The 72,089-nt window shown below is 35.4% G+C and overlaps 1 protein-coding gene across 2 annotated transcripts; it reads left to right on the plus strand.

Annotated features, from left to right (window-relative positions):
• Nucleotides 1-26,956: 26,956 nt before the first annotated feature.
• On the plus strand, nucleotides 26,957-53,115 carry FAM174A (family with sequence similarity 174 member A). Of its 2 annotated transcripts, XM_047778363.1 has the most exons (3): nucleotides 26,957-27,568; nucleotides 40,023-40,157; nucleotides 52,950-53,115. In XM_047778363.1, exons 1-3 carry the CDS (start codon nucleotides 27,132-27,134, stop codon nucleotides 52,951-52,953), a joined length of 576 nt encoding a protein of 191 aa, XP_047634319.1. In that variant the 5' UTR covers nucleotides 26,957-27,131; the 3' UTR covers nucleotides 52,954-53,115. The 2 variants fall into 2 exon arrangements, with proteins under 2 accessions (XP_047634319.1, XP_047634320.1); XM_047778364.1 differs by lacking the exon at nucleotides 52,950-53,115 and having other exon boundaries at nucleotides 40,023-40,161.
• The last annotated feature ends 18,974 nt before the right edge of the window (nucleotides 53,116-72,089 follow it).

Here is a 72,089-nt window from a genome sequence, read left to right on the forward strand (position 1 = left end):
TAGATTCTTTTTTCTCACATTATCATGCTTCATCATAAGTGACCAGTTCAGACATAGTTCCCAGTGCTACAGAGCAGGATCTCATTGCTAATCAATTCCAAGGGCAATATTCTGCATCTATTAACCCCAAGCAATTTTATTTCTACTGATCGGTCTGTTCAATTGCTCTGTTTCTTCTTGATTCAGCTTTAATGGTCTGTATCTCTCTAGAAAGTTGTCATTTTCTTCTAGGTTGTCAAATTTGTTGGCATGTATTTCTTCATAGTATTCTTTCATGGTTTTTTGTATTTTTGTGGTAACTGTTGAGATCTCTCCTTTTTCATTTCTTATTTTGTTTGACTTATTTCTCTCCTCTTCTTGGTGATTCTGGCCAGAGGTTTGTCAGTTTATTTTACCCTTTTAAATAAAGAGCTCTTGGTTTTATTGATTTTTTTTCTATTGTTTTTTGAATCTCTATTTTATTGATTTCCTCTCTGTTCTTTAAGATTTCCTTTCTTCCTCTTTGTGTTTTGTTCTTCTGTTTCTAATTCTTTTAGGTGGTAGGTTAAGTTGATGATTTGAGATTTTTCGTCTTTTCTGAGGAAGGCCTACATCACTACGAACTTCCCTTTAAGTACTGCTTTTATGGCATCCCATAGATTTTGAATGGTTTTGTTTTCATTATCATTTGTCTTGAGGTATTTTTTTTTTTAATTTTTCCTTTTGATTGCCTCACTGACCCATTGGTTTTTTAGTAGCATGTTTTTCAGTCTTCCTGTAGTCAGTTTTTTCTCATTTCTTTCCCTATGGTTGATTTCTAGTTTCATGCCATTGTGGTCAGAGAAGATACTTGAAATAATTTCTATACTCTTAAATTTGTTGAGGTTAGTTTTGTGCTCAAGTATGTGGTGCTTGAGAATGTTCCATGTTCACCTGAGAATAATGCATCTTCTGATTTTTTGGGATGTTGTGTCCTGAAAATGTCAATTAAGTCTAACTTTTCTATTGTGTCACTTAGGATCTGTGTTGCCTTATTGATTTTCTGTTTAGAGGATCTGTCCATTGATGTGAGTGGGATGTTCAAGTCTTCTGTTATTGTATTCCCATTAATTTCTCCATTTATGTCTGTTAGTATTTGTTGTATGTAACTGGATGCTCCCCTATTAGGGGCATATATATTGACGATTGTAATATCCTCTTCTTGAATGGATCCTTTTATCACTAGTGTCCTTCTTTGTCTTTCTTTATGGCCTTCGTTTTAAAGTCTATTTTGTCCAATATGAGCATTGCAACTCCTGCTTTCCTGTCTTTTCCAGTCACATGAAATATCTTTTTCCACCACCTAACTTTTTATTTATATGTGTCTTTTGCCTTAAAGTGAGTCTCTTGAAGACAGTACTTTGTAGATAAAAATAATTACAGTCCAATTTATTTTAGAAATCTAATTGAATCCTGACACATAATACTAAGAAACAGCAATAAAGTAGAAAATCATAGACTCATTTAATTTACAAAGGTGCAGTGGATTTACATTTTACAAGAGGATTAGGTTCTAAACTGCCTGTAAAGTGAAAGTCTGTTTTTTAGTATTTAAATGTATCCCCTGAAAACCCCTTAAAATGTTGATAACAACATAATATGTTTCTTTGCGTTTGTAAGCCTGGTCAATACTTTATTGTTCTGTATGTACGACAGATTATAACAGATTAAATAAATATTTGCTTTGCATTTAGGAGCCCTGTTGGCATAAAAATATATACACTTAAACACCTGAATAAAAACTTATCTTAGAAATGTATTCCATAATGAGAACCCAACAGGAACTGAGTTCATCTGAATAGAGAGATTTCTGTCTTTCCATATCAAGCTAATTTCAAAGATATATGCACTGAGAGGAATAGCAGGAAGAATTGGCCATTCTAGTTAAATTCAGCACTTAGTAATTTTCCACTTGAAGAAAACACATACCATGATAAAACCATACCCAGAAAACAAATGCAAACTCTGTGCACTCATAGGTAATACACTAGAACCAATATCATTTAAGTGGAAAAAAGCAAGAGAAAAAGAAAGAAAGAAAGAAAACACAGGAAAATGACTTCACTACTTTCATTACTTTCAAGAATATACTACTTAACTGGAAAGGCTAAATTACACCAAGAAAAAAAAAATACAATGATGTGTTCTAGCAGAATTTAGTAACTAGTGCCAGCCACAATATAAATATACTGAATGTAACATCTTATTTGTTCTTTTTTTCTTTCTTTCTTTCTTTCTTTCTTTTTTTTGGTCTTTTTTGCCTTTTTTTAGGGCTGCACATGCAGCATATGGAGGTTCCCAGGCTAGGTAGGGGTCTAATCGGAGCTGTAGCCACTGGCCTACATCACAGCCACAGAAATGCCAGATCCAAGCTGTGTCTGAGACCTACACCACAGCTCACAGAAAAGCCAGATTCCTAAACCACTGAGCAAGCCCAGAGATCAAACCTGCAACTTTCATGGTTCATGGATTTCCTAACTGCTGAGTCATGACAGGAACTCCAAGTAACACCTTTTTCATAACACTAAATCATTTTTAAAATGAGAATACAAATCCACAATAGCAGTAAAAACTATAAAACACATAGGAGTATGAGAGATTAGACAGCAGAGTAGAAGGACTCAAGCACACCTCCTCTCTTGAAAATTAAAAGTACAACTAACTGCTGAACAACCATCAACAAAATAGACTGGAAACTATCAAAAAAATATCCTGCATACAAAGACAAAGAAGCCATGAGAAGGTAGGAGGGGCATTTTCACAATATAAGCAATCCCATACCCGCCAGGTGAGCGAACTACAAACTAGAACTATATCACAGAGTCTCTACAGGACTTAGAGTTCCAAACCCCACATCACATTTCCCACCTGAGGGTCTGGCATTGGTAGAAGGAGCCTATGGAGCATTTGGCACTGAAGGCCAGTGGGGCTTGAGTGCAGGAACTCTACAAGACTTGGGGAAACAGAAATTTCACTTTTGGAGGGCACATACAGATTTCATGTGTGCAATGGGTCCCAGAGCAAAGCAGGAATTCCATAATGATCCAGGTCAGATTTACATGTGGGTCGTGGAACATCTCCAGGGAGAGCAGAAGATGACTGCAGCTCACTTTGGAGGCAGGACATTGGAAACAGAGGTAAAAGGGAATAATCCTCTGTGTGAGCTTCCCTAGAGGCTGCCAAAAATCAGGCCCCATCCATCAAGTATGAGAAGTTCCATGCTGAACAACAAACAAGGTGGGAACACAGCACCACCCACCAGCAAACAGGCTGCCTAGGCACACGACCACCTCTAATTACACCCAGAGACACAGTCCCATCTACAAGAAGGACAAAACACAGCACCAACCACCAGTGGGCAGGAACCAGTCCTTCCCACCAGGAAGCCTGCCATCACCCCCTGTATCAACTTCACTCACAAGGGGGAGACACCAGAAGCAAGAGAGGCTACAAATCTGTATCCTGCAAAAGGGAGACCACACAGAAAGCTAGACAAAATGACACTGGATAAACATGAGCCATACAAAGGAACAAGACAAAATACCAGAAGTATAACTAAGTGAAGTATAGATACACAACCTACATGAGAAAGACTTTAGAGTAATGTCAGTAAGGATGATCCAAGATCTCAGAAAAAACAAAAACAAAAACCTGGAGGCAAAGACAGAGAAATTACAAGAAATGTTTAACAAATAAATAGAAGAATTAAAGAATAAACAAGCAGAGATGCACAACACAATGGCTGAAATGAAAAATTCACAAGAAGGAACCAATAGCATAATACATGAGGCATAAGTGTAAAATGAGAAAGGTGTAGACAGACTGGTGGAAATCACTGATGCAGAACATAAAAAATAAAAAAACAATGAAAAAAAAATGAAGACAATCTAAGAGGACTCTGAGACAACATTAAACACATCAACATTTACATTATATGGGTGCCAGAAGGAGAAGAGAGATTAAAAGGGCTGGAGGCAATAGCCAAAAATTTCCCTAATATGGGAAAGGAATCACTCAAGTCGGGGAAGCACAGCAAATATTATATAGATAAACCCAAGGAGGAACACCTTGATGTTCAAGATGCACATTAATCAAACTGACCAAAATTAAAGACAAAGAAAAAATTGAAAGAAGCTAGGGAAAATCAACAACAAATATACAAGGGAACTTTGATAAGTTTATCAGCTGATTTTTCAGCAGAAACTCTGTAGGCAAAAAGGGAGTGGCACAATATACTTAGTGATAAAAGGAAAAAACCTACAACAGAGAACACTCTACCTAGCAATACTCATTCAGATTTAAAGGAGAAATCAAAAGCTTTACAGAGCAAAAGCTAAGATAATTTAGCACCACCAAACCAGCTTTATAACATATAGTAAAGGAGCATTCAAAGTGGAAAAGAAAAGGCCACAACCAGAAACAAGAAAATTACAAATGAGAAGGGATACTGGTAAAGGAAAACATAAAGTAAATATAATAATTAACACACAAATATGATATCAAAACCAGAAAGTAGAGGAGGGTAAAAATGCAGGATAATGGAAATGCATTTGCAATTAAGAGATAATCAATACAATCTTGTGTATACATATAGACTCCTATATCACAACCTCATGGTAATCACAAACCAAAAATCTATAATAGATACATATATAAATAAGAAAAAGCAATCAAAACATAACACTAAAGATACTTATCAAACCATAAGAGAAGACAACAAAAGAAGAATAAAAAAAGACCAACACAAATTCAAAACAATTAACAAAATGGCAATAAGAATTCACTTATTAATAATTAGCTTAAATGTAAATGGATTAAATATTCCAACTGAAAGACATAGACTAGCTCAATGGATACAAAAATAAGAGCCATATATATGCTGTCTACAGGGGACCTACTTTAGTTCTAGGGACACATACAAACTATAAGCAAGATGATGGAAAAAGATACTACATACAAATGTAAATCAAAAGAATGCTGGAGTGGCAGTACTGGACAGAGTATCCACACAGAAAATATATAAGAAAACACAAGCCTTGAATGATGCCCTATATCAGATGGACTTAATAGATGTTTATAGAACATATCATCTGAAAGCAGCTGAATACACATTCTTCTCAAACACATAAGGAACATCTCCAGGATTGATCACATTCTGATCCACAAATAAAGCCTCGGTAAATTTAAGAAAACTGAAATGATATCTAGCATCTTTTCTGATCACAACTCTAGAAATCAATGGCCAAAAAAAAAACCTACAAAAAACACAAACATGTGGAGACTAAACAATATGCTACTAAAGAACCAATGGATCACTGAAGAAATCAAAGAAGAAATCAAACAAAATCTAGAGACAAATGAAAATGAAAGCACAAGGATCCAAAACCTCTGGGATACAGCAAAAGCGGTTCTAAGGGGGAAGTTTAAATAGCAATAAAAGCTAACCTCAGGAAACAAGAAAAATCTCAAATACACAACCTAACTTTACACCTAAAGCAACTAAAGAACAAATAAAACTGAAAGTGAGTAGAAGGAAAGAAATCACAATGATCAGAAAAGAAATAAATGAAAGAGATTAAAAAAAAAAAACAGTAGAAAAGATCAGTGAAAGTAGGAGTTCCCATTGTGGTTCAGCAGAAATGAATCTGACTAGCATCCACGAGGACGCAGGTTCAATCCCTGGCCTTGCTCAGTAGGTTAAGGATTCGGCAATGCCATGAGCTGTGGTGTAGGTTGCAGACATGGCGGGATCCCACTTTGCTGTGGTTGTGGCATAGGCCAGCTGCTGTGGCTCCAATTAGACCCCCTAGCCTGAGAACCTACATGTGCCATGGGTGTGTCCCTGAAAAGACAAAAAGAAAAAAAAAATCAGTGAAACTAAAAGCTCATACTTTGAAAAGATAAACAAAGCTGATAAACCCTTACCCAGACTCATCAAAAAAAAAAAAAAAAAGGAGAGGGTTCAAATCAATGAAATTAGAAATGAAAAAGAAGACACAATGGACATCACAGAAATACAAAGGATCTAAGAGACTACTACAAGCAACTAAATGCCAATAAAATGGACAACCTAGAAGAAATGGAGATTCTTAGAAATGTATAGGAAAGATATTACTTTTATGTGGAATCTTAAAAAAAGCATCCAAATGAACTATTTGCAGAACAGAAACAGAGTCACAGACTTCGAAAATAAATTCACGGTTAACAAAAGGGACAGATGCAGGGGAGGGATATACTGGGGGTTTGGGACTGGCATATGCACACTGTGGTAGATGGAATGACTGGCCAGTGGGGACCTAGTGTATAGCACAGGGAACTCTACCCAGTATTCTGTGATAATCTATATGGGAAAAGAATCTGAAAAAGAAAAAAAAAGATAAAATATCAAATAAATGAAAAGCAATGGGGAGAAAAATACATAGGAATAAACCAAATAAGAGATGTGTAAGATCTCAAAAATAAATTTCAAATCTTGTGCTACAAATATAAAAAGTTAAGGAAAATACATACTGTACTTTTAGATGAGAAGATTCCATAACATAAAAACATAATATGACTCAACAGTAAATGCCAAATTCAATTAAGTTCTCAGAGGGTTTGTTTGTTTGTTTGTCTTAGGAGTGAAGGGAGAACAAGAAATTTATTCACCAGCTTATGTGGATAAGTAAAATGCTGGAAATTTTTAAAAAAGAAGAAAATTAAGGCTCAAGTATTTTTTAAATGTGTTTATGGAATAATGGACAAATAAATGAAAAGAAGCAAAAGAGGAATTGAGAAAAGGACACAGATTTTGGGCAATTAGTATATGGAAAAGAGAAAAATTTACTTCAATAGGGAATAAATAATATGAGGATGATTCTAGCCTTATACCAAAATGAAAAAATAAATTATAAATGATATAACAATAAAAACTTTTATGTAAAACACAGTATTAATATTTTCAATATTTCTGAGATAAGAGACGGCTTTTCTAACCAAGATATGAACAAGATACTACAAAAGAAAGAACTGATAGATATGACATTAAGATTTTAAAATTCTGTATGTTACCAGAGCTTATAAACAAAATTTAAAATGATACAAAAAGCAAAATATTTTCAACGAATATAGCATAGAAGAGTTAATATCCATGATATATTAAGAGCCCCTATAATGAAATTCTTTCACTCTTTCATAAGGAAAGAGGCTGTTTTAGAAATCTAGAACCAAGTCTCACATGAAGTGTAAAGATAAAAGTACAAGAATGTTATTGTTTCCAATGAAAAAAATAATAAAAACAACACAAATGTTCACCTGTCAGGACATTTTGTATATTTCATAGTGAGAAAGTTTCATAGGGGAAACAATGTGAAAGATCCAGTTTTTTGATATCCTTTCTAATACTTTATAATGTCAGTCTCAAAGTTTAGCCATTTTGGTGCCTGGACAAGGTTATCTAATTATTGTTTTAATTTATATATATTTTATGACTCCTGGATTAAGTATCTTTTAATATTTTTAATGATCATTTTGCATATTCTCTTTTGTAAAGAACTTGTTCAAGGTTTCTGCTCATTTTTTCAGTTTGATTATCTTCCTTATCGATTTATAAGAGCTCTCTCTGTATATTTAGATATGAGTTCCCTGATGAAAATATGTATTGAAATGTTTTCTCTCAGAAAAAGTGTGGTGAATCTAAGTACATTAGACACAGTGTATGCTTAATTGTACAAATTTACAAAGCTGAATTAATAAAACTTAAGCAAGAGACATAAGTTGCATAAAGACTAATTAAGACATGCTGGATGAAGAATGTCTTAGACTCTAATTGAGGAAGAGGCCCACAGTAGACTTTTTAAATGGTATGCTCGCTCTGGAGAGTAAACAAAGGTAAGACTGCATAAGGATTGACAAAATAAGTATTGAGGTGAGAGGAGGGTCTAGATATAAAACCTTTAATTCTGTCAGATTGACTACTAACAATTTAACCCCCTAGTATCCCATTTTAGCTTTCAGTGACAATACATCTAAAATCAAAGTATTTATTTTCCTGCATATGGTGGGAGATGGCAATGGGGGAGAATGGGAGTTCCCCAAGTATGACAGACCAACAGACTCAAATGGGAAAATGGGGGTGGCATGAGGCTCAGTGACTGTTCCCAAGCCTCCAAGTCCCCAAAAAAGACTATTGCTCCAATTTCTGCTCTAGACTTTCTCTACATATTATTACAGAAAATGATTTTTTTGGTTCATATGAGAAAGAGAAGACCAGCACAAATTATATACATTTTTTAAACTAGTATATCTGCTTTGTCCTTTAGACAATGTTTTTAATTTTTTTGTCTTTTTTTTTTTTAGGGCCACACCCGCGGCACGTGGAGGTTCCCAGGCTAGGGGTCTAATTGGAGTTGTTGCCGCTAGCCTATGCCACAGCCACAGCAACGCCAGATCCAAGCTGTGTCTGCAAGCTATATACCATAGCTCATAGCAATGCCAGATCCCTAACCCACTGAGAAAGGCCAGGGATTGAACCTGCAAACTCAGGGTTCCTAGCCTGATTCATTTCTGCTGTGCCATGACGGGAATTCCCGTAGTTAATAAGTTTTTTAAATGAACAGATAAAATTTGAAATAAGTTAATAAGTCAATATTTCTCATTATTTCTTATATCCTTTTCTGATGAATAGTTCTCTTCATAGGTATTTTGATTTCATTACAGATGGCCTAAATTGTAATCCTAAAATTTTCCTAATGTATCCAGTAGACACACACTTTTATTTTTAGCAAAAGACCTCTCTCCAGTGACCTCAGATGAATACTAACATTTGCTTTAATTTGAATAGGTCAAGAATCTGCAGTATGCCCTTAAGATAAGTTATTCTGAAATATAATTCCATAAGGCTATTTTCCAGAGTGAGATTAAATTTCCCAGACCAACATATTTTCACCTTCACTACCACTTTTCAATAATACAGTATTACTGGGAATGACTTTTCATCACTATGTCATACAAAAATTTAACCCATTCTGCTTTACAAAAAAAAACCAAAACTTAATTGTTTTTCTCAGAGTCAAATATTTTAAAATTCCAGCTTTCCCTGAAGCTGCATTTACTCTCATACCTATTCTTGTATGAATCTCAGTGAAACAATCTTTCGATTTAAAACTCTTAAGAACAGAGAATTTTAGAAACATAAAAATCTCACTCACATAATACTGTCCCATTTTGTCAAAAATATTCTATGATGGCAATACTCCTATGTAAAATGATCTAAGAGTACCCTGATCTGTCAATACATAGCACAGAAAGTATTTCACATGATTAGGCATTCTTGATTTGTCTAGGCAAATTGATTTAAGGAGAAATTGCTACTAGACATGTGAAATTTAGATTTAACCAAATAAAACCAAGGTCATATATTCCCAATATAACTCATTTTATTATTTTTATTTTTATTATAGCATTGGTGATTTTGTGCCTTTACCATATGCAATACCATACATTGTTATTATTTACTATTTTTCTTTATAGAGTCTGACAAGGAAGTTAGCTATGCCAGTTTGAGTAAAATAAAATCCAGTAACACAGCTGAATTTAGCTACTGCAAATTACAATACATGGGATAGCTTCATTAATTATTTAGCCATATGGATAGAGGGATCAAAAAATTCATTTTTTATTAAAAGGTTATTATTTAATTTAGTATATATAAAATTATAATCTAATGTGGTGCAACAGCACAGTTCCCATTTGTGTTCTTACAGTACCTCCTAAGTCCTTTCTAGAAATTCATTATAATTTTAATTTTATTGAATCTATGTTGTTAAATTAGTTCCTTCAACTTACTGTGAGGGCCTAAAAGTGGGGTCTATATCTCATTTAAAATATCAGTGCCTAAAATAATAGCTCATCCCTCAGACATAGTAATAATTGGGATTGTTTTAGGAGCAAGAAAAGGATGGCAAATCAATGTAATAAAACAACTGAATGGAAAATGTAAAGCACAATATCAGAAAACACTATGCTACGAAAGTATCTTATAAAACTCAGAATTGGAAGCTAAAACACTTTCTTGTTAAAAACAATAAAAGGAACAAAAGCAAACCAATGTACGATAACAAACAAACTTATATTCAGTGTCTATTCTTCATCTGTTGCTATAACATCACTTTCAGTTTTCATATCAGCTTTGGCTACACTCTAGCTCTCAAAGCAGAAAGAGTGGCTGAGTTTTTACTTTCTAATTATTCAATAAACATTCCAAGGTATGAGTCCAAACTCAGTGCCAGTTCCAAATTCATTGTACTGAATTATGAATGGCATACCTTGGGTCAGGTGCTCACCCTGATGCAACTTGAATGTGGAGTCAGATTCCCCAATGATCATGGCAATGTGAGTGTGAATAGCTTCTCAAAGATGGGATAATGGAGATGTTCGTGTATTGTTCATATACATTTCATAAATTCAAATGATGTATGAGTCACACTAATACATAAAATCTATTTAAAAAGCTCTCATTGATAGACTTTGATACATCCAGTAATGTAAAGTATTTTTTCCATGGTGACAAGCAAGATAATAATTAAAGCAATAACTTATGATTGACATCATTCTTGGATATTTGTTCTCTTTCTTTTCCCTCTGCTATATCTATCTTGACTTTAAATTAAATTGGTTTTTTATCATTGTTTCTACTGTTGTGAGAGAATATGTAGTTTTCATATGACATGATGTTCATTGTATATTTTGGAATTGCTATATTTATTATTAGTATTCTCCAGTGATTCATGTTAAACAAGTTGTTTGTTTTAAAAAAAACATAGGAACAGTGCAGATATTAAATAATGGAATTCCCAGTTTCCACTTCTCTTACTTGCCTTTACCTAATTTAGTGATGTTTTCTCAGAGACTCGATAAGATGGGTGAAAATTGTAATTAATGGCTGTATATATATTCTATAATCTTTAAAGGCCTTTCTTGAGGCTGGAGTGCTCTAACTCAGAGTATAGACCAAGTGTAGGATAAATGTCTTCAACAGCAACGTAAGTAAAACTAAACCAAGAAGCATGCCAAGAAGTAAATGAATAACCAGACACAGTGTATAAACAAGAGAGTGATGCTAGATAAATAATCAAGTTGCACCATGAGCTGCGGCCTGTGAGCATTTATTTGGCATGCCAAGGTGTGTAGATGTACCACCTAGCTCCATTTAGAAGTTTCAGACACAATCTCTCCACCTCCTCCACCTTCAGGGCCCACTCAGCAGACATACACATTCTAGGGCATTCCTGAGGTTATAGCTAGGTTGTAAATGTAGTTTTACTTTATTGTACCCTTTTTAAAAAAATCAAAATTAGAAAATTGCAACACTGTTCATGAGAGAGAAATACTTATTTGGTGATCTACCCAGATTCCCCTTCTTGGCATGTTATGTGCTGATTGCTGGTGGTTATCATGAACATTGAAGCCTGATTAGGATATCTTTATTAAGATATCTAATTATAAGATTAATAATTAATAGGTTACCTTTATTAGACTAATAAGGAATCCTCAGTAAGACTGCAGGAAAATACTTATATGGCAAATATATTTGGTGCCGATTTTTTAAAAGAAAATTCTTAATTTATTAAACAGCAAATTTATATTTTTCCAATGATTCTAATCATTCTTTGACATCTTTTTAAAACTTTAAAATAAAAATTGTTAAGACACTACATTATTTTCAAATTTAAAAATAAGTTTACTTGATATTACAGGAAACAAATCATTCATTGCTGATAATTAATCATGGAAAAAGTGGTCTTCAAACCACAGTTACAAATTTCACTATGGCTTAAATAATTTTATTGGTTTCACACTCAAAAAATCCAACTTTGTTGCATATATCCAAGAGTCATATTAACTCCATTTTAGAATAAGAAAAAACAGTTAATTTAATTTTAAACTTTTTGCCTTACTAATAGAAGTTAAAATTAAAAAATCAAAACCCCTCATAGATATAGGAAGTAAATACTTATTATCCAATTATTTGCTGAGGGATAGCACTAGAGACAGATTAGAAAACATGATATAGTAGAAAAGGGCCAAATTTTCATATAGATTTGACAGAGAAGTCAAAATCTTTACAGATAAGCAAAAGCTAAGAGAATTTGGCACCAGTAAACCAGCTTCACAACAAATGCTAAAGAAAATTATTTAAGTGAAAAAGAAAAGACCACAATGAGATACAAGAAAATTTTGAATGGGAAAGCTCACTGCTAAAGTCAAACAGGGTAAGAAACAGGGTAAGAAATCATGCACGCACAAATATGATATCAAATAAGCAATAATGAGGAGATTACAGCCATTTGAAATTAATAAACCAGTAACTCAAAACAGTCTTGAGTGTGTGTGTGTGTGTATCAAAAACTCATAGTAACTGCGAAACAAAAAACTACAATAGATATACACACACAAAGAAAGATACAGGAATCCAAACACAACACTGAAGACAGTCATGACAGTCATCAAATAACAAAGGAAGAGAACAAAATAGGAAGGGAAGGAAAATGACCAACAAAAACAAATCCAAAACAATTAACAAAATGGCAATAAGAACATACATACTGATAATTACGTTAAATGTATATGGATTAAATATTTCAGATAAATGATACAAACTGAATGGATGCAAAAATAAGACCCATATACACGTTGTCTACAAGAGACTCACTTCAGACCAAGGGATGCATACAAAAAGTGAGGACACAGAAAAAGATATTCCATGTACATATAAATCCAAAGAAAGATGGAGTGGCAATGCTCATATCAGACAAAATAGACTTTAAGACAAAGACAGTTATGAGAGACAAAGAAGGGTACTACATAACGACCAAGAAGATATAGCAATTATAAGTATATATGCAACCAACATGGGAGCACCTCAATATATAAAGCAAATGCTAACAGACATATAAGGAGAAATCAACAGCAACACAATAATAGTGGGAAATTTTAACACCGCACTTTCATCAATGGACAGATCATCCAGACAGAAAATTAATAAGAAACACAAGCCATATATGACACATTAGACTAGATAGATTTAACTTATATCTACAGAACATTCCATCTGAAAGCAGCAGAATATACATTCTCAAGTGCACATGGGACATTCTCCAGGATAGATCAGACCTTGGACCACAAATCAAGCCTCAGTAAATTTAAGCAAAATGAAATCATAACAAGTTTCTTTCCCAGCCACAACATTATGAGATTGGAAATCAACTGCAAGGAAAAAAAATGGCAAAAAACACAAACTTGTGAAAACTAAACGATTTGCCACTAAACAACCAATGGACCAATTAAGAAAACAAAGAGGAAATCAGAAAATACTTAGAGACAAATGACAATATAGATACAACAATCCAATACCTATGGGACATAGAAAAAACAGTCCTGAGAGGGAAGTTTAAGGCAATATAATCGTATCTCACCAAATGAGAAAAAAATCTCAAATTAACACCTAATTGTACACCTAAAGCAACTAGAGAAAGAAGAACAGATGAATCCCAAAGATGGTAGAAAGAAATCATAAAGAGCAGAGCAAAAATAAAGATGAAGAAAACAAAAGAAAGGGTCAACAAAACTAAAATCTGGTTCTTTGAAAAGATAAAATTAATAAACCTTGAGCCAGACTCATCAAAAAAGAAGGGAGAGGACTCAAACCATCAAATTAGAAATGAAAAATAAGCTTCAACTAACACCACAGAAATACAAAGGATCATACTGCAAGTAACCATATGCCAATAAAATGAACAACGTAGAAGAAAAGGACAAATTCATACAAAGGTAAAACCTTCCAAGACTGAACCAGGGAGAAACAGAAAATATGCATAGAACAATCACAAGTACTGAAATTAAAACTGTGATTTTAAAACTTCCAAAAAAAAAAAAAAGTCCAGGAATAGATGGCTTGACAGATGAATTCTATCAAACATTTAGATAAAAGTTAACATCTATTCTTCTGAAACTCTTCCAAAAAACTGCAAAGGAAGGAGCACTCCCAAGCTTATTCTACTGGTCATAAGCACCCTGATAGCAAATCCAGACAAAGATATAACAACAACAAATTACTGGTCAATATCAGCAATGAATTTAGATGTAAAAATCCTAAACAAAATATTAGCAAACAAAATCCAACAATATATTAAAAGGATCACACACCATGATCAAGTGGGATTTATTCCAGAGTTTCAAGGATTCTTCAATATACAAAAATAAATCAGTGTGACATATCACATCAACAAACTAAAGAATAGAAACTACATGGTCATCTCAACAGATACAGAGCTTTCTCTGCATCTATTGATAAAACTCTTCAGAAATAGGGCTGAGAGGGAATCTACCTGAACATAATAAAGGGCCATATGAACATATGACAAATCCACAGTTAAAATCATTCTCAATGGTGAAAAAATGAAAGTATTTCCTCAAAGGTCAGGAACAAGACAAGGATGTCCACTCTGAACACTTTTATTCAACATAGGTTTGGAACTCCTAGCCAAGGCAGTCAGAGAAACAAAGGAAACGAAAGGGATCAATATTGGAAAAGAAGACATAAAACTGTCACTGTTTGCAGATGACATGATATTATACACAGAAAATATTAAAGAGGATATCAGAAAACTATTAGAACTTATCAATGAATTTGGTAAAATTGCAGGATACAAAATTAATACACAGAAATCTCTTGCATTCTTATACATTAACAATAAAATATTGGGAAGCTAAGTAAGGAAGCAATCCCATTTACCACCACATCCAAAAGAATAAAATAACTAAGAATAAACCTACTTGGGAGGTAAAAACCTATACTCTGAAAACTATAAGATGATGATGAAAGAAATCAAAGATGACACAAATAGATGGAAAGTTATACAATGTTATTAGATTCAAAGAATTGATATTCTCAAAATGGCTATACTACCCAAAGCAACCTACAGATTCAATGCAATTCCTATCAAATTTACAAATAGCATTTTTCAAAGAACTAGAAATTTTTTTTAATTGGTATGGAAATAAAAAGACCCCAAAGAGCCAAAGAAAAATGAAGCGGGAGGAAATCAAGCTCCCTGATTTCAGATTATACTGCAAAGCTATAATCATCAGAACAGTAAGGTAATGACACAAAAATATAGATCAATGGAACAGGATAGAAAGCCCAGAAATTAATGTATACCTATAGTCAATTAATCTTTGACAAAGGAGGCAAGAATAGAAAATAGAAAAAATAGAGTCTTTTCAATAAGTGGTACCTGGAAAACAGGACAACTACATGCAAAAAAAAATGAAATTAGAACACACTCTAATACCATACACAAAAACAAACTCAAAATGGATTAAAGACCTAAATATAAGAACCAATACTATAAAACTCTTAGAGGAAAACATAGGCTGAACAACCTTTCCCATAAATCACAGCAATAACTTTTCTGATCTACCTCCTAAGGTAATGAAAATATAAACAAAACAAATGGGACCTCATTAAACTTAAAATATTTTGCACAGCTAAAGAAAACATAAATGCAGAATAGGAGAAAAATTTGCAAGAGAAGCAATAGATGAGGTATTGATATCCAAAGTACACAAATAATTCATGAAGTCCAACATCAAAACAAACACAAAACAAAAATAAAAAAAAAAAAACAGGGAGAAGATCTAGACACTTCTCCAAAGAAGACACAGAAATTGCTAAAAAGTGCCTGAAAAGATGCTAAACATTGCTAATTATTAGAGAAATGCAAATCCAAATTATAATCAGGTTAATACCTCACACTGGTTAGAATGGCCATTATCAAAAAGTCTACAAACGATAAATACTGGAGAGGATGTGGATAAAAGGGAACCCTCTTACACTGCTGGTGGAAATGTGGAGTGGTACAATGACTATCAAGAACAGTATCAGGAATTCCTGTTGTGGTGCAGTGAAAACAAATCCAACTATCATCCATGAGGACGCAGGTTCGATACCTGGCCTCGCTCAGTGGGTTGGGGATCTGGCATTGCCATAAGCTGTGCTGTAGGTCACAGACATGGTTTGGATCCCACATTGCTGTGGCAGTGGTGTAGGCTGGCAGCTACAGCTCTGATTCGACCCCTAGCCTGGGAACTTCCATCTGCCGCAGGTACAGCCCTAAAAAGGAAAAAAAAAAAATAGTATAGAGCTTCCTCAAGAAACTAAAATTGAACTACTGTATGATCCAGCAATACACTCCTAGGCTTTTATCTGGAGAAAATCATAATTTGAAAAGATATGTACATCCCAATGTCTACTGCAGCACTATTCCCAATAGCCAAGATATAGAAGCAACCTAAATGTTCATTGACAGAGGAATGGATAAGGAAGATATGGTTCATATATTCAGTGGAATACCACTCAGTCATAAAAAGAATGAAATAATAACATTTGTAGCAACATGGATGGACCTAGAGATTATCATACTCTAGAAGCAATGCCATGTAGTTACACCATGAGCCGCAAGGGAAGTCAAAATTATCATACTAAGTGAAGTAGGTCAGACAAAGAAAGATAAATATCATATGATATCTCATGTGGATTATATTAAAAATGATACAAAAGAACTTATTTATAAATGAGAAACAAACTCACAGATTTCAAAATCAAACTTACGGTTGCCAAGGAGGAGGGATAAATTGGGGTAATAGGATTGACATATACACACTAAGTAGAGAATAGATAACAGTTAATGACTTGCTATACAACACAGGGAAATCTACTCAACATTCTGTAACAATCTATATGGGAAATTAGAACAGATGTATATATGTGTGTGTGTGTGTATGTATATATAAACAATTGATTCACTTTGCTGTACACCTGAAACTAATGCAACATTGTAAGTCAACTATACTCCAACACAAAAAAATTTTTAAAGGACTCAATTTTAAAAATTAGGAGGTCTAATTCTGCCTTCAGCAAATTTGTCCACTAAAAAAAATTATACAACCTCTCTAGATATTCCTTTTCTTTTCCACAAAATTTAGGGGACTGCATTTACTTCTGTGTAAGTATGTAAGAATTATAAGATTCTACAGACATGCAAATATCTATTTAGTGTTCATTTTTATCCTTCAAATAAAGGGATGTGATTAATCTGAAGAATCTGCATTATATCTTTATATCATTTTTATTCCTCAGAGAACTGTGATATATGAATAAAAGAAACATTACTACTATTACTCAAAAGTAGAAATCTAACTTTTTCTATTTATTCTGTTATTAACCTGTATTTATTGAACACCAACCACTTGCTGGCACACTCACTAAATATCAAGGCAGTTACATATCCCTGTTCTCAAAGAGTTTACATAGAAGTATTACACTGCCTATCAAAGATTTATACAGCTCACAAATATATTTGATTTGACTGACTGCACAGTGTTTGTTATTTTGATATTTTATTTGCTATTTAAAAAAATGATTTCTGATAAATATATGAATTTCTGGTTTATGTGAAGGAAAAAAATCAACTTATGCCTTCTAGTCTTGTATGATGAAATCTGACTAAAACTAAGTAACAAATTTACTTTTAGACAGGACCATTGTTATCTAGTTGACTATATATATGCATTTACCTACTCATCCCCTGCCTCTTTTAGTTTTAACGCCTGGTCTACAGACATAAAAGTAATTGGAAAAGTATCTTACTGAGAGAAGCCAATCTGAGCTAAGTATGCTGTAAGAGTTTCATGTTAATGCTAAAATTGCCAACATACATACCTAGGAGATGATTTTGTCAAGAGATAGGCATAAAAAAATAAGTTAAAACACATAACACAGTTGATGAACTTGTGAGAATCCAGGATACAAGACAATTTGATAATTTGGCTTTATAAGACATTTTACAGCATGTGAATTATTTGTGTTAGGCTATTTATCTATGAATTAATCTCAAGGAAATTCTATGAAGGCACATTTCAAATATTAACAATCCTTGGGTATATTCTGGCCTTTTCCTCATCTTTGAATTCTACCAAGTGTTTAAATATAAATAAATATGAAAAAATGCAAAGAAATGATAGGTAACAAGAAAGATGTGTGAAGAGAATAGTAATATTTATCTGTATGAAAAGAGGAGGAGGGAAAGAAAGAGGATGGAGTATGCAAAGAAAGAAAAGAAAAATCATGATAGACAATATGTGCTACTTTATATCCTTGCTAGCACCTGTTATCTATTTGGTTTACTATCAGCTAAAAAATGTAGGAAAATAAAACAAAATAATAATCTTAGTTTAGAAGGTGGTACCATTCAAATTGAGTATGTAAATACTTAACTACATTTGGTTCCATCTTTTCATTTACCTTACAACTTTTAAACTCCATTTACTATTTCAAAAATAAAAAAGTTTGAAAACAATCTAACTGACCATCAATGGGAATCTGATTAAAATAAACTAATGTCTTTATTGTGGAAAACTTTGTAGTAATAAAACCACATGTGACTTCTCTTTTAATTAATCATAGTCATAGTGCCTAAGGCTCACAATACTTTTAGAGATCATGAAAATGTGCTAATTTAAATTTATTTTAAAATCAAAAGGAACAAATATAATAACAAATGATAATGAATTCAGACTAGATTTTATTTGTCTTTACACCAACACAGTCATAAAATAGACCTTTATTATTATTTATGGAGAAAGAGGCCAAAGAAGGCAAAAGCGTCTAGCGCTAACAAAAATCACAATTCAGCCCTTAATAAATCAATATAACAAACCTCATGAGGTACTGATACAAAATGATCCCCAAGGTATTTTAAAAAATAATGAAGCACACAAAAAGGTACTTGATGGTAGTATAAAGAATACTACCATCTCAGTTGTGTTACAAAGGATGCTTTTATATAGTTTGTATATGTATACCTCTGGAAGATGCATGAGAAACTGAAAATTTTATTAGGCTTTGAGAGAGGAATTGTTTATCTGATGAATAGGGATGGAAGGTAGTTTTTCAGGAGTTCCCGTCGTGGTGCAGTGGTTACCGAATCCGACTAGGAACCATGAGGTTGTGGGTTCGGTCCCTGCCCTTGCTCAGTGGGTTAACGATCCGGCGTTGCATCCCTCATATTTTATGTTTAAGTGATGTTCTGATATTTCCTCACAATTACATTCAGGGTATGGCGGAAATTCTACATAGATCTTTCTACATCCTTCTCAGGATATTGTATCTGGAGACACGTGGTGTCCATCTGGCCTTCATTAGCAGAGGTGATTGTGATACACCACTTTAAAGTTTTGTCTAATTTCTCCAGTATGGCCTGTTTTTTTTTCTCCCTTTGGAAGTAACAAAGAGGAGTTTTAATCATGAAAATCTTCTGCTTCTTATCAAAATTTCCCCCTAGGTTTAATTCCCAGTTGTCATGATTCTTGCCTTCACTATATTAGTTACAAAATAAAGATTTTCCAGCTTCAGCGTTTCCTCCTTATTTATCAGTTAGCATTGACACTGTTCTGTATGCAAGAGCTTACCCTCATTTCATCTCTTTCCCTCTCTCTCACTTTCTCCACTTATTGGCAATATGGAATCATGATTTTCTCTTTTTTCAAAGGTTTATAGTTCACTGATGTACCTGCCAGCGGGAGCCTCTTAAAGCTGGTTTCTGTGCCCTTGTGACTTGCTCCCAACAACATACTGGCACCCAACAACATCAACACCTCTGCCTATTTGCTCAAACTTATAATAAAACTAATAGAATCTGGAGTTCCCGTCGTGGCGCAATGGTTAACGAATCTGACTAGGAACCATGAGGTTGCGGGTTCGGTCCCTGCCCTTGCTCAGTGGGTTAACAGTCTGGCGCTGCCGTGAGCTGTGGTGTAGGTTGTAGACGCGGCTCGGATCCCGCGTTGCTGTGGCTCTGGCTTAGGCCGGTGGCTACAGCTCCGATTCAACCCCTAGCCTGGGAATCTCCATATGCTGCAGGAGCGGCCCAAGAAATAGCAAAAAGACAAAAAAAAAAAAAGAAAGTTTTTCAGTAACATATTTTCATACAGTTTGAATTTTGAACAATATAAATTGAACGTCTGTTCAAATAAAAATATTTAAAATTTTTAAAATATTTTAAAATTAGTAGGTTTTCATCATACAGAAGCAACTGCTCATTAGGAAGCATTTCTCTCTTACATGGCATCAAGTATATCCTTCTAAAATAATGAACCAATCAAAAAAATACCAATTACTATCCAGATATCACACGCTCTTTTTGGAATTAATAACACAAGTATAGTGTCTCTAAAAAAATTCCGAATTTGGCTTCAACTCTATTAAAGAACAGTAAGATCTTTTTACTGATCAAGTAATGATGGCAATAAACGGGAGGTAAAGGTGTTGTCACCTTATTCCATACTTGCTCTGCTCTCACACACCAGCCTCCTGTGTTCTTGCCTGTACTTAAAACACAGTCTTGAGTTTACTCCACATAGTTATTCACTGAGTTGGATGCTCAGCTGCAGTCAATGAGACTGTCCACCATTTAGTATTGCCTCAGCTCTATCAACTTTTGCTTTTCCAATAGCTGGCACACACAAAAATTTTTTTTTTTTTTTTATCATCAAAACATAAAGACTTTGTACATCTAGTATCCTAAAATGAGGTCACTGGCATATATTCCTTTAAGAAATAACTCACTGGCAGAGATGCAGAGAATATTTAAACAAAACAATACCTTAGGAATTTTCTGGGAGTTCCTGTTGTGGCTCAGTGGGTTAAGAACCTGACTAGTTTCCACGAAGCTGTAGGTTCGATCCCTGGCCTTGCTCACTGCGTTAAGGATCCAGCTTTGCCACGAGATGTGGTTCAGGTCACAAATGCAGTTTGAATTCTGAATTGCTGTGGCTGTGGCATAGGCCAGCAGCTGCAGCTTCGATTTGACACCCAGCCTGGGAACTTCCACAGACCACAGGAGCAGCCCTATAAAGCAAAAAATAAACCCCCCAAAACAAAAATACTTTAGGAGGTTTTTTTTTTAATAGTAGTGCTCCAGGTAAAGGGAAACTGTCCAATATATTAAATACAGATAATAAATCCTTAAAATTGATGTTTACAAAGAGACTTTAGGCAAGATATTTATGATATGTAGAGATATAAATTTTATGTTCTAAATTATAAGCAAAAATTGTATATGTATAAACATACACAGACACATACACAAAGGCACATATATAAAATTGGTATATTGAAAGGAAATTCTCAGCGTGATAGAATTATTGCTTCTCTATACAGTAACTTTCTTTATACAGTAACTTTCTAAACTTCAGTAGTATCAACATATCACTTTAATTATTAGAAAATGACATTTTCATAATCTACTGAATAAATACCTGACAATATTTTTATTTGCAGCTATTTTTATTATCTTTCCATAGATATAACTCTATTCATTATTTTTTGCTAGTTGCTATTTAAGTCTAACAATATTTCTCATTATTATTATTTCAACAACATCTATTTAGCATCAATATTGTGTCATTTCAATTTTCACTCCTAACCTTATGAGTGTCCTATTTCATAAATCCCACTTCACTCCTGGCATTTCCCATCTATACTTCCAAATGCAACAGCCTTACAAGAGTGTGATTCTATTTAAAACATCCCACTTCTCACTTGACACCTAACATTTCAAACTTCACATTTAACATGTCATATTTCACAAATGGGAAAGAATGTATTTCCATTTATATTACCTCCCCTGTCCTTTACCTTTATGCTCTACTGCGCTATTTTTATATGGACATGCATCACAAATGTGGTCTTAGAATGTTATTTGCAAAGCATTACATTATTTTTAAGAAAATTAGAAGAGTTTAAAAAACTAGTTTTTATATTTACACACTGATTTTCCATTTCCACTTGCCATTCTTTCCTTTCTATTTATTGAAATTTCCATCTTGTATTACTTCCACTCAGCCTGAAAGTGCTGTAGTAGTAGTCTGCTTGAAATAAACTTCTTGAGCTTTTACTTGCTTGAAAATATCTTATTTTGCCATATTTTTGGAAGATAATTTTACTGGAGATAGAATTATAGATTGATAGCTTTTTATTTCTTTTAGCAACATAAAGATGCTGCTGCTTCTATATACCATTGTATCTGATGAGAACTATGCCTTCATATGTACCATTGCTCTTCTGTATTTAGTGCATCCTTTTTTCTGTGGCTCCTTTCAAGATGTTCTAATTTGGATTCTTATAATTGTGACTCTGTGTGACTGTCATATGCCTAAATGTGATATTCTTGGTGTTTATCTTGCTTACTGTTCTCTAATCTTCCTGCAATTCTAAGTCAAAGATTTTTCAACTATTTTTCAAAAATATTTTATTGCCTCATTATACTTATTTTTCTTTTGGAGCCCCAATGCATATATATTAAACTGTGTAATGTTGTCCCATAAGTTAAAGGTAATTAATTTAACCTTTATATTTCTGTTCTTGAGACTACATAATTTCTGTTTGCTGAGTCCCAATAAATTGGTGAGATCTACTCTCAAAACTCTGCCTTCTCTAAGAATCTTGTTAGGGCTTGGTTTTAAGCTTTGTTAAAGTGAGTCTAGAGTGGGCCTTTCTCTAGGTGTGGCCTTTATCATAAAGCAGTGATTCAGCTTTATTCTCACATTGCTAGGAGGTGTCTATTTCAGTATGTCTGAGCCATAATTCCAAAGTTCCCAGCACCGCTTAATGTCTAATATCTCCATTCTGCTCTCAGCTCTCCTGCAGGCATCACTTATAAATTTGGGGTAGCTATGTATGGTACTAATGCCCAGCTTTCAGTAAAGGATTTATGGGGAACCTCCACACAAACTTCATTACCTCCAGAGACTCCTTCTCTTCATGCTGTGGCCCACAGAGCCCAACTGCTTCAAAAGCCCAGAGCTTTGTCCTCTACCTCTTTGGATATGAGAGACTCCAATGTTCTGTTTGAACTCCACGTCAATGCACTCTAGCTGAAAAATTTTCCCCAGGCAGAGATCCAGGGAAACTGTGGGGTTCACCTAGGTGCTTTCCTCTCAGGAACCAGATCCCATTTAAATGACTGTTTTCTTTTCGATATTAAATTCTAGTATTTATTCATTTTCCTACTTGGTTATGTGGTGCTAACTCCAACACTATTCATTGTGACTCTTGAACTATTGCTCTTTAGTTGCCCCTCCAACATGCCAATTCTGCCTTCACATTCTAGCTTTTTAGTTATCCTCTTGGCCTCCTGGTTTTGTTATAAGTTCATATTCTCTTTTCTGGACTACTGAACTCTGCTTCCTTTGGGACTTCAGGATATAGACAGTCCCTCCTGATGTGGAAGTGTTCTGCCACTTAACTATAAGAGACCCATACTGTCAGATGGCATTATGAATGACCATTACAGTTGAGCCAATTTCCTACCTTCTCTCTTCCTTAATGGACAAGCAAGAGAATTTTGACACCATATAACACTTATTTGAGCCTTGTTCTCTATATTAGATTAAAGTGAAAATGAAATGCCTATCAATAAAAATTGCCTCTTTTTTCTTGCTATCATAAGCAAATTTTGTTAGAGACTAGAATATGTCCATTTTAATGTTACAAGTACCACACTTCTGGAAGCTGGAAGAGGCCATGTGACATACCTTTCTCCAATGAGATGTTTGTCAAGGACATCAGGTGGGGCTTTAGGGTAACCAGCTGTTTTCACTGTTTTAAAAAAGAGACAAACATGACTCCTCATTTCTTGTTATGCCTATCTCCCCACCTCTTTGCCACTTACTCACTCTGTCTCAAGAAGTTCTGATCCTATACTTAAAAAGAGATGGCCTTCTCATCCCAGAAGACTCAGGGATGCCCAGAGTAAAATGGAACTAAACTTATGTACAGCCTAGAAGGAAGCCTATACAAAGCAGCCTAAATTAGTCAATCTCACTTAGACCAAAGACATGTGAGAAGTAAGTGCTTATTTGCTGTATGGCACTGATACATTTTTGGTTAGTGGTTATGAGCATTATTCTAGCAATAGCTGATTGAAACAGTATGCAAAACTCGAATCATGGAACCCTATAATTAGGAGAAGATAAAATGTAGTGTGGAATAGCCCACTTATACCACTAGAATGCTGTATTCATTGCCTAGATCTATTACTTAAGCTCATGCTGATTTTTGCCAGTTTGATTATCCTTTATCTCAGTTTCCTTAATTGTAAAATAGGAATAATAATGAGTTGGGATTTTCTTGGCAAGGACTAACCAAAGGTAATCATTTAACCCCATACTGGGGTGGAGGTTACACTTTACTTATCAAGCCAGTAGTATTTTACATAACTTCCATGGAAGACTGATGTTCTTTCAGCTGAGGTGTTCCCTGACAAATCAGAATAATGGGAATTTCCACTATGGCTCGGTGGGTTAAGAACACATCATAGTCTCCATGAGGGTGCTGATTCGATCCCTGGCCTTGCTCAGTACGTCAAGACCTGGCATTGTGGCAAGCTGAGGCAAAGTTCTCATATGTGGCTTGGATCTGGCATTGCTGTAGCTGTGGTGTAAGCCAGCAGTTGCAACTCCAATTCAATCCCTAGCCTGGGAACCTCCAGATGCTGAAGGTGTAGCTGTAAAAAAAAAATTAATAATAAAAGTAAAATAACATAAATAAAAATCATGGTGGTCTTTTCCCAATATTCACATTAAATAAATTGATATAAATTGCTTGTTTAATAATTTTTCTCCCCTATATGTTTTTAAATTTCTAGTGCCTGGCAAAACTTGATTGTGAGACAAATGAAAACATAAATGAACAAGTAGCACTATTATTAATAGAAAAAAATCAGAAATAGCAATTAAACTTAGTTTGACAACTTGTCTTTTAAAAAGACATGTGTGCCCCAAATTGTCATTTTATATTACACAAGCAAAATACAATATTTTCTCCCAGGAAACCTGCTCCTAGTTTCATAATACTTTACAAATAATATGGTATTATGCAAAAACACAATAATTTTCTGGTACTTAAGACCCACAGCAATATAAAAATAATTCCTTTCCAGGAGCAGGTTACAGAAGAACTAATTAATGACAGAGTCATTAGAGAAATGGAGAAATTTTAACAACATTTAGATTCAGGTGGTGAGGGAAAGCAGAGATTCTTAAACCTTAATGCAAATAAAAATCATCCTGTTAGCTTAATAAAATGCATACGGAGTCCACATCCCCAGTCCCAAAAATTCTGGCTCAGGATTTCTGGAATAGTGACCTACGATCTGCATTTTTAACAAATCACATTTCTGATTCTGAATAGCTAAGAGTCACATTTGGAGAAAAACTAGAACATGATATGCTCTAATTAATTTGGAACCATTAGTTTGATTTTGCTTCTTCAAAATTATTTGGCACTTTGCATGTCTCAGTTACTGACAAGGATTGTTGCAGGTGGGAAGCAAAGGGTAAAGGATGACTCCAAGATTTTATGCCTTAACACCTGAATGAAGAATAATGCCATTAATCAAGATGAGGAACACAACAGTAAAATGAGAAATTGTAAGAAAGGAAAGATGATGCACTTTTTTTTTTTGGCTTTCGATGAGTTAATTACTGGACTTTTTTGAGAAGTAGAAGGAAGTGGTATTACATACTAACCCTATTCCATGTATGGCTTTGAATAAGGTTGTTAATAAAGGAGACAGGAAACCCAAGGAGCCACCTCATTACTGAAAATGCCCAGGTTGGAAGCTAAAATTGGGGTGTGTCACCAATGGATTTCCTCACACTAGAACCCAGCATTAAGACACCTAGGCCTTGCAATTCTACACTGCAGAAGCAACTGCATTACTCTGCCACCCTGAAGCAGGCAGAAGACACTATCCTGTCCACCTTATCTACAAAAATCCTTTAGAAAAATTTTATTGTAGATTCTATACCTGTTATTTACGACATACTTCCAAATTCAAAATGAATGCAACTGTTCATTGTGTTATCTCCATTTGAACCTAAGTGCTATAAGAGCAAGGATCATGTCCTACTCCTCTACTATTCAGTACTCAGACACAGTGCTAAGCAAGGAGTGAAATATCTGAACAATGCTGAATGAATAAATTTTTTAAAAAACAAATACTAACTTCAACTTCTGGTCTGGTGTTTTGTTTGTATGTTTGCATCTGCTCAAATCAAAGTTCCACGTCACTGATGTCAAAGTTAAACAGGCAAAGAAAACTTTATTCAACATTATTGCAACAGAGGAGAGAGGCCAGGACTCTGATCTCAAGTCACCAAAAAGTAACAAAAAACTTAAGAGATTTCAAGAACAGGGAGCACCTCAGGCCAGTTATGATTACTAAATGAAATTACCCAAGAGAAAAGTAAATTTTTCTTTCAGCTTCCTGACAGGAGATAGTTCTACAACTCTGAACAAGGTGCCCCCCTAAATTAGGCTCCTACCCTTCCACAGAGACTGGGAGCCAGTGCTATCTTTGTTGACATTTCAAAAGGATGGCTCCTAGTTCTTTAATAAAGAGCCCTGGGTATTAACACCACCAATACCGTTTTAAAGATTTATATTTCAAAAACAGAAAATAAATGCACAGTTACAAGTTTTCCAACATTAATGCTCTAAGGAAGAAAGCCGTCTAAAATTTGTACCTGAGCTGAGGGAAATGTCAAAGCGGTCTTAATAAACAATAAGCTGCATATCTGCAGTTTTGCACAAACGAACTCAAATTAGGAGCTTCCAATCTCTTAAAGTATTTCCATGCAAAGTGTTGCTGCACATTTTACACTACTCTCTTTTGTTTACTTTGTTACTGGGGAACCAACCACAGAGGGCTTCCCCTGGCCCTCAGGCAGGGTGCCTGCGTAAGTGGCCTTGCCCGCCTGACGTCACTAAAGGCGCCATCCCTGGCATGTTAGCAACCGAAAGCGTCCCTAGTAGCAGTGGCTGCTGAGATGTACGAACTTCCGGTTCTCCCGGCAGCTGCAGCAGCTGCCGCCTGTGCCACCTGCTGCGGCGGGCCTTAGCCCGGGATTTGGTCACCCTTTCTTCGTTCTTCGCTGCTCCCATGGTCCCACCTGGAGCCAGGGCGGTGGGCCCCGAAGCTCCCACGTGGTGAGAGGGCGGTCCGGGGACGATGAAGGCAACGCACTATCGCTGCTGCCTCAGCCACCTCCTCGCCTCCGCCCTCCTGCTGTTGCTACTACTGCCAGAGTTGAGAGGGCCTTTGGCGGTGCTGCTGCAGGCGGCTGAGGCCGCGCCGGATCCCGGGCCTCCAGACCGTGGGCCGAGGACCCTGCAACCTCTGCCACCTGGCCCCACAGCTCCCCAGTCCCCAGGCCGCGCTCAGGCCGAAGCCACAGGACCGCGGGGCGCAGAGGGCGGCAATGGCAGCTTTCCTGGGGCGGAGCTTGCTGCCGACCCGGGCGGGAAGGCGGGGGAAGAAGGCTCAGTGGGTGGCGTCCTTGCAGTGAGCCCTAACCCCAGCGACAAGCCCATGACCCAGCGGGCCCTGACCGTGTTGATGGTGGTGAGTGGTGCGGTGCTGGTGTACTTCGTCGTCAGGACGGTCAGGTGAGGCGAAGCCTCGATGAGCCTCCTTTGCAGGCCCAGTGAGTGACCTGGCGTTGCCCTCTCCCCGCCCCCAGTATCGTGGGTGCAGGCCTGAGATAACTGTCTTAAAAACCTGTGGTACCTTTGGGAGAATTTAGACCACCAAGTTGTTTCTCTCTTTCATTTATAAATTATAAATTAGTACCCAATTTCTAAATCAATATTTATATGAGTAACTGAATGGTAATACGGAATGATCTTATTATAGTATTTTATAAAATGTAAAAGAAGAAAAGTTCTTTTAGCAGCAGTTTCTTAGTGTTGGCTTTTAATCCGTCACCTTAATAATTTTCTTGTACCATATGAAGTTTTATACATTCTACCTTTTTTGATCTGGGAAAGTGAAAATTTGGTATGACAGTCACTAATAGTGACTAATAGTCACTGATATGACTTTGTCATAGTCACTATTAGAAACATCTAGGTATTCATTTTGCATGCCACAAAGTAATCCAAAGCGAAGTGTTACTAGTTGCATGGTAAGATGGAAAACTGTTACCTATGCATCAAAGGGGAAAAAAATGTCATAAATATGATCTAGTTTTAATATTGGAACATATGCTTAATATCCTAACAAAACTAAGTATATCTGATTTTAAATTTACAAAAATTTGAATTAGTAAATCAAATTAGTAAATTTGATATTTCACACACAAAAAACCTTTCTAAAATGAAGTCATCTATAAATAGCAATCCCAAGTCAATCAGAAGTTTAATTTTCAAAATGAGTATTTTTGAGCCTATTCCTACTACAGAATGTTAGATTGTAGAATTATCTGAATTTCAGATTCCATACAGATATGGACACTTAATGACATCTTTCACTTTACATATGATGAAACTGACCCAGAAGGGTAAAGTGATTTAACTGGTGTCCTGAGGGATCTAATAATCTTCTGTGATTGTACAATCCACTGTTTGCTTTGTTTGAATTTTTTTTTTCCATTAGCACAGTTTCTATATCTTAACCAATGATCAACCTTTTGACTAAGTAAACCAGGTTATTATGTTGTACCAGGTTATGAATAAATGTAGATGACTGTCACTTATTTTTCTACTCCCCTTAATGCCTTATCAAGTAGAAAAGGAATTAAAGATTCTGATTAGTGATATCTGTTATTGTTATAAGCAGCTTCTACTTGACACATTCCATTGTTACTGAAGTGAAGTTATTTTATGGCACCAATCATATTAAAATATTCTATGTAATAAGACTGATTTGGAAAATCTATTATAAAGCCTCTTTAGGTTAATTGGGGACCACCTTTTTGAAGGGTTGACATGCAAAGCCAAGACCTCAGTGTTAGAAGGACCCAACCAAGAGAAGAGCTGAGGAAACATTGTCTAGTTTCCTATAGGTTTACAGGAATGCAGAGGTTTACTGTTTTAGAAAACAATTCACATTTTTTAATATGATTGCCTACCTGTACTATTTCATATATGTTTTAAAATAGATTTATTTAAATTGAAAATTTCATTTTAAACATATCTATTTATTATCTTGTGAATGGAAAACCAACATCCCTTGGCTTAAATAACTAATTTTAAAAGTACTATGTAAGCCAGTGGTTCTTGACAGGTGGTCCAGGGAACCCTGGAGGGTATAAGGGCTCTCTGAGCCCTCTTCCTGGGATCTGTAAGAATTATTTTCAAAGTAATATATTCTCTTATAGGTTTATAGGTTCAAATTCATTGATGTAGTTTCAAATTCCACAATGCGACTAACTTTTAAGAAACCATCTCATGTTGAGTTTTGCTATTACTATCAAAAAAGAAAAAACACCAGTATCTACCATATTTTTTGTACATTGTTCTATACTGGGAATATAGTAGAGAATAAGACGGACAATGAGTCTCTTCTCATAAAGACTATATATTAATCTTAGGAAGCCTACTTGATTCCTTCTATATATTTTCCAGTTTCTACAGAGGTAATCTAATTGCTGTTTGGAATATTTCCGAAGTTATTTCTAGTTACATATTTGTTATAACTGAATTAGAGTAAAACAAAACAATATGGATGTTCCATGGAGTTCAAGCATTTTACAAGTGTTTTCTCATGTCATTTAATGAAATGATGATTTTAGTCCATTCTTCCCTCTTGGAACAAATAAATGATTCTGGTGTGCCATCACACATATTTTGGAAGGGGGGGGTGTCAAAGTGAATGATTTTCATCCTAAAATCAGTAAGCAAAAAGTCTAATTTCTAAACACTGCCCACACATTGTTAGCATCAATCAAGCTTTGGACATCAGGTGGCCAACTGAATTTAGGACTTGGACTGAATGAATGTATTAGATGCTAGTTAGAGTCCAGTTTTTCTCACCCACTGGTTCAGAATTTGGCTGTTAACACACCATGTTATTGAGTTACCAACAGAATGAGACTGAAAAGACTATACCCTTCCAAGCTTTATAGAAATGAAGATAGAAAATCAATGGCAATAAACATTTATATAAGATTATAAATAAGGTAAAAGCAAAATGAAGGGTCTTTATTCTTAATAGTTTAACTGAATTTGTTACCAATCATTTAATTCTTGAGTAATTTTCCTCTATTGATTTCTATCCCTTTATACTATCCTGACCCCCTTTCAGTGTAGCCTTATGAGAAGTCAGATTCTCTGAGGTCGAATCCCAGATATGAGCTGTGTACTCTTGGTTGAGTACATATGATCATAGGATTTTCTGTATTTAAGCAGTATTTATCATATGAACTGCTTTTTCATGTTATGCAACACTTAGAAATTGATATTCATGTGGGGTGAATTCTTGAGACTATTTACCCTGATCTCTAACTTGGGCCCTGTTAGCTATCCCAAAGGATGGAGGAAATCTTTGTTTCAGCACATCAGCAAACCACTTATGTGGATGACACATTGGTTGGGGTGTGTTTATAGAGTGGTGCCGAATGTGGACTATGAAAGAAATTGTTGGATCATTATCATAGGGGCCACCTTTAAATCCACATTCTGAAAATAAAGAAAAGAGAAGGAAACACACATTTGGGTGATGGAAGATGCCCACCTAACTCAGAGAAGCTATGATGCTCCATGACCTTATCAGTTAGAAAGTTTTTCCCTGTAAGCAATACAATATGACTCTAACATAGGGACATATTTTGTAGTTATTGTTTCTTATGAATATAAGCAGGCCCAGGCCTGGTTCAGTGACTTTATAAGATTACCAAGAATTCTGGCTTTTTCAAAAACATCCTTGTCTCACCCCGGGATGGCTACCGCAGCTTTCAGCATTATGTTCTCACACAATAGTATCTCAAACAGGAAAGAGGGGAGAGGGCTTCAAATGAAGCCTCCTCTTCCTATGTTCATTTTTATCAGGGAAAAAATCTTTTCCAGAAACCCTGCTACTTCTATTCCATTTCATTTGCCTCAACTTCCTCATCTACTTAGCCCTAGACAATGACTGGCAAAAGGGAAGTTATATTTTCATAATTGGTTTGTGACGGTTATTTTGATCATGATACGTCTCTTAGGGCTGGGCTCAGTTGTTATCTAAACAAAATATTTGTTCTGTTAAGGCAGAAGAAGAGAGTTTCCTTTTGGATAAACTAAAAGCAGATTCTGTCCAGTGATCAAAACTAAGAGGTGACCTAACCAGAAGAACACAAATGTGCTTGTTACTGCAAGTAACTACCAAATTAGTACTTTTTCACTGTGAAAGGATGAATCAGAAAATGCAGTTCACTGAGCAATATATCCATCTGGTATAATGTAAGGTCATTGGGTTAGGGATCAGAAGAATGGTAACTAATTTTGGACCTTGGTCAGATTTACTTTGAATCTTTACGAAGAGCTTAACATTTAGCTTAATGTTTAAGAACCCAGACTTGGGAGTTGAATTGCTTGTATTTGAATCCTAGCTCCACCATCTCTTGTCCCAAATTTATTTTTTTTCCTAAGCTCTGACTTTCTATGTTTAGAATGAGGAGACTTAAAGGATTGTTGTGCAGATTACATCAGGTAATGCTTGTAAGACGCTTAGCTCAATGCCTGACGTGTGTGCACACCCAATAAATAGTAACTATTACTAATGAAAATTTTTGTATCTAGAATTGCAGTTGTAATGTATACGGGCGGAGGGGTAATACAGTAGTATTTTGTAATATTTCTCCCATACCATACTCAGGTCGGGTGGTATCTGACCTGAAAATATAATCAGCAAGAGGTTAGGTCTGACAAGGCTAGAGATTGGATGAGGAGTAAGGGGTAAAAAGGAAGTTGTAAGAGAAATATGCTGGAGTATTGGTCAAAAAGCCATTCAAGGGCAAGAAAGAATGAATCCTGGGAGGTACTAGTTTGTAAATAAGATGTTAAATTTGGTTGGAAAATAAACCCATGCTGAGCTGTGAGAGGAGGAGTTCGGGAGAAATCAGTCTTAACAGGTCAGGCTCTAGGGCCTAAAAGAGAACATTAAGAAATCCATGTAAAGACAAAGAGGAGAGATGACAAGGGAGCTATGAGCTCTGCACTTTCATAAAGGACACTTCATAGCTAAGCTCTATGATATTTACTTTGGGTTTACCTCACTTGGAGGTACCCACCAGAATACCATCAAGTGGGAGACAAATCTAAACACAAGAACTGATTGTATGTGCTGAGTGACAGGGAGCTAGGTGAGAAAAGAAGTCTATCAGAGAAAGCAACATTTCAATACCCTGAACACAGATGAACATGTATTTGATCTTTTCTTTTTTTAACTTTTAGGTGTTAGCAGTGAACATGTACTAGAGATGAGCAGTGGCAGGATAGCTTGTTAGAGAATTTTCTATTTAGTGCTGCACTTGGTCAAGGATGTGATGGTGACAGAGCTTGGTAACTGTTAGGACAATAGAGAGGACTCAAGAATAACTAAAAAAAAAAAAAAAAGCCAGAGGGATTCAGAAGCACAGTAGTCTGTAACTTAGGGTCAATGGTTCATGATAGTACCATTACTTTATATTAAAATGGAATAATCATAATAATCCTTCAGATAAAGGAGTAAACTCATTTTATCCTGTATAGTTAGGCAAGGATAGCTCTAGCATTGGATATGGCTCCATGTAGAATACTGAGAATTTAATAGAAAAACGAAAGTTTGCCTTTGAAAGAATAAACTTCAATTGTTTAGTGAATAAGTGAAGGATAACTACATGTCACAATATAGTAAATTTATATAACCAGAAGATAAAAATGAAGGTCCACAGTGCAGGATACAAATTTGGTACTGTTGATTTTAATTTAGGTCACACATGAGAATCACCTGGGCTAAAGCAAGAGGCTACTCTACCTAAAATATCTTAAGTATCTTAGAGGTGCTAGAGTAAATACATGTTTTCATGTTTTGTTTTGTTTTGTCTTCCCCAATACATTATTTTTTTTTCTACTGTACAGCATGGTGACCCAGTTACACATACATGTATACATTCTTTTTTCTCACATTATCATGCTTCGTCACAAGTGACTAGACATAGTTCCCAGTGCTACACAGCAGGATCTCATTGCTAATCCATTCCAAAGGCAATTGTTTATATCTATTAACCCTAAGCTCCCAATCCCTCCCACTCCCTTCCCCTCCCCCTTGGCAACCACAAGTCTATTCTCCAAGACCATGATTTTCTTTTCTGTGGAAAGGTTCATTTGTGCCATATATTAGATTCCAGATACAAGTGATATTATATGGTATTTGTCTTTCTCTTTCTGACTTACTTCACTCAGTATGAGAGTCTCTAGTTCCCTCTATGTTGCTGCAAATGGCACTATTTTGTTCTTTTTTATGGCTGAGTAGTATTCCATTGTGTATATATACACCACATCTTCATAATCCAATCATCTTGTCAATGGACATTTGGATTGTTTCCATGTCTTGGCTATTGTGAATAGTGCTGCAATGAACATGCAGGTGCATGTGTCTTTTTTAAGGAAAGTTTTGTCTGGATATATGCCGAATAGTGGGATTGCTGGGTCATATGATAGTCTCCCAAAGCAACAGAAATAAAAGCAAAAATAAACCAATGGGACCTAATCAAACTGACAAGCTTTTGCAAAGCAAAGGAAACCAAAAAGAAAACAAAAAGACAACTTACAGAATGGGAGAAAATAGTTTCAAATGATGCAACTGACAAGGGATTAATCTCTATAATATACAAACAACTTATACAACTCAACAGCAAAAAAAAAAACCTAATTGAAAAATGGGAAAAAGACTTGAATAGACGTTTCTCCAAGGAAGGTATACAAATGGCCAACAAGCACATGAAAAAATGTTCCACATCACTGATTATTAGAGAAATGTGAATCAAAACTACCATGAGATACCACCTCACACCAGTCAGAATGGCCATCATTAATAAGTCCACAAATAACAATTGCTGGAGGTGGTGTGGAGAAAAGGGAACCCTCCTGCATGGTTGGTGGGAATGTAAGCTGCTACAACCACCATGGAAAACAGTATGGAGGTACCTTAGAAAACTATACATAGAACTACCATATGACCCAGCAGTCCCACTCTTGGGCATATATCCGAATACATGTTTAATATGTTTAATTATTCTTGTACTTCGTGTGCATGTATGTCCAGATTTAGAAGGCTATTATCTAAATTATAATTGAAAAATTGGCCAGCTCCCTTAGGTTTTGCTGTTCTGGTTCTGAAAACGATGTTCTTTCAGGCTTCTCTTATCCAGAGGTGATGACTTGCATATAAAATTGTTGGTATATTTGTTATACAAAGAAAATGTGAAATATATTATGAATCTGTATATTTCAGTTAGTTTAGCAGATATTTACTAGGCATCTGCCTTATGCCATTCCCTGTATGCTATAGGCATGCTGGTAAGAACAAATCTATTTACTCTTCCCATGAAATTAATGGTCTAATAGGGAAGACAGATAGTAACACGTAAGTGTTCAAGCACACTTTTAATAAGTACTTTAAAGAAGATGTACATGGGTGATAAGAAACCAAAAGTAGGTGTGTGTTTGTGACCTAACTGGGTTAATTAGGGAAGCCTTCCCTGTAGTTGGATAGGCAGTAACAGCAATATTTTGGTGGCCAATGACAAAGAAAGCATGCCTGTTATGAGGAAATGAGGGAAAGCTTTATCACTGCAGTTTAGAAAGTGAAGTAGAATGTAGAGCGAAGAGCAACATGAGGCTAGAGAGAAAAGTATAAGCCATCCTTTGTTGAACTTAATAAGCTATATTACAGAACCATTCCTTACTGCTGAGCAGTAGGAAACCACTGGAAATTTTAGAGGACAGAGGGTAGGTTGGTGGGTTACCAGAGTAGATAGAGGTAGACAGTTATGAAGCTATTTTAATAAAGCAATTGATAACAGCACTGGTGAGCACTGTAAGGGAAATTAAATGATTCTCAGGAAGTACAATCAATAGGACTTTGTGATCATGGCAGCCACAGGGGTACACTTATCAAACCTCCCTTTAAGAGACCCTGCTCCAGGGACAGTCTAGCTTCCACAGCTTTGGATCTATCACAGCATCCATGCCAGGGCCTGAACCTGTGATTCCTAGACCTCCTTCCAGTTAGTGATTGAGTGTAGTCAAACCTGGCCCTTCCCCTCTCTAAGGGGCAACCTTTGTTTAAGGATATCCCATTAGTCTGATGAGAACTTTCTCAGAATTGCACCATACTGGACTGCTCTTCTTACCCTGTCATCGTTTCTTTACTCTCACAGGTGTCAGAGCTGTATCACCCTCTGTAGGATTTTCTCATGTTCTCCTGCTCCCTCCCTCTTTATCCTTCAGATTACATTTTACCCTAATGTAATCTCCTGCACACTATATTAGTTTTCCAGGGCTGCTGTAACAGAGTACCAGAAACTGGGTGACAACAAAATTTTTTCATCTCACAATTTTGGAGGACACATGTTCAAAATCAAAGTATCAGCAGGGTTGATTCCTTCTGAGAGTTATGAGGGAATGTTCTAGACTGAATGTTTATGTCCCTTCAAAATTCATATGTGACTATATTTGAAGATAGCATCTGTGAGGAGGTGATAAAGGTTAATGAAGTCATAAGAGAGGCACCCTCATCCAGTAGGGCTGGTCCGTTATAAGAAAAGTAAGAGACACCAGAATGCTCTCTGATTCTTTGTGCACACAAAGAAGAGGGCTGCCTTACATGCCAAGAGGAGAAGCCTTAGAATGAAGCCTATCTTGCAGGCGCCTTTATCTTGGTCTTCCCAAACTTATGAATGGTGATAAATAAATTTGTGTTGATCAAGGCTTCAAGATATCAAGACTATTGCACTTTGTTATGACAAACTGAGCAGACTGTTCCAAGTCTCTCTCCTTGACCTTTAGGTAAGGCCATCTTCATGTTCACTTCATGTTCTCTCTGCATGCATGTTTGTCTCCAAATTTCATGTTTTTATAAGGATACAGGTGAGGTTGGAGTAGGGCTCCTTCTGATGACTTCATTTAAACTCAGATGACTCTGTGAGGACCCTTTTTTTGAACAAGATCACATTCTGAGGGGTTAGGATCTCAACATAAAAATTTGGAGAGGGACATGATTTAATTTCTAACAAACTCATCTCTTGTTGATGTCTGCTTCTTGGAAAATTTGACATTTCAAATGATGGATTAGGTCTGGGAATAGGAGAAGAAAATGAGAGTAATTTTAAGATTAAAAAAGTTGTATGTTATATATCAGGTTGGATTTTGTCATGAAAATCATAACTAAAATTGTGGCTCACCAATTTTTATTTATTTATGTTTCAGTGCAAAAAAAAATGAATTCCAAAGTCACTCTTGGTCACTAATTCACTTTTTTGCCAAAAATAGTCAAGGCAAACAAATTCTGTATCATTAGTTGTACCTTTATTTATATTTACTCTGCTTTATCATTATGCCTCATCACATAGGAGAGTGTATACATATAAAATATACACTAAATATATTCCTTCCCCAGACTAGTTTTGTGTGGGTAATAGAATAAATTAAGAAATTATATTATGTAGATAATTCCTTACATATTAATGCCCTGCAGGCATCCAGTTAAAATAAGAAAATCAGATCAGTACAGAAAGTTATAGCAGGTTACATTGATCAGTTTTCTCCTTTTCATTGGGTAGTAAAACAAAATGGAGTTTTATTCTGTTGTGTTTATTTTATATGGCATCATGCATTTTTAAATAAAATTTTATCAACCTTACTTTAGTAGTTTAGTTTTATTTTTAGTTTTTAGTTGTATTTTTATACTGCAGCTTTTACATGTTATTTAAACAGGAATAATTCTTACCAACCTGAGTATAATGGAACATTGAGGAATCTGCATCTCTCTTAAACCAGTATTTGAATATCCTTGAATACCTAGAAGGTAGCTGATCAAGATCATATACCTGTGAATGCATTGTGATGAATGAGTATAATTCAATATAATAACCATATTGCTATTTTCTTCTGCCTTCCTATTTTGCCTTCCTATTTGCCTTCTTATTTTCTTCCTATTTGCCTTCCTATTTTGCTTCCCTATTTTCTTCTCTGCACATTTATATATAAAGTCCCAAATTTTTTTTGTTAACTAAGAGCCAACAAAATTTGTTTTTAGATTCCAATTATGCATTTACTATGTCTGGTTAGAAATGTGTGCATGTCTATAATTATATGTATGTAATTATTAATAGACATAGACAAGTTTGGGCATCATGAACTTAATGAAAACATTAATTTGTAGGAAAAGAACCATAGCTGTTAAAATTGCACGAATTTTAAATCCTCCTTTATTATTTTGTTTAAAAATAATGTACACTGCATACTAAAAGATGGAAGTAGCTTTTTACTTAAAATGTCGATATATTTTTATCTGTATTGTATTTTGCACTTAATTTTTATTAATTTTAAGTAGATGGTTCATTGAATTAGCCCAATAATTTTAAAGCTTTATAAGTTTTTCTGGCTTTTTCTGAGAAAGATAACTGCATATTGATGCATTTTATTATATTTGATGTTTTTATGACCATAAAGCTGTCAGAATTATATAGCCGTCATTGCATATATCTTTGGATTTAGCAAAGACATTCTTAGGGAGATTCCATTTTAAGTTTAAATTTTATTTAACAATATTCTGGGTGTATTTTTTTTTTACTTATTCTATGAATTAGTAACATTTATTAAAATGTTAAATTCATTTTAATTGAACTGTATTCCCCTATGTATTTGGTGCCTAAAAGTGCACTGTTTTAGCGTATGAAATAGGTTCTTATTAAAGAGCTTGGATTCATGTTCAGACAGTGGTATTTATATACATACTAAAAGACAGTATAAGCTAGAATAAATAATAATGTGCTCACACCAATGCAGTCAAATATTTACAGGAAACTAGAGAAACTAGCATTATTGGGCAGATTAGATTAGCCACTCATTAAAGATTTGGAATTCATTCAAAGTATGTGAATGACCCTGAAAGTGGAGAAGAGTGTCAGCTGAAATAAATGTCAAAGGTCCTTAACCCTCCATGTTCATATAATTTCCTTTTTAAAGAATGGCACGGTATCCTGTGACTGGCAGTGACCACCTCATTATTAACATAGTGACTGTTTGACATATATGACCTGGAATAATCTGGTTTATTTTCAAAAATAATTTCACATACTGAAAATGCCAGAATGTTTGGAAAGCCATATGGTTTAAAAAATTGAGCAACAGACCAGCAAAAAGGAAGAGAAGAGATTATAATTCTGAATATTCTTAATTTATGCTGCCACAGAGCTTCACTCTTGTGTATTCGCTTTTCTATATCAAAGCTATGCATGCAAATGTTAAAAGATCATGTGTTCAAAAGGACCAGTAATGAACTATAACTCTTCTGTACTTTTCTATTTCTACTTCCACTGTCAACACTTTAATCATTTCTGTTCTTAGTTTTTCAGGTAATTACTTTTCATAAGTCTAAACCTGAGTTTGGCAAACTGACTCATAGACCAAATCTGGTCTGCTGACCTGTCTCTTTAAGACCTGTGAGCCAAGAACTTGTTTTACATTTTTAAAGAGTTGGTTGTAAAAAATCAAAATGACAACCAAAAAAATTTAAATGAATGTGTGACAGAGACTGTGATTGACAGTGTGTAAAATATTTACTATCTGGTCCTTTATAGGAAAAAATTAGAAATCTGGTCTATGTGAGGTACGTGTGCGTTTGAGCATTCACACACACACACAGAAACATGCACACATGTATATATACTCGTAAAGTTAACAACCTAAACACATGTAATTTCTCACCCTATAAAAAAGACTACCTTATACTTCCTACTGTCACCAATTCTACCTCATTTTTGCTAGTTATATTAGTATTCACTCTCCCATTGCTTTTATTTGTAGCTTTAAATTCTATACTTACACATCTGTTTCCTCTTCTTCCATCTTTGGATGGGCATATAGATAAGTAGATAGATGTATAGGCAATGATTAGTAGAAATTATCTGGTTTTTTTTGCTGAGGGTTAGTAATATTTTCTAAATTTTGATCACTAGGCTAGATACTTCATACCCAGAAGCTAGCACAATGCCTGATGCTTAATAAGACTCAAATGTGTGTGTCTGTATTTGTCACACATATAGTATATATTACAGAGGCTCGTATTGCTCTGTGTTTAGTGCTATAGTAGTAGTATCCCTTATCATACTTATTACCTCATAGAGTGAATCAGAATTTAGGTAAACCTATTTGTTATTACTTGCTGAAGTATCTTCTATTTTGTTTTTAAATCTCCGTAGATACTTGTATAAAACATATTTTTCTGTGTGTTGCATTGGAGGCAAATGAGGCATTGATATCAGGGTCAGTTAGGATCACTGAAATAGAATGTGATGTCACTTGGGTGCATCTTCATCAGACTGTGTGCTACCAAGTAGTAATACAGTGAACAAGACACACAGGGTTTTTCTCCTCATGGAACTTAGTGGGAGAGACAGGAAAATGTGAACACTCAAATGAACATATACATAATACATATAAGTGCAGACTGGGTAAATAATATGAAGGAAAAGAACAAGTTACTTGAGAGAGAAAAAGATAGGGCTCTAAATCATGAGACACCTTGATAGATATACAGATTAACAATTAAGGGTGGAATAGAAGGCTTCAGTAAAAATATGGTATCAGAACTAAGACTTTAAGGGTTATCTGTCAATATTATAAGCTGACAGAGAAGAAAGTATGTCAAATAGAAGAAATGATGATGGCACACAAACTTAAAGGAGTTGGTTTTATTTAATAAATAATCCTAGGTGGTAAATCTATTACATTTCTGAAATGGAACTATTATGACATTGAATGTTTCTGATGTCAGAAAGAGGGATAATTTATTTTTACTTTATGAATAAATATAAAATAAAGATAATCTATACCATGCAATAATTTTTATTCATTAATATGTTCTGTTTACTAGAATGAGAAGAAGAAACCGAAAGACTAGGAGATATGGAGTTCTGGACACTAACATAGAAAACATGGAATTGACACCTTTAGAACAAGATGATGAGGATGATGATAACACACTGTTTGATGCCAATCATCCTCGAAGGTAAGGGTTGAGCAATTTAATTCCATAAATCAGGAGGGAATTTGACAAGTAAATTGAAAAAGTAGAATTTCATTCAACAATTTTTATCCTAAACTTTTTTATTCAGTTCTGTTTAATGAAGTTCTTTGTGCTACGCAACCAATAGCTCCCATTTGCATTGTTTTCCTGAAATAGATATAAAGAATAGAATATCACACCCCCAAAAAATCTTTATTGTAGATCTTGCAGAGCTTTGTCCTTTTAACTGCTACATACTGATAATATTTATTAATTAACTGTGTGTGTGTGTGAGAGAGAGAGAGAGAGAAAAAGAAATATTAGAAAATTTGATTTTCTTTTCGCATTCTGAAAATATTTTGATTTTAGTCTGGGTTATTCTGCTTGTAGATGGTGTTTACAAATTGTGACAAAATTGTGCAACTAATAGTCTGTGTTGTGATAGTGTGGCCATAAAGTCTATTCTCAGATCTGTTCTCACTGGGTGTTAAGATCTTTCCTAAGAGATTTGAATAAACAAAACTACATAGATATAGACTTATTTCATTGCAAATGGAATGAGAAAAGGAGGAAATATTCTACTCAATAGGAAAAGATTCCACTCTATGTTTTAAAAGAGGAGGACTTATTTGGGTGAAGCAAAACTGCAGTCCAGAATCAGGTGCAAATACACAGAGCACAGAAATATGGGGGTTAAGAAAGCTCAACAAAAATCAGACTATTAAATTGTATGACAGATAGAGGCTTTTAGTTGCTGGTAATTCAGTCATGAAATGTGAATTGTGCAGTTAAAATAATATTAGAAACTAGACATATAATCATGAAGAAAACAGCTATATTTGTTCATTAGGGATTTAGTCTGCTAATGAAAATAAACATGCATAAAATGCATTAGAATGTATTTATTTAGAAAATTCTAAATTTTTTTAGAACATTAAAATATACCCCCTAAAAGCTCTTAAATTTTCTACTAAGTATTGTACAATCTCCACTGAGTCTAATATTGCCAGGTGTTAACTGCTTCTTTAGATGTGACCAGATGAGGTTGCTGGCATGCATTTAGTAGCCACTGTGTGTAATACTTATCTTTACATACTAGAATGAAAGTAAGAATAATTGTAACAATTGGGAACTGAGACTGACTGAAGGAATAACTGATCATTTCTCTCATCTCAGGCTCGTCCTACAGAAGGTGCTCATTGAATGGCATAGGGGGTGGAGCCTCACATTTTATATAATTATTTTCTTTTAATTTTCTGTAAAGTTTTTATAGTATTAAAAAGTGTCATATCTGTAGTTTTTTAAAAGCTAAATGTGGGAGTTCCCATCATGGCTCAGCAGTAATGAACGCAACTAGTAACAATGAGGATCCTGGTTAAGGATCCAGTGTTGCTGTGAGCTGTGGTGTAGGCCAGCGGCTAGAGCTCCAATTTGAACCCTAGCCTGAGAATTTCCATATGCCACAGATGTGGGCCTAAAACAACAAAAATATATAAATAAATAAAAGTAAAAAGCTAGATGCATATGAGGTCCCTCTTCTACACAGAAAAGGAGACCAAAAAGGAAGTTGTTGACTTAGGAAATTGAGTTGTTTCCAAAGAGGAACTGAATCTGGACCCCATTTCATCTACTAAAAGTATGCTCGACCAAAGACAAAGGTTGCTATGTCAGTAGCAACTACTCAGAGTTTAGTAGTTGTAAAGATGGTAGTTTGTTGAGGGAATATGAGCAGCAGAATGTCTGGAATGCAGCCTGTTGTGTGTGCATGTATATTTATATATGCAAGTCACTGTACACGAGGGTCAGCTGTGTCAAGTCACAGAGATGTTCAAGTTTCATTTGTTTGGCTTGTTGTTGTTTGTTGTTGTTTTGAGGGAAATATAAAGAGTTATATAATCTTTCAAAGAGTTTGGTACTACCTTGATGTAATTAGATAACTAGTGATGGTATTTGATTGGAATGTATATAATCAGATAATCAGATCTGTGTTGTAGAAGGATACCTTTTATAGTTATGGAACAAGTGGCCTAAGAGAGATGAAGAGGGACAGAACTAGGGAAGGTAGGAGAGGATAGAGAAAGGGGGGACAATTTCCATGAGATAGAAGTACCTGTAGCCATCTTTTATTTGTATCCTGTCTCATCAGACCTTTGTCTCATACTTATCCCTCTCTTATTCCCTGCTTTTCATGAATCTTGCATTTCTTTAGGAGCTAAACATTAATCAAAGTTATCTAAACAGAGAACAAATAAAAATAGGGTAGGATGAGAACATACAGTTGGGGCACAAGACGCTTAATTGGAAATCGATGGTTCCAAAAAGCCTGCTGGAAGTAACATGTAAATTGAGACTTAACACATGACTAAAAATTAGCTAAATGAAAGGTGGAAATAGGGGTGGGAGTTACAGATCTGGAGACACCGAGTACCAGAAGAAAAAGAAAATATAGTGTATTGCAAACACTAAATGACGTTAAATAGATATTAATTATTATATTAATATGTGTGATATAAATGGGTGAATTAATGATTTTTGAACTTTTAATGCCAAAGGGGGAATGATGGGTAAGGCTAAACATAGAATCAGAAGCCAAATTGTGATCCATGTAAATCAGTTAGAAATTATTTGACTGGTTACAAAAAGCCACTTGAAAATTTTTAAGGCAAAGCTGTGTTTTGAAGATTAATGTGCATAAATTGGAGGAGAGTAAGATAAGGAGGAAGACTGGGAAGACCAGTTAGATGATGCACCTCCATGGGATGGCCTGAACTAGGTGACAGGAAGAGAAATAGGAGTAGATTATTCAAAAGACTTTGAAAGCTATTACCATGAGATTTAGGTATTATGTTTGGAAGATGAAAAAGAGAGAGATAGCAACATTCTGCATCTATTTACCCCAAGCTCCCAGTCCCCCCCCATTCCCTCCCTTTCCCCCTTGGCTGGGATCCTGCTGTGTAGTACTGGGAACTCTGTGTAGTCGCTTATGATGGAACATGTAATGTGAGAAAAAAGAATGTATACATGTAAGTGTAACTGGGTTACCATGCTGTACAGTAGAAAAAAATATATATATATGATAAAAAAATTAAATAGTAAGTTAAGAAAAACTAAACTATAAAAAAGAGAGAAATGGTAATCACAACAGAGAAGCAAGTCTCGGGGTGAAGATGATGATTATCAGTGATACTGATAATCAAATCATCTTGCGTTTTTTAGTATTATTGCACCATTTACTAAAAAAAAAATCTTAGAACAAACTTTAACATACTATTGTCTAGATAAAGTAGGGAGAACTGCCAGTTGTTACCTGTACTTACCTATTCATTCATTCATTCATCCAATAATTGAATGATGAGGCAGCTGATTTATATAGCAACTGTTTAATGCCTGGCACTGGCCTGTGTGCTTGGGACACATTAAAGCAACAGAAACAAAAAGTTAAAAAAAATAATCCTGAGATTGAGGGGTTGATGGTTCATTTTCATTTTCACTTTCACTTTTCCTTCTATTTATCTCTGTTGTTTGATTTTTTTTCTTCAAAGAGCATATATTCATGTGTTACTTAAAAAACCTTTTTGGAAATAATTTCAAATGTGCAGAAAAGTTACAGGAATAAAAATAGTAGTATAAAGGATATCCCAAAGTAAAATCACCCATCTTTAACATTGTATTTGTTCTCTTGTGTTCTCTGTTTGCCTCTCATAATACAGATACAGAAGAATGCATCCCTCACATTTTATGTTTAAGTGATGTTCTGATATTTCCTCACAATTACATTCAGGGTATGGCGGAAATTCTACATAGATCTTTCTACATCCTTCTCAGGATATTGTATCTGGAGACACGTGGTGTCCATCTGGCCTTCATTAGCAGAGGTGATTGTGATACACCACTTTAAAGTTTTGTCTAATTTCTCCAGTATGGCCTGTTTTTTTTTCTCCCTTTGGAAGTAACAAAGAGGTTTTTTAATCATAAAAATATTCTGCTTCTTATCAAAATTTCCCCCTAAGTTTAATTCCCAGTTGTCATGATTCTTGCCTTCACTATATTAGTTACAAAATAAAGATTTTCCAGCTTCAGCATTTCCTCCTTATTTATCAGTTAGCATTGACACTGTTCTGTATGCAAGAGCTTACCCTCATTTCATCTCTTTCCCTCTCTCTCACTTTCTCCACTTATTGGCAATATGGAATCATGATTTTCTCTTTTTTCAAAGGTTTATAGTTCACTGATGTACCTGCCAGCGGGAGCCTCTTAAAGCTGGTTTCTGTGCCCTTGTGACTTGCTCCCAACAACACACTGGCACCCAACAACATCAACACCTCTGCCTATTTGCTCAAACTTATAATAAAACTAATAGAATCTGGAGTTCCCGTCGTGGCGCAATGGTTAACGAATCCGACTAGGAACCATGAGGTTGCGGGTTCGGTCCCTGCCCTTGCTCAGTGGGTTAACGATCCGGCGTTGCCGTGAGCTGTGGTGTAGGTCGCAGACGCGGCTCGGATCCCGCGTTGCTGTGGCCCTGGCGTAGGCCGGTGGCTACAGCTCCCATTCAACCCCTAGCCTGGGAATCTCCATATGCTGTGGGAGCAGCCCAAGAAATAGCAACAACAACAACAACAGACAAAAGACAAAAAGACAAAAAAAAAAACTAATAGAATCTTAGAACCACTTTGCCTATAGCACTACAATAAACAAACCTACTAAGAAGAGTTTGGAATTTGTTTGCAGTTTTCTCCTCACAACCTCATCTTGCCTGAGACTGAGGGTAGTCAGGTATTTCAAGTGATTTGGCTTTGTTCTTTTTTTCCCCCTCTCTTCAGTGTCATTATAGTAGTCATTTGAAATATAATTTAAGTTGTTTGCTTGCTTCTATTTTAAATTTCTTTTGCTCTTCCAATTTTTATTGTTTGTTTTTAATATGAAGAACACTAACATGATTCCAAAAGTAAAAATTATACCAACAAATTTTTAAAATATACGCTCACTCTGATACACTCAGAGAAGTATCTCTTTTCTCTTCCTTCCACTCCATTCTTCCCACTCAACCCACTATAGATAATCAATTTCATTATTTTCTGGTATATCCCTCTTTGATTCTTTTGATAAAAGTTGGTTTAAATATGTATGTCTTATTCTCTCTTCTTCTTCTTTTTTTTTTGTTTTGTTTTGTTTGTCCACACCTAGAACCCATGGAAGTTTCCAGGCCAGGGATCAAACCTGCCTCAGAGCAGTGGCCCAGGCCACTACAGTGACACCTAATCCTTAACCCTCTACAACACAGAAGAACTCCTATTTCTCTTCTTTCTTACACAAGAGGTAGCAAATCATGTATACTCTTTCATATTTTTTGTTGCACCTAACAGTATCTCCTGGAAGTCATGCTATGTAAGGTTTTTTTTTTTTTTCAAGGTCTATGTGGACAGGGCTGTCTTTTTCCATCTCTCACTTTGATGAAAGTAAACTCATTTTTATTCTGCCAATAAACAGCAGTTTCAAAGATATGTGGGTAGAGGTGTGTTTATATTCTTACCACTTTTGTAACTCAGAGGTTATTTTCTGGTAAGACATACAGTCCAAACTCTCTTACTTAATTTGAAGTAGATTCAATGGGCAGGACTTTCTCTCATCTTCCAGTTTTGATATTAGATATTAAACCTTTGTTACCCATCAATTTATTCAACATTTCAAATATATTTTGTAGAAGAGATGTATACAGATCTATCTCAATTTAGGATGGGTTTATGTCCTGATAGAGCCATTGTAAATTGAAAGTATCATTAAGTTGAAAATGGATTTAACACACCTAACCTACTGAACATCATAACTTAGCCTAGCCTACATTAAACATGCTCAGAGCACTTACATTAGCCTATAGTTGGGCAAAATCATCTAACACAAAGCCTATCTTATAATAAAATGTTAAATATTTCTTGTAATTTATGGAATACTGCTCTGAAAGTGAAAAACAGATTGATTGTATGAATACAGAATGGTTTATTGTATCATTTGTTTACCCTCGTGATCCCATGGATGGTGGAGAACAACAGTTCCCTGCTTCTGCCCAGCATCGTAAGAGAGTATTATTGCACTAGCCTGAGAAAAGATCAAAATTCAAAACCTGAAGTATAGTTTCAACTGAATGCATATTGTTTTCAGACCATCATAAAGTCAAAAAATCATTGTCAAACCATCCTAAGTCAGGGGCTGTTTGCATAGATCCTATTGTGTGACTCACTTTAATAATAGTGCCATTTTCTGCTCCCCAAAAAAGGGAAAAATCAATACTTACATGGAGAGTGTATCACAAGGTCTTCCTAGGCCCTCAAAGATTTTCATTAAGAGCTTCCCTGAGCAGTCATATAAATGATAGAAGAAACCAAGGTAATGGATGATAGTGGGAGAGAGAATGTCTTCAGAGGGATAAGATCAGTCAGGGATCCTATCACTGAGCCAGGGGGAACCTGGACAGAGTTGGGTAACAGACTATAATAGGTATCATTATAATAATCACTTCTTAGTAGATACCTACTTTAGTGTGGGATACTTAGGATACTGTTCTAGGCTTCTTAACATCTACAAGGAAATCATGAAGACCATCTTGAGAAGTAGTTTCTATTGCTCTCATTTTAAACTGAAGCTCGGAGAGTTTAAGTTTTCTAAGCTTCTCTTCCTGCTGCAATTTCATTCCATTTTTAAAATGTTTATTTGATTTATACCTATACGGAGAATAATTCTAAAGTCTGTTTGTCCTGTCTTCCCTGCCGACACTCGCTCTTCTTTGTTTTCAGATGAGGACCCCCCCAATTAGGAATGTAATATTATTATTTGCCTACCTTGCCAACCTCAGGGCAGAATCATATTAGTTTATAGTATATAACTGTAGGTGATTCTTGTTGGATCACCTCTCATTGATGCTTCCTTAAGAGCTTTAAAAATTAGTTCATCTTCATTTTCCAGATCTGTCCACAAAATAACAGGAAGCAAGTCATTTATTTCCAAAGAGGTAAATTAATGTCCTTGCGTATGATTTAATCACAGTATAAAACTATCCTTTTGTAGTCAGCTCTTTCTGAGAGGGGTGTGTTTAATGTGGCTTTTAATGCAGCAAAATTTTAATACTGATTGTTGGTGATTAATATTTGTAGTAATAATTTTCGCTATTTCTTTGTATCACATTGAACCATATGAAACTGCTAGTATACAGTTTAATGAGATAAAACCGATGTCAGCTTCAGGCATGGTACCTCAGGGCTCTAGCTTCTATTTTCTGTAATCTTTTTGATTCTGATTGTCTCCACTGTGTGAACTTCATGTTTGGGCCAATAATAGGATGGTGTCAGCAGTTCCTATGATCATGCCCAAAATAGTCATTTTCAGTGGCACATAGGGACCAGATATTTTATGTTTCTTGAGAATGAGAAAAGTTTCCTCAAATCTCTTAACAGAGCTTTGTTTTTGTTTTCCCTATCACTGGTTTTGTGATGATTCTTAAACTAAACCCTGGCAAGAAAAATGTAACTCTTATGATTTGTTTGGAATTATCATTTGGAAATGAATGGATATTGAGGAATTAACTGTCATGACCACTATGTCTAGTACTTTAAGTATTGGGGATGTAATGCAGCTAAATTGGGAAAGTTTGTAGATTTGTGGGAAAAAAAACAGCTCAACAGCTTAGTGATTATATCCTCTCTTGAATTTGCTACTGGTGTCATAATTTTGTATATTAAAGATAATTTATTTTGTTTGGTTAATGAAATATTTTTCAAAAAGGAATTATAAAACTGAAAATCAGTGCCTTAACAACTGTGTAGAACTTTTTAGCTCTCTCAGAAAAACCAATGAGAAATCAAAGACAGCTACATATTAACTAAAAATTACCTTCATTTCTCTTAAACCACTGTTTTGGAAATACTCAAAACTAATCTCATAAACATATTTAAATAGTGTTTTACAACACAAAACAAGTAGAAATAATACCTTCTTGTCCTTCTGTTTGACTTCTGCTGAACAGTAATTATTATTTTGTAATGATATATACTAAAGGACATTTTGACAACCTTGGTAGCAGCTTTTAGAAGCTAGTAGTTCTGTTACTTCAAGGATATTCTAGTAATGTTGGGCAAGTATGCAATTTTAAAAACCCTAAATTTGGAGTTCCCTTTGTGGCTCAGTGGAAATGAACCCGATTAGTATCCGTGAGGATGCGTGCAGATTCTATCCCTGGCCTTGCTCAGCAGGTTAAGGATCTGGTGATGCCATGACCTGTGGTGTAGATGTTGGGATCCTGTGTTGCTGTGGCTATGGAGTAAGCTGGCAGCTGCAGCTCTAATTCGACCCTAGCCTGGAAAGTTCCATATGTTGCAGGTTTGGCCCTAAAAAAAGCTAAATAAATACATAAATACCCTAAATTTGCTTTTTTAACCATTTCTATTGCACTTCATTAAATTTATTGTTCTATTATATGTGTTTATTACATTTGTGCTCAATGTTACTTGGCCAGAAAAGATTTTCTCAATTTTAACATAAGCATATCAGAATCAGAAAGCAGATTTTATATATGTCTAACCAGAAACTCTCAGTAAGAAGATCTTATTCAAACAGTTATCAATTTGAAGATTGTTCTAATTTCTAAATCACTGCTTTCAATATGAAGCATAATATTTTATCAGAATAAACACTAAGGTTATTTAAAGCTAATAGAATACATATAGGAATGTGTCAAAGTACTAATGCTAAGTTTTAGATAGAAATTACTATTTAAAGATGTCCAGTGGTGTGTTACTAGTAGAATACTCTGTATTTAATCCACTTAAAGGGAACTATTCTGTTTTTATTGTTACTTAAACAGGTAATAAAAGAGAACTTTCATGTAGTTTTTTTGTTTTACTTTTCTGTGGACATTGAACCTAAGAAAATCTGCCTTGCTCCATTTATCATCACAATATCCTTGTTGACTAAGAACATGATTAATTTGTATATGATTTTACCAAATGTTATGTAACATCAAATTCTGTTTGGTAATGCTATTTTCTCATCTGACCACATGGTCTAGAGTTGCCCTGTCTAATTTAATAGCCACTAGCTCTGTGTGGCTCTTCAACATTTGAAATGTGACTAGTGTAACTGAAGAGCTGAATTTTTCATTTCATTGAATTTTAAATTGAAAATTTAATTTAAACTGCCAGATGTGGCTGGTGGCTGCTGTGTTGGACAGTACAGTCCTAGAGCAAAACTGATTGATCTGGTCTAAACTAATTTTATCAAATGAAAACTCTCATGGAACAGTTGAATCACAATTTTCTGTTCATATAGAAATTGATCTATTAAAAAAACATGCTTACTTACTGCTTTGGTTCAGGATTTATATTTTGCTGTGATAGTTTGGATTGCAGACTCCCTAAGGTATATGGGGGGATAGGTGGGAATGGTTTTAGCTAACCAAATCCAACAACATATAAAAAAGATCACACACCAGGACCAAGTGGGATTCATCCCAGGGTCACAAGGAGGGTTCAACATACGCAAATCAATCAATGTCATACACATTAACATAACAAAAGAAAAGTTAAAAAACACATAATCATCTCAAAAGATTTAGGAAAAGTATTTGATAAAATCCAATATCCATTCATGATCAAAATTCTTACCAAAGTGGGTATAGAGGGAACATACCTTAACATAATCAAAGCCACTTATGACAAATTCACAACCAATGTAATACTCTGTGGAGAAAAGGTGAAAGTCTTCCCAATAAAATCTGGAACAAGACAAGGATGCCCATGCTCACCACTTTTATTCACCATAGTATCAGAAGTTCTATCCACAGCAATAAGACAAACAAAAGATATAAAAGGTGTCCAAATCAGAAGAAAAGAGGTAAAGTTGTCACTGTATGCAGATGACATGATACTGTAGATAGGAAACCCTAAGGACTGCACACAAAAACTACTAAAAATGATCAACGAATTCACCTGAGTAGCAGGATACAAGATTAACATTCTAAAATTGGTTGCATTTCTGTATACTAACAATGAAATATTAGAAAAGGAATATAAAAATACCTTTTAAAATTGCATCCCCCCCAAAATTGACTACCTAGGAATAAACCTGACCAAGGAGGTGAAAAGTTTTATATGCTGAGAACTATAAAACATTAATCAAGGAAATTAAAGAGGATTCAAAAAAACTGAAAGATATTCCATGCTCCTGGACTGGAAGAATTAATATTGTTAAAATGGACATACCCGAAGCAATCTACAGATCGAATGTAATTCCTATCAAATTACCCAAAACATTTTTCACAGAACTAGAGCAAACAATCCAAAAAATTTGTATGGAAACATAAAAGACCCAGAATTGCCAGAACACTCCTAAGGAACAAAAACTAAGCAAGAGGCATAACTCTCCCAGACCTCAGACACTATTGCAAAGCTACAGTAATCAAGACAATGTGGTACAGGTACCAAACAGACATACAGACCAGTGGAACAGAATAGAGAACCCAGAAATAAACCCAGACACCTAGGTCAATTAATCTTTGACAAAGAAGGCAAGAATATAAAATGGGAAAAAGACAGCTGTCTCTTCAGCAAGTTGTGCTGTATGTAAATCAGTGAAACTAGAACGCACCTTTACACCACCTTCAAAAATAAAATGGCTTAAAGACTTAAACGTAAGACAAGACACCATAAAACTCCTAGAAGAGAACATGGGCAAAACATTCTCTGACATCAACCATACAAATATTTTCTTAGGTCAGTCTCCCAAAGCAATAGAATTAAAAACAAAAATAAACTAATGGGACCTAATCAAACTAACAAACTTCTGCACAGCAAAGGAAACCATTAAAAAAAAAAAAAAACCTAAAAAGTCAACCTACAAAATGAGAGAAAATAGTTTCAAATGATGCAACTGACATGGGCTTAATATCCAAAATATGCAAACAACTCATGCAACTCAACACAGATGGCCAACAGGCACATGAAAAATGCTCAACATCACTAATTATTAGAGAAATGCAAATCGAAACTACAATGAAGTGACACTTCACACCAGTCAGAATGGCCATCATTAGTAAGTCTACAAATAACAAATGCTGGAAAGGGTGTGGAGAAAAGGGAACCCTCCTACACTGTTGGTGGGAATGTAAATTGGTACAACCACTATGGAATGAATCATGGAAGTACCTCAGAAAACTAAATATAGAACTACCATATGATCCAGCAATCCCACTCCTAGACATCTATGTGGACAAAGCTTTCATTCAAAAAGATACATGCTCCCGTATGTTCATTGCAGCACTATTCACAATGGCCAAGATATGCAAACAACCTAAATGTCCATCCACAGATGACTGGAGTAAGAAGATGTGGTATACATACACAATGGAATACTACCCAGCCATAAAAAAGAACAAAATAATGCCATTTGCAGCAACATAGATGGAACTAGAAACTTTCATACTAAGTGAAGTAAGAAAGAGAAAGACAAATACCATATGATATCACTTATCTCTGGAATCTGATATATGGCTCAAATGAACCTATCTATAGAAAGGAAACAAACTCATGGACATGGAGAACAGACTGTGTTTGCCAAGGGGGAAGAGAAGGAGGTGGGATAGACTGGGAGTTTGGGGTTAGTAGATACAAACTATTGCATTTGGAGTGGATAAGCATTGGGGTCCTGCTCTATAGCACAGGGAACTATACTTGTGGCAGAACATGATGGAGGATAATGTGAGAAAAAGAATGTATATGTGTGTGTGTATATATATATATATAACTGGAAATTAAGAGAACACTGTAAATCAATTATAATTAAAAAAAAAATGGGGTAGTTCCCATTGTAGCACAACAGAAACAAATCTGACTAGTGTCAATGAGGATTTGGGTTTGATCACCGGCCTTGCTCAGGGAGTCAGGGATCCAGCATTGTCCTGAGCTGTGGTGTAGATCGCAGATGTGGCTTGGATCCCAGGTTTCTGTGGCTGTGGCATAGGCTGGCAGTTGTGGCTGTGATTCCATCCCTAACCTGGGAACTTCCATATGCCATGGGTGTGGCCCCAAAAACCAAAATTTAAAAAATTTTTAAGTTAGTAAAATCTATACACCTTTGGCTTTGGCTGAACTAAATGCTTTTGGTTGTAATGGTTCTTATAAGCAAAAGTTTCTTGTAAGCTGTGGTTTGGATATATAATTAGAATTAATGTCTAAAAAAATATGTGGGATAAAAATATAACCTCATATTACCATAAACTAGTCAGGTAAGAAAATGAGCAAACCTATTTTGTATGGTTTATAGAAAATCTTATATTCTATATGGATAAATTGTAACTGTATTTTAAATATTAAAAGCATTTTTTCTGTTTCACTGAATATACTTCTAGGCCCGCAGCTACAATTAATCTTCATTTCTAAAGGTTTAGAAATAGGATCAGTTAAGAATTGTATTTATAGAAACCAAACAACTATATTATATACTTAAGCCTACTGAACTTATTTATGAATGATTATGTAAGGATATCACTTTAGTATGACTGTGAAATAGTCTTTAATTACACTAATTATATATAAAACCCCTTTGAAAAAGTTAGAGTTATAATTTAAAGAATAGTACCTGAGATAATGAATACAAAGTTATCATGTGTTTTATTGGAGCCATTCATTATAATTTTCCTAAATTAAATATTTTCATTATCCTCCTGGCACTCCAAATCTTTGGAAATATCTTAAAATGTCCTTAAATTGGTTCCAAGACAAATGTTTATAGTGTATTTTTTTCTTGCAGATAAGAATGTGCCTTTTGATGAGAGAACTTCATCTTTCTACAATGAAGAGCAGAATTTCTACATTTAAGGAATAAGAAGCCACTTTATCAATGGGGGGGTATTTAAGTTACATATATTATGATAACCTTAATTTGTTGTTGCAATAAATACTCTATCATTTTGTTATGTGTTTGTATAGAAGTGCTCTTAATGGGCTCAGAGTTGTTGGGAGTAAATTGTACTGTAATATAAGCCTGAAGATTACTTAAAAGCAGGGTGTTTTCTGATCAGTTTTTCTTTCTTGCTTACCTTATTATTGTAAACTATTTTATATACTAATCAGTGTTGGGGTTTTTGTTTGGATTTTGTTTTGGGGTTTGTTTATTTTTTTGACTGGTTAAGGTTTTATTTTTGTTTGGTTGGTTTTGTTTTTTTCTTTTGGATTATAAATCCCAACAACGAAGTGGTGTGTAAAAATAATTTAAAAATCTCTTTACCAAGATGTATTTCCCATTTTTGTGGGGAAAAGAAGCCAAATTTATTACTTTGCATTTGGGTTTCTTAAATATTAAAAATGTCTGAGTTGTATGCACAACAATAAATATGGTTTAAAATTCCTTGAAAGTAGTACAGACAGAATGTGTTTACAAAATAAACCCTAGACTATATAGAATCACATTAACATATTATTTTATATGATTTCTAGAAAAATATGTCAAAAAGTGTTGTTCTATTTTAACTTCTTTATTGAATTATGATACTCTCGATTAGATATTTCAGAAACCAGTGAATTTCAAAACCATTTAATTTATGTACAGCACTGTGAGAAACAGAAGTTACTGTGAAAACGTTCTTGTCATATTATGATGTAAGAGTGTAAGGAATTAAAATAAATGCATAGACTTTGGAGTTAGACAGACCTAGATATAGAGATTGACTTCATTATTTTCTGAACATGTATTTAACCCTATTCAGCATCAGTTTTTCACATTCTAAAAATTAGAGAAGAACTTATAGGCAAAGTATGGGTCACTAACTCTTTTGCCTGCAGGAGCCTGGGAGGTAATTTAAATGTGTGTGTCAGGATAGGCTAGGTCATAGCGTAGTAACAGATGGTCCCCAGATCACAGTGGGTTACAGCAAAGATTTATTTCTCACTCATGCTGCCCATATGTTATGGACTGTGATTCTTCTCTTCATTGTCTTTTCTCCAGGGCCAAGGCTGATGGAGAAACCTCTGCCTGGAATACTGCCTCATAGCTAAATGTCCAGATGTGGTGAACTGCATGCTAGTCCATAAGCTTCTGCCCTAAAGTGGTATATTTCATTTCCAGTCTACATTTTATTGGCCAAAACAAACCCTGAAGCAAATCTAGAGTTCAGCAAGGCAAAGATAGGTAATCCTCTAGCAATGAGGTAAATTGGAGTATTTGGCCACTTAAAATGCCAACTTAGTTTGTACCTCTATGCTGATTGGCTTACCACAGTGAGCCAAGTTCCCCTGATGTCAGTGCATCTGTGTATACTGTACATATAGGGACTAAAGAGAAAATATATTTCCTCTTTTAAGGGGATCAGCCTTTGTTCATCTCCCACTAATAGTTATTATTAGGAACTATTACCAGTGTTGCTAAGTATTTTAGTTTTCATTTCCAAGAGAAGCCAAGACTCCAGATTTCTTACATATGTTTCCTCATTTAAGAAGTGTTATTAAAACAGAACACTTTTTTTTTTTTGGTCTTTTTGCCTTTTTCTAGGGCCGCTCCTTCGGCATATGGAGATTCCCAGGCTAGAGCTCTAATCGGAGCCATAGCCACCGGCCTACACCAGAGCCACAGAAACGCGGGATCCGAGCCGCGTCTGCAACCTACACCACAGCTCATGGCAACACCCGATCCTCAACCCACTGAACAAGGCCAGGGATCAAACCCACAACCTCGTGGTTCCTAGTTGGATTTGTTAACCACTGCGCCACGATGGGAACTCCAGAACACTTTTTTTAAATTTTATTTAGCCTCATACTTAACATTTTTTGATATGTGTAAATCATATACTACAGTATCTTATAAATTTTGGTAATTCATTTAATAATTCCTATTACTTATAAACTGGCTAAAACTAAGTGGAAGTAAAAGTCAAATCCGTCAGAAAATAGATTTTTTTTTTTTTTTTTTGCTTTTTAGGGCTGCACCCACAGCACATGGAAGTTCCCAGGCTAGGGGGTCCAATCAGAGCTACAGCTGCCAGCCTACACCATAGCCACAGCAACGCACGATCCTTAACCCAATGAGCGAGACCAGGGATCGAACCCACAACCTCCTGTTTCCTAGTCGGCTTCATTTCCGCTGTACCACAACAGGAACTCCAGAAAATTATTATGATAACTTAAAAAAAAAAGATAAAGCAATGATAATTTTCTTATATGATCTCCAAGTTACCAGTATGTTTTTTTAGCTGTAGCAGCAACTTTATTGGAAATATAGTTTCTCTGGGTTACTACTTGGAAAAAATATCTATTAACTGAATATAAAATTCTGACATGTTTGTTAAAAATCTCATTTCATTACTTTCATGTCATTCCTGAACTGCAAATCCACTGTTATGATCATGATCCTAAGTCACACTTCGATTAAAGTGCCAGATAGTACACCAAATTTTATTTGGCTATGTAAATAAACTTTCATTAAATAAGTAACAAGCATGCTGATGAAATGGTGAGGATCTTCACCTACAAAGCTAAATGTACATTATAAAATAGCTGATGATACCTTAGATGTTTGAAAACATGTTGCTATTCTCCTTTCCCAATTTGTACTTCCTTTTGGCTATTTCATTAGTAAGAGCCTAACCTAAGAATTAGAGATCAATAGAAACTAGTGTAATTGCATTCACAGCTCAGGAGGGGAGGAAATGGAGAGAAAGAATATGTTTAGAGTAATTTATAGATGTTTTACACTATTTGGGTGCCTGACCAACCACTGCATGTGGGTAGAAAATCAAATCACTTCTTTCTGCCTAATTTCTCATAATTATTAAGTAAACAACCACTACTATGAAAACAAAGCCTTGGGCTGGATATGTAGTCTGCACCTTCTCAGCTTCTCATGATTCTGGGGTTTAGTTGCTTACCAAGGATATAATCTATTACTTTTATCACCTATCATCTCTCCCTCTTATTTTTTTTTTTTATGGCCACACCTGTGGCATATGGAAGTTTCCAGGCTAGGGGTCAAACTGGAGCTGCAGCTATAGGTCTAAGCCACAGCCACAGCAACACCAGATTCGAGCCACATCTGCAGCCTAAGCCACAGCTTACAGTAATACCAGATCCTTAACCCACTGAATAAGGCCAGGGATCAGACTTGCATTCGGACAGTCACAATATCAGGTTCTACTTTTTCTTTTTCTTTCTTTTTCTTTCTTTCATTTCTCTCTTTCACTGTCTTATAGTTTTATTCATTTTTGCTTATTCAATATAGTTTTACCTAATTTCCTTTTTAAAGTGAAGCAGTAAGGGAAAGATAGTTTTTTTTCTCTCATGTTGGAAGGGAAAGTAACTTGTAGGAAAAACTATTGAAGAGATGATATAGTAAAGTAATCCATTCCAAAAACATGTGATAGGAATATCTATCTCCCTGGTACTCCTCAGGCTATCCCAGCACTTTAAAGATGGCTTTCATAAATAGCTTTATGTTCAGTGTCTTATAAAAATCCAGCAAAAAATTGTTCTCAGTACAGATGCTATGCTTGGTATACTAAGACAGATGTTTAATGTTTCATTCCATTTCACATCATCAGTCCATACATTAGAAGTTGAACATTTTAAATCCAGAGTTTCCAATATAGTTTGCCTGCCTGTATCAGTGGCATTTTGGTAGAAGAAAAGAAGTTAGAAGAGGGAACTTCCCTAAAACTTTCATGTCAGACTGGTTGAGAACCCATGGATGATGCATATTTCATTAAAAGATCCTATTCTATAGCCACAGTATAGGATATCTAGTCAGGTTGCTGGATCTGTTTTTCATCTGACCCTAAATATGTGTGTTTCTATTTGATTTCTCCCCATTCTTATTATACAGTTTCCTAGAGTGCTCATAACTTATCACCAGGGATAAGGCAAAATTATTCAAGTGGTTTTTCTCAAATCGGCATTTTGAAGCAAAGTAAACTAAACATCTCTCATTGTTATTCTAATCTCCAAGAGTCCTTTTTAGGGCAGCCTGGGCCCACACCTATTGTTATTACTTAGTAAGGATTAGTAGTTTATTTTACCCTTTGATTCTGCTCATCCTCTAGCCTGAAAAAAAGTTCTTGAGATAGAGTGCAGATTAGGTCTTTTTTGGTAGGTTTTTAAAAAATCCTTTATCGCCAAACCAGGAAGAATGGCAGCCTTTAAGCTTCAGACTTTGCTCTTATCCCTTTGTTTTATGTTCATTTCCCACTGACTCTGTTGTTACTACTCATACGTGCAGGGTCTAATCTCCTTCCCTAAAATTCCAAGTGGCTTCTCATGGGCCAGTAGCTTCTTGTGGATAAATCAACTAAATTTTGGGTCGACAAGCACAATTATAGTCGGGGGGGTGGGGTCCAAGAAACCTGTGGATTTACTTGTTTCTAAGCAACAGACATGTGACCTTTAATTAGTTGCCCTTGGCTTGTCAAATTTGCATTATGCTATACTTAGAGCTATGGATTTAACAAATCCTAAGATCTAAGGAAAAAAATCGGCAGGAGCAGTCTTTCAGAAAAGACAAACTCTGGATCATTTCTGCTGAAAATTGTTTCTTTCTTGGAATAGGGCAAACTAGGCTCCAAAAGTAATCATCCCAATTTTTTGGCTTGTCTTTTCTATGGATTTCAATATTCTCTTTTCAAGATATGGATAAGTGAATTTAATTTCACAATATTCCATAATTCTGAGTGTTCCATAAACTAATTTGACAACATTCCAGAGGACTCAGGCATATTAAGAGAGTTTTTTTTTTTTCTCTTTTTTCAATTCGCTGTAGTAAAATGGACTTGAAATAGGGATAGATTAATCAAGTTTATTTCTTCCATCCACAGGTGTCCACTGTTTATTGCTCCTGAATTAGTTGCCTATCAAGGTACTTAACATCATTCCTAGGAAAAACATCCACTCTGGGTATCTGCTCACAGTTTTATTTATTTTTAACTTTTTCATGATGTACATAATACAAAAACAAGTATATCTGGGGACATGAAAGCCAAAACAATTAGCGGGACCAAAAGGACTCTCCATAGAACTGTTGAAGAGCAAGATTTCTTTTCTGCAGGCAGTGTGATGGTTTCTGACCTATGGAAATTAAAGATATGTGTGCATACATACACACATGTTCTGTTCCCCCACTCAAGATTTCATGTTATATTGGCATAGGGAGTGGCCTGAGTACCTGTACATTAAGAAAGCTCCATATATGATTCTGTTGTATCCTCAGATTGAGATCCTCTACCAGTCTCAAGATTAACCACATCTTGATTAAGAGCAGAGCTTCAGGCACTAACAGATTTCTGTTGCATTCTAACTTCATCATTTTCCTCTACTTAGTTATCTTCCAAATTTCTTTTTCTCCACATATTTCTAATAGTTGAGACTAATTGAATACTAATATGCTAAATGCTTTAGATCTGTTCATTCTTTCAGTCCTCGCTAACTCTTTGAGAAAGAGATCATTAGCTTCAATTTGCTGACAAGTATAATGAGGCTCAGAAAAATTGAATATGCTCCAAATCAAACAGCTATAAAACAGCAGAATGGCCTATTGGATATAAGTTTAGGAAATTTAATTTTATGAATGTAAATCTCAGTTTGTTTTCAAAGAAAGGCCAAGGTTGATTATAAATATACATACAATAAAATAAAATAAATTTGAGGAGTTGAGGAAACTGAGGCACAGGGAAATTAGGTAGGAAAATAAAGTCATTATGATTTTATTGTCTCATATCTATGCTCTGAAATTCTATACACTTGGTATAATATAAAGGTGCCATAAGTATCACTCGAGAGAGACAAAGTTACCCCGTTATTGCTAGTACAGAAACCAGAGGGAAAGTCATGGAATCTTCCTTGGCATTTCCTTCACCTCTTGTATCCAAATCAATATCATGTTCCTGAATACATATAATTAAAGAGGGCACTTGGCAGTACCCAATTTAACATTTTTCCAAGTTAAAATTATTGGCATGTACTTTATGGCTTAATCATGAGCAACTCAGTTTGTCATTTTTGTTGCAAAATGAAGAAAAATGTCTTAAGACAAAATCCTTACTCTGTTACTGTCACAATCTCAGCCAATCTCCAGACTGAATTAGAGCCTCCCATCCAGGCATGCCTCATTAGGCTCTTCAATTTCCATAAGAGAATGCTAACTCTGTCTCCATCTATACTTGAGTCTGTCTTTAATTATATGCAGTATTTACACTGCTGGATTTTACCTGACGAAATTATCAACAGCTTACTAGCAAGAAGTTGTTTGTTTGTTTGTTTTATTTGTTTGTTTTAAAGAAAGGTTGGTAGTAGAAATTGCTGGCCACCAGGTCCTCTACTCAGAGTTTTATGCTTGGGTTAGTTCCACCCACCAACAGCTATAAAACTGTTCTTCATTGTTCTTCATTTTGTAGAACTGCTTTGGACTGTCTGGCATTATGAGAGAGATCTTATAAAATACATAGCTATGAAAGATAAGGTCACATTTAACTTGTTAGCAAAGATTAAGTTATAGATTGTATCACACCATCTTTTTTTTTTATAAGTACCTATAAGAGATACTTCAGTTCAGTATCTGAAATGTTTATGTTCCCACTGAACAGCTAGTTGTATTTTTTGTTTTATATACTCTGGCAATTTTGTAATTGTATGACTAAAGCTTTTTCTTTGCCCACAAGGGTCAAAGCTGAACCAGCAGCCCCTGTTTAATGAAGTACAACACTTTATGGTATCATTTTGTATATTCACCTCATCCCTGGAGTATCAGTTTGTTTACATTGCTGTGTGTGACCAAAAAACCCAAATAGGAGATTCTTTTTCCTAATATCCTAAAGTCAGGAAGTTTGTGGTTGCTAGTGCTTCTTTTATAGCTCAAGGAATTCAGGGTCAAGATCTCTGGTATTTCCGTCATGGTCTCAAGATGACTGTTCCAGCTGCAGGCATCATGCCTTTGTTTACAAAAGGAAGGAGGGAAGGACTAAAAGAAGAATGGTTGTGCCAGATAACAGGTGTTCCTGCCATCTATTATTTCACATCAAACCTCCTCAGAACTGAAGACAATTTGTTATCATCACATATGCCTCTGTGTATTGACTAGGCTCAACTGTCCTTACTTGGATCTTTCATACTACAGTCAGACTGTGATTGGTGCTGGAGGTAACTGAAGGCATAACTGGGTTGGAGGTCCAGGGTGACTCACTCATGTGACTGACTTGATGCTGGCTGTGGGCTGGGGGCTCAACAAATGCTTACATATGGCCTTGGCTTCTCATAGTCTGGCAGCTGGGTTCTGAGAAGCAACATCCCAAGAGTGAGTGTTAAAAATGAAAGCAGCAAGGGTTTTTCTGACCTGACCTCAGATGTTTTTAAATATTGCTTCCATCATATTCTATTGGTCAGGAAAATAATGAAGATGTACTCGGATCCAAGGGAAGGAAATTACAGTCTACCACGTCATGTGAGAAAAAGCATTTGTGGGCATGGAGATAAGGAATCAGTGGTGGCCATTTTTGAAGACTGTCTACTATGGTCTGTTCTCTGACTACCAATATTCATATCCATTCCACCTGAAAAACAGACTGACTCTTGTCCAATAGCCCCCAAATTGAATTCCATTATGGAATTGATTTAAAGTGTAGGATTCATCATTTAAATCGTGTTCAAGGGACATCGAGGGCCCAGTTTCTCAGATGCATTTTCTCAGTTATGATTTCTCTCTAATGGAAGCTCTTTGAATTAAAGAGACACATTTCAGCTCAATAAACTCAGTAAGTTATCTGCTCAAACTACTCAATATACTGGTGATACAAGGGTATGACACTTGCAAAAGAAACAACTTCAATTTTAAAAAAAGAGGTGGGGTCTGACAGGAGACATACAGCAGTCACTCATCCACCCAAAATCTGCAGTCTAGCTGAGCACTTGACTGGGACTAAGTCCTGCTTCTGAAGAATGTGTCTCTATGCTCCTTGGGTCTGCCATCTGGGTTTCTGGTTCTGCACTCTAACTTTCCTTTTCATTTGGAACTGGCCTATATTTGCTGCTGAGTAGCTTTCTTAGCCCACTTTCTGCCTTTAGAAAGTTGGAATCCCCAAGGACTCTTATTTTGAATATCCTCTATCCCTTTTAATCAAGTTTTATTGGGGTTCATGGCATTAGACAAAAGCCATCCCCCTCAATTTCTCCTCCTCTCTACTCTGGGCTGAAAGTCTTAATGGTGTGGAATTATATCCTTAAGATTCTTGGGAGCCCTATTTTCTAGTTAACAAAGTCTGTGAGCCACTGATTTCACAAAAGCCTTTTTGTCTTGTTTGCAGCCTTAATAGAAATATTTCTGAGGTTTCAGTAAAGGTTGCTCTAAACACACTGTTTGACTGAACTTTATCCTCCTGTTATGTGTTATTGAAAATATTTTAAATTTTGCCCTGAGGGCATTTCTGATTTTCTGTCTGCGAAGACTGGATGTGATAAACAGTTCTATTTTTGAGTCCGTTAAATCCTAACTATTTTCTTTTCCCTCAAAATTCTTCTATAAAACACTGAAAGTTGTCTTTTTTAGCTCATTCTTTCTCTGTTTGTATTTTATCCTATGTGTCTAACAGAAATGAATAGGCATTTTCAACATCCTGACCAGAAATCTCCTTAGACTGATACATTAATTCATTAGTAGGATTTTCTATTTTCTACATTACTGTAGCGTATTGTCACTAAACTCTCTGCCACTAAAAGGTTTCAAATGGCATAGTTTCAAAACCTCCTGACTCTCACTTCTGCTATATCATATCAGACAAATCAATCAGTAAGGAGATCCCAGATTCATGAAAAGAGGAATTAGGCTTCACCTCTTGATATGTGAAGGAAGAAGCATGTAAAGAAAAGGAAGGAGGAGTTTCCATCGTGGCTCAGCAGGTTCAGAACCCAACACAGTTTCCGTGAGGATGCTGGTTCGTTCTATCCCTGGCCTCACTCAGTGGCTTAAGGATCTGGTGTTGCCATGAACTGTGGTGTCGGTTGCGGATGCGGTTCGGATCTGGTCTTGCTGTGGCTGTGGTGTAGGTTGGCAGCTGCAGCTCCAATTCAATCCCTAGCCTGGGAACTTCCATATGCCAAAAGTGTAAAAAGTGTGGGGGGGGGGGGAGAAAAGGAAAGAAGGATGGAAGAAAGAATGAAAAGGAAGCAATTTATAATATGACGGCCATCTTTGGAGATTATCTGCCTCATCAGAAAAGTAAAATTTCCTAGATATACTTTGCATGCTTTATCTTTTCTCATTGGTTCTCATTGTTTCAGTGTTTGGTAAGGGAATAACAAGGAGACTAGGTTTTTTTCTGGGTTCACTGCCCACTCACCAAAAAGAAAAAAAAAAAATAGGAGCTCTCATAGTGAAGAAAGGAATGAGTATTTGGTAGGAAACTAACAATATTGGCTAACTTCCATACCGTGGCTACTTTATATTCCTTACACACCCTTCTTTCAGATGGTGGAATAGAACCACCTCTTTTCCAATGGAGACTTCCCAAGTTCTCTTCTAGATGCTGCATCCAACCCAAAGGTTAAGATGTATAATCTTTTATTTTTCTTTCTTTTTACAGCTGCACCTGTGGCATGTGGAAGTTCCCAAGAAAGGGGTCGAAATGGAGCTGCAGCTGCTGGCTTATGCCACAGCCACAGCAAGGATGGATCTGAGCCACATCTTGCAGCAACATGGGATCTAACCCACTGAGTGAGGTCAGGAATCAAACCCACATCCTCATAGAGACTTGAAGTTCCTGGTTGTTTGGCAATTTATTAACCAAAAGGTAAATTGTCTGTACCCAAAATGTACACTGTAAGAGAAAATATAGATTAACTGTTATGAAACCTTCTACTTAGAAGAAGAAAGGATTAAGGAAATACAGAGAAGTAACATTTGTAGCAATTTTCAAATCCTACTAATAGGAACAGCACAGACTCCCTGAACTGGTAGCAGTGTAAATTCTGGGTCAGCCAGTCTTCTACTCATTCCATTTTTATGGTTCCTGGCTCTGCTCTCTGACATGCTGCACAGTTCTGATATTATACATGCCAGAAGATTAGCTCTGCCTGCCCAAAGGCTAACTCATTTTGCTTCACTCCATTGTCAAACTTCTGCTTGGTACTGCAAAGCAGTCTGGGGATTGTAGTTTTCAGCTTAACAGCCTCTATTTTACAGAAAAGCAAGCTAAAAAGGATCTAAGTGGATATATAGAATCTATTTTTCATTGTATTTGCCTCCCTAGTTAAGAAGCAACATAGTGTGGCAGATACAAAATAGTATTTTCAGCACTCAGACTTCAGTGGTATCCATATTCCACTAGCTTTGTGGCTTTGGGTATTACTTAATTTTTATAAAACTCAGGATTCCTATTTTGAAAAACTGGGATACTAATACCATATTATAAGATTAATGTGGCGACTATATAGGATTGTGCAAATAGTTATGAGCATAGTAAGTACATGAAGCCAATTCTCACTAATAGTTATAATTCTCCATGATTGTAATAGTCATTGCTATGATAAATTATTTCCACTTTTTAGCAATATCCTAACTTAGTTTCTATTCAGTTTGACACTTTTACTGTATTTATTTTGTAAAGGTACTTCTGGGTTTTGAAGTTACTGTTTAAAAAGAGATTTGGGGAGTTCCCGTCATGGCGCAGTGGTTAACGAATCTGACTAGGAACCATGAGGTTGCGGGTTCGGTCCCTGCCCTTGCTCAGTGGGTTAACGATCCGGCTTTGCCATGAACTGTGGTGTAGGTTGCAGATGCGGCTCGGATCCTGCATTGCTATGGCTCTGGCGTAGGCCAGTGGCTACAGCTCCAATTTGACCCCTAGCCTGGGAACCTCCATATGCTGTGGGAGCGGCCCAAAGAAATAGCAAAAAAAAAAAAAAAAAAAAAAGCCAAAAATAAAAAATAAAAAAATAAAATAAAATGAGATTTGGCTTAAGTATAAATTCTGAGTATTAAAATATTTTTAAAGTTGCATGAAAATTTAAGACTTAATAAGTATCTCAGGATTTTTCAGGGAGTGCTATAAAGGCCTTCTGTAAAATGTTTATCATCTCACTTTTCTTTTGGGGCCCTGGTTAATGTTATTGAGTCCTAATGTACTGATAATATTTGGTCACTACTATGCTAGTCACGCTGCCTGAAGGTAAAAAGATGGACAATATCTCCACTCACATAAAGTTTATATTCTGACAAGGGAAAAAGACAATGAACCAGTACACAAACAGGTAAAATGATTACTGATTTTGATAAGTTCTGTGAAAGAAATACCTGGTTGCTATGTTAGGAAAGTATTAGCAGGGGCAGGGTAAGCTACTTAGCACAGAATTCAAGAAATGTATCCCAAAGAGGGTACATTTAAATTGAGACCTAGAAGAATAAAGAGACAGATGTGTGAAAAACCAGTGAGAAAGCATTCCAGGGAACTGCAATCTCAAGTTCCCTAAATGGAAACTAATTTGAACCATTATAGAAACTGAGAGAACACCAGGCTGCCTGGGGTTTAGTGAGTTAGAAGAAGAGACTTGTGCAAAGTTAGAAAGCCAACATGGGCCAGATTATCCAGAGCTATAAAGGCCTGGCAAGAAGTTTGGGTTTTATTATAACTGAAATGCAAATGAGAAGCTATGGAAAGATTTAAAGCAGAGATGTTGTCTAATCTAATTTGTTTTTAAAAAGATCCCTCCACCTACTAGATAGAGACTAGACTGGAGTGCATTAGGAAAAAATAGAAGAAACTAGTTATTAGGAATCTTTTGAAATAAGTAGGTGGCATATGGGACTAAGGTAGTGAGAGATGAAATGGATTAAGTAGAGAACACTTGGTATCATTTAGACATACAAACCAACTGGACCTATTGAGAGGTGTGGTGGGGGAAATAAAAAAAAAAGGGAGAAGTCAAAATGACTTGGTACATGGGACAGTTGTACTGAGGGAAAAGTAACAAAAGATTAGGTTTGACGTAAGTAATTTGGGAGGATGATCAATCAATATTTTCATTTTGCTCATGTTGACTTGAAGATTTCAGTGAGATGGGCAAGTAAGGATATCAAGTAGTCGAGGACACAGAGGTAGTCCATAGGCATTTGAGTATTGCCAAAAGGCAATGATATAAAAATCCATGACTCTTGGATGGAGATAAAAAGTGTGGTGCATTATCAATATAAAAACAGTATTTATCACAGGAAAAAAATGAAATCACCTAGGGAGATGTTACAGGCTTAGAGAAGAAAAGTCATAAAATCAAAGGTTTAGTGGAGAAGGATACACAAAAGAATGTTTAAAAAAAAATTGGAGTCAGAGCACATAGCGACGCCTTGGCTGAGAGGAAAATGGAAAATATTTTAGGAGAGATGGTATAGTTAACTCAGTCAGTTACTGCTGAAATTTTTAATGGCATGACTTAAAAGTATATGTTGAATTTAGAAACATGAAATTTATTGGTGGTCTTACTAGATTACTGTCAATTAAATAATGGAAACTTAAGCCAGAAGAAGTAAGTTTAAGCCTAGATGTGAGATCAAGTAGGAGCAATATAGATAACACAAGTGAAGGAGAGGAATTCAGAGAAGGAATCAAAATCCCTTGGATAGCAAGGATATTAGGGATCTTGAATTCAAGGGGAAGGCTTGATATGTCATAGGGACATTTCTGTAGATATAACAAAAGGGAAGAAGTTAGAGGCAGACAATGATAGGATTAAAAAATTAGTAATGAAAAAATGAGGTCATTCGCATTTGATTTTGATAAGATGATCAGTAAGAATGGAGCTGAGAAAATGATAAGGAAATCTTTTTAACAGGGGGCAAGGTGAGATGGTATGAAGATAGCAATTTAAGCCAGTATAGAAAAGCAAAGTTACTAGGAAGGATATGGAATTGCTCAGTGCTCAGTGGTGTATAATGTCTATTAGAAGTTATTGATCATAATTTGAAAAGGAAACCAGGTATGTGGCTACTTACAAGTTGGTATCTCAGGTTTTCAAAACATTGCTGACCACAAACATAAAATCCCAAATCAACCAGTAAGGGGGATTTATTTTCTCAAATTAAAGAAGTCCCAATCATTGCATTGCTTCAGGATTGATTAAATCAGTGGTTTGCAGTAACCAAAGTTCACGCAACTTCCCCTGGTTATTCTCAAATGTTGGCATTTTCTATGACTAGCTTTCCTCATGGTTGCAAAATGGCTGCTACAGTTTTAGGAGCCACATGCAGATGTCTGGGCAAAGAAGATGGACCATAATACCACTATCTCTTTGTAAGAGTAAAGGAAATGTACCTGGAAGCCACTTAGAAAATTTTCTGTTATTGCCAAAATTCTGTCATATTTTCAAGCTTCAACCACTCCCTGGAAGGATGAATGGGAAAACACGAGTGGCTTACTCCAATCAGAACCTACATCTGGATTGAGTCAGTCTTCCCTAAACTCCCTGTTCAGGGAGAATAGGATGGTGATGCAGCAACATGGATGGGCCTAGAGATAGCCATATTAAGTAAAGTCAGAGAAAGACAGATATTATGTGATATCACTTATATGTGGACTCTAACCAAAAAATGATATGAGGGAATATCCATATGCTACAGGTGTGGCCCTAGAAAAAGGCAAAAAGACAAAAAAAATGATATGAAAGAACTTATTTATAAAACAGAAATTCACAGATTTCAAAATCAAATTTAAGGTTACCAAAGGGGAAACTGTTGGGGGGAGGGCTAAATTGGGTGGATGAGATTAACACATACACACTACCATACATAAATAGATAACTAAGGGACGTCTACTCAATGTTCTATAATAACCTGTGTGGGAAGAAAGAATGGAAATCAACTATATCCCAATAAAAAATTTAAAAATACTAAACTGATAATAATAATGATAGAATTGTGTTGGAAAGGGAATGGGGGAATGGCTATTGTGTAGGCACTAAGTTGTTCATTGGGTAAAACTAGATTTAGGTTTTGCAGAGTGGAAAAAACAAACAAACATACACACACACACTGGAAGACAAGGCATTTGGGAGTATATGCATGTGAAGACTGAAATGATTAACAATGGAATCCAAGCTGGACAGTGAGAAAACATGACTATCTTGATGCATTGAAATAAAGTGATTAATAGGTTGGTGATCTTGAACATGTAATGATGGGAATAGTATTAAAAACAAGTTTTCCAACGCTTTGAGGTTGTGAGATATCTGAAATTATGACTGTGTGAGTGGTATATTTTCTAGTATTAATTCTCATTAATCATTTAATATTTATCTTATTCTGATAAGATATGGTCTTAGAAAATGGGTCATAGGGCCCAAGACTTTATTTTTTCTATAGGTTGTGGAAGTTTTGCTTATTTAGTTTTGTTTTTTAGGTCCACACCCTGGGTATATGGAAGTTCCCAGGCTAGGGGTCGAATTGGAGCTGTAGCTGGAGGCCTATGCCACAGCCACAGCAATGCAGGATCCAAGCCGCCTCTGCAACCTATACCACAGCTCACAGCAAGGCAGGATTCTTAACACATTGAGTGAGACCCATGTCTTCATGGATATTTGTCGGGTTTGTTAACTGCTGAGCCACAACAGGAACTCCCAAGTTTGGCTTAAAGACAAGTTACAACTATTAAAGAGTAGGGATCACTGCTGAAATGTATCTCATGGATTAGCAATGAGATCCTGCTGTGTAGCACTGGGAACTATGTCTAGTCACTTATGATTGAGCATGATAATGTGTGAAAATAGATGTGTACATATATGTGTAACTGGGTCAACATGCTGTACAGTAGAAAAAAAATGTATTGGGGAAGTAACAATTAACTAATAATAATAAAAGATTTTCTAGTTAAGGTAATAATGGGGAATAAATACTTCAAGGGAGAATATTATAGTAAAAAGATACAAAGTTTATAATATACAGGATGTGTGCAAAATGTTTATCTTTTGCACACATAAAAAATATGGTATATGAAAACTTGGGTTTGGTTTATCTATTCTGTAGTTTGTCACCAGTGCTTTGCCTTTAAAAACTGAATGCCATTATCCAAAATTTTTGGTTAATTAAAAAAGCTAGAAATAGTGAGTGATGATATTTTGATATGACAGAGATCAGGAAGGGACCTTTAATATGTTGTATTCCTTAGTGGAGACCTAGAGTTTGTTTCCAATGAATTTCTTTCATCTTAAACCCTAGCAACAGGCTTTTTGTCCTTACTTGGCATGCTCCCTTGTAGAGTGGATATCTATGTACAAAGCTGGAGCAACATGAAAACCTGCCAGAGTTGTTGTTGGAATCAGGCTCTCCATTACAGCTGTGTCTCACCATCAGAGTTGGCTGACTAACATGATTTAAGTTTATGTGTCCACAGATAGCAAGTCTTGTTTTATGCAAATATATCTTTGGGGTTTATAAACATAGCTGTCACCTACTTGGAGGCTTGCTTTTCTTTTTTCTTGTCATCTAAAAAGCTTAAAGCTATTATTGCCTTCAAAACTTAGGAAAAAGTCATCCCATCCTCATTGGATAGGCCAGCTTTTGTGTATTGGTTAATTTCTATGCCAAGGTACATTAATTATTTGTAAACTTTGGGTTTTAAAATGCTACGCTTTGGAAAAAACATACCCATTTCTGCTCCTACTGTTCTTAGATTTAAAAAGGGAAAGAGTAAGCAAATGGCACAGGAAAAATTAAAACTAGGATACATCTAAAACCCAAGAGTTTTTAAAGGGTTGTTTCCATACAGAAAAACTAAGTAGAGAACAGATTATTTACATCAAATAAAGGACAGGTTTTCTGAATTCAGCCTTGTCAAACTGAGTCCAGTAATTTTTTTAGTTGCATAAGCCCTTTAGGTTTTAAGTATATCTTTAAGACATAGTTTATAAGAGAATTTTCTGTATTTTTTCTAAACATTTGCACAATCAAAAGGCATCTTCAAAGATTCAAACTCATCTTCTCTTGATACTTCTCTCCATTACTCTCATTTACCTCTCATTATTTCCCATAGAGTTTTGTAAGGAATATGCGTTGGCAAATTTTCCCTCTACTGATGTTTTTCTCAGTTTGTTCCTTCCCTTTACATTCATTGAATTTTCCATACCACCATTAACTTAGTACAGTTTACACATTTCATTGCTATGCTGATCTATCAGGTCATTAATGGAACTATGAGGAAGTTAAATAATTTACTGCTTTGCTTGAAAGAGATCAAGTTTTCTGTCCCTTGGGGCATAGTGGAAGATTCATCTATTTGACAAACATATGCCAGATAACGCATCAGGCTCAAGCTCCCAGATTCCAGGCCTAGATTGCTATAAATAAGCATAGATATTGTTTTTCTGCCAGAAACCATGCAATGTACAGATCAGAAGCTAAATGATATCTTAATTATATGTTTTTAAGTACATTGCCAGTTAACATCAACTCTATTTTCACTGTGAGAGTGTAATATGACTTTTAGAAATTTAGCTTCTTATCTTGTCTTTCTGAAATTAAAAAATGGCCATAATAAAAATTTTGGAAAATGCAAATTCAGAGTCTACAAACTTAGAATAACCTGATATCATTTCACTGTAACATATTATATATGCATACATATGCACTCAAACATATAAATGCATATATATATGAACTATAATATAAAAATATATTTTTAAATTTAAAAATTAACATTCAGCTTAGTCAATACTCTTTAATATATTTTTACTAAATGTACATATTCTATTTTGTGGAATAGTGCAATTTATTTAATTAGACCTATTGTCAATCATTTATTTCATTTCTGATTTTTTAAAATAAAGAATGCTAAAATAAATATCTTTTCATATATCTACATGGATTTCACTGTTTAGGTTAAATTATAAAAGTCATGATGTTAGATTAAGTACACAAGGGTAATTGCTGTCACTTCTACAAATACATACAAATAGTTTATAAAATTAAAATAGTATCAGAGTTCTAGGAGAAATACAAGAACTGGAGTTTCCACTGTGGAGCAGTAAGTTAAGAATCTGACTACAGTGGCTCCAGTTCAATCCCCCACCAAGCTCAGTACATGAAAGGATCTGTCATTGCTACCTACGCTGCAGCTGCGGCTCAGGTTTAATCCCTGGCCCGGGAACTTCCACATGCTGTGGGTGCAGCCATTAAAAGAAAGAAAGAAGGAAGGAAGGAGGGAGGGAGGAAGGAAAGAAAGAAAGGGAAATATATGAACAAGAAATATTTTGGAAATAACAATAGGAAATGAAGCTCTATAGTCCAAGAGATTATGGGCTCAGAAAAAGGAGTTGAGTCTAGAAGTCCAGCCTTTGCATATGAACAGAGGCTGCATAGCTCATACATGAGTCATAAACCAGGCTAGCTAGAAGAATAGAGTTGTACAGCAGAGGTTATCACAACATTGTAAATTAACTATACTTTAATAAAACTTTAAAAAAATGTAGTTGGTATAGTTTTGCCCACTTGTAGGAGAAATAAACTATATACATATAGTGTAAACTTTGGGTTTTAAAATGCTACGCTGGAGGAGGTAAAAAGAGGCTGCAGTACAACTTGGATTCTGGCCAAGCCATATGCTGGTTTTTAAGACAGAGACCCTGGTGTCTAGAGTTCTGAACACATTTGTATGACCTATATCTGAGCTTTGGATCCCTGGGGCTGGGCTGAGATGACCTCAGAAAATATTGCACAAAGAGGGCCAATCTAGTGGAAAAGAGAAACATTCCAATACAAGATGAGTTTTCAAATTAAGATTTTCTGACTTGAAGGTCAAGTTTAGTTCTTCCTCACACAGCGGCACAGGGTGGGAATTTTAGTGTGTCATTGACTTTGACACACATAATTGTTTAGTGCCCTAGACTTGTAGGTGCTATTCCGTCTTTAGTACCTGGCTTCATCTTGAAGGTCACAGGAAAGTGAATGTGGAAGTGGAACATGTCACTTTTACTCAAAATCTGCTAGTGGAAATCTAGGAGTCTCACATTTGTATGTACTGTGGAATAAAAGCATGTAGTCATCAATCAATAGCAGGCTAATATAAAAATTAAAATATTGGAATTAAAATACAATAGCTTATATAGTAAATTTTAATAGAAAAGCTCTACAGTAAATGAGGCACATTGAAACATATAATTAGAAATGTAAAACTGAGAAAATCAGAATTCTCAAGCAGAGAGACAGAAGAAAACAAGTGTGTAATTAAATTTATAGGGGCAGCAGAGAGAGGTAATGGGAGAGAGATACAATTCAAAGTTATAATGACTAAAACTTTTGAGAACTGAAGCTAAGAGTACTAAATTAATAAACAACAAAACAGGCAGAATAAAAACTAAAAAAATATACTTCATACATTCTAATAAGGCTTCTTAATACCAAGGACAAATAAAAAAGCTCAAAACTACCAAAGGGGGGTGATTATAAATAACTTAAAGAATATTGAATTATAGCAGGTCTAATCTATAAAAAATGTGTGAAAACAACAGAACTATATTTTTAAATGGTAAGGAAAATTTTTCTAAACCTAGAATTATCCAGCTAATCTTTTACTCAAAAGTGAAAATAAAATAAATACCATAATAAGCAAAATGTTATTAGAAGCTTAGTAGCTGTGGGAAGTCTAGGAAGAAGACTATTTAAAGATAGACTTCATATGGTATTTGTCTTTCTCTTTCTGACTTACACCACTCAGTATGAGAGTCTCTAGTTGCATCCATGTTGCTGCAAATGGCATTATTTTGTTCTTTTTTATGGCTGAGTAGTATTCCATTGTGTATATATACCACATCTTCCTAATCCAATCATTTGTCAATGGACATTTGACTTGTTTCCATGTCTTGGCTATTGTGAATAGTACTGCAGTGAACATGCGGGTGCTTGTGTTTTTTAAGGAAAGTTTTGTCCGGATATACACCCAAGAGTGGG

Source organism: Phacochoerus africanus, chromosome 4 (genome assembly GCF_016906955.1).
Source record: "Phacochoerus africanus isolate WHEZ1 chromosome 4, ROS_Pafr_v1, whole genome shotgun sequence".
NCBI classification, from domain to species: domain Eukaryota; kingdom Metazoa; phylum Chordata; class Mammalia; order Artiodactyla; family Suidae; genus Phacochoerus; species Phacochoerus africanus.

Excerpts from the sequence above, each read along its gene's own strand:
- FAM174A (XM_047778363.1), top strand. The coding sequence starts at position 27,132 with ATGAAGGCAACGCACTATCGCTGCTGCCTCAGCCACCTCCTCGCCTCC. Across the intron at positions 27,569-40,022 it reads TTCGTCGTCAGGACGGTCAG|AATGAGAAGAAGAAACCGAA; the intron begins GTGAGGCGAAGC and ends TCTGTTTACTAG.